Source organism: Aulonocara stuartgranti, assembly GCF_965226115.1.
Source record: "Aulonocara stuartgranti genome assembly, chromosome: 2".
Classification (NCBI taxonomy): domain Eukaryota; kingdom Metazoa; phylum Chordata; class Actinopteri; order Cichliformes; family Cichlidae; genus Aulonocara; species Aulonocara stuartgranti.
The window spans coordinates 5,894,330-5,966,418 of NC_138940.1; the positions used below are offsets into that span (position 1 = coordinate 5,894,330).

Genomic DNA, 72,089 nt, shown 5'->3' on the forward strand with positions numbered 1-72,089 from the left:
ATTATAGATTATAAATACACTAATTTGTAATACAAAAAATAAGAAAATTCTCTCAAACTCTTTAAATCTTTCAAAATTAGTTTTCAAATCTATTAATTAAAAGCTGTTACAGTTTTAGGATTCAATAGCATTTACATTAAAAAAAACGTGAAAAGTCTTTTACTACCTTTGGCAGTACAATTGCTAACTGTAACTATGATCACGTTTGCATTTAAATATTGTTTACATGTAATAGGGGAACAAGAGTTTTTTTCTACCCACTCTTATTTATTTCACCCATTTAAACATGGGTTAAAATGTGCTTGTGAATGCCATGGCTCAAAATAAAAAGTTATTAACACATATAATTAATATTATTATTAGGTGCAATAGATGGGGTTCACATTCTAGATGAAGTTGCCTTTCTATTAGAACAGGTCCTTCTCCGGTTGTCACCCTGCTACGGGAAGCATTGTGTCACCTCGGCCTCTTTTGGCAGATAAATGAAAAAGCTTAAGGATTAGTTGAGCTTTTGTGTGGATATTTTTGTCACCATCTCAACAGAGCAGCAACATTCCACTTCAATTAGCATTCACAGCACACACAAAAAGCATTGTAGAAGCATGACAACCATCCTATGTTTCAGATTTTGAACCAGAGAGACTATTACACAAGTAGAGTCGAAATCTATAATTAAGACAAATAAGATTCTGCTGTACATGCAATTTGATCAAGTCATTGTTGTTGTTATTTTTAAAATGCCACATTGCTTTAGCATTATGACTGTAGAACATGAATTGACTACATTCTCTCTAATAGGAAGAGCATTTGTCTGAGTTTGCGTAGATGCAAAATAGGTTTATCAATATAAGGTTAAGTATGTCGCTTTGCTGACTGGTTTTAAAGTCATTTTGCACAGCCTAGTCACTTTGGAAAAGGCTCTCCACCAGAATGGTCTCAGGTTCAAAGATGAATTGCTCATTTTGGAAAGTTTTGCCCTCCTAAGAAGTGTGAAAGACCCTGTTGTGTCTTTTCAAGCAAAAACGTTTCCACTTTAATAGGACATTTCTTCACAGGGAATGAACAAAGCAACATATCATCATCTTCAGTGTCAATCCAGAAATCCAAAAAAATGCAAGGTGCCAGAAACAGTGACTTTCCATTTCCAGTATATTATTCTGTGATTCTCAACCATAAGAAACTAAAGTGAAACTTCAATTACCCTTCTGTGTGCTGAGATGAGACTTTTTTCTTTCTTGCGGGGAGGGGAAGAGGGTTGAACCGCAGGTGAAAATGTTTAATCAGCTTTTGCACTCACTATGAGATAAAGCCGTTCATGGAACACAGTGGAGGTAGGGGTGGAAAGGGCTGCGTGTGTGGTTGCTACTACAAATCAATGCGGCCTTCCTGTTAGAGGCGACAATAAGGCTTTTCTGCAGGCCGATGTTATCACGCAGCGCTGGGTTTCCCTTATTTAACACACCGTGGAGCCCTGTCAGCAACTGCACAATTGGAGTATCCTTGCATGTAATGTGCATAGCAAGTAAACATACTGAGTGCTTAGCACTGCTTTTAAGATGCATATATAATACCATTTTACAGTAACACAAAGCACAATCCAGCATGAACTTTGTTACATTTCTGCTTAGATTTTAATAAAGAAAAAGCATTTATGTCATCCGTCATTCTTTTTTAGATCATGTTCACATATAGGTTAACAGCTTCTTCTTAAAGACAAAGAAGATTCTACTTTTGTCTTATAACCTTATTATGGTATTCAACAACAATACAGTGAGACATCCATCAAAATTTAATACAAATAAAGATGTTCATTTCCTCACTGACAGCAGCTTCAATTATCCAGAACTCAATGCAGCTTTAATCTCCCAAAAGAAAGACCCAAACCCACAATCCTATCACTATTGCTTTTTCCTTATAAAACTCAAAGCCAATAATAAACACGTTCCAAAGCCATCTCATGGGATCAGCTAAATGTGTCACAGTAAAGGTAGAATGTAAATTAATGCAGAGTTATGCAAGAAGAAGAAATGCACAGTAATTCATTGTTACTGAACATTTCTGTTTAATTAAATCATTATTTTTTACATTGACACTGAATAATTTACTTTATTGATACAAATCAGTCATTCATTAATGCAACTATGATTCAAAAACTAATCCAGTGCCATTATGTAAAAAACAAACAAACAAACAAAAAAACCACCACCACCACCACCAACAACAACAACAACAACAAAAACAATTGTAGTTTGGTGAATGGACACTTGAGGCTGGCTCAAAAAGGACATCAGTCCCTTTAGTCTCTCTTGTTAAAATGCCCTCATTCAAGCATAAAATAAGCTTTTGAGTCATATAGCTAATTTCACCTTTTAATGAGAACAATATCTGAAGATAAATGTTTGTGATATATGTTACTTCCTATTAGGTACATGTCACATTGTTGTTGAGGAAATTATGACTTTGGAAAGTCACTAATCACTTGCAATACTGTCGTAGCTTAATCTTATTTCCTTTTTACAAGTGCAGTGCCTACTTTCACAGGAATATTAGCATCAGCAAAGGTAGACATCTGCTTTTATGTGACAGCTTTTACATCATCAAACTATTGATTGATTTCCTCAAGCCCATTTTTGGAGTAGGCAGACCAGTTACCCTTTGTAGAGAAAACAGCTGAATGAGATTCTGCCTAAATGCCTAAAAGTTAAAAATAAGAAAGATGTCCCAGTTTCAAAGAAATATACTCAGGCATCAATATCAAATCACAAAACGCCTGTTTACACTGAACAGTAACATAAATACTATGGTTGTTATGGTGACATACTGATGAATCACTAGGAAATTAATAAATTGTTCAGAAAGCTGGTAGTAAACACTAATATCATAACAAAAACTAAGAAAAGCTTTTATTTGCTGGGGCTGTATTTGCTTACTTTGACCAATAGAAAGACTATAGATTTTTAAAAATATATTTTTATTTGTTTATTTACATTGCTGAATCATAAATCAGCAACTCCTGTTGACTCATGTTTACCCAAGAATCAATATTAGTTGCAGGTTCACAGATTTCTGTGGGCAAAAAACGTATAGAATAGAGAAAAAACAGCCTTTGACATCTCTCAGATCTAGGCAGGAAAAATAAATAAATAAAAATAGAAGTATTCTCTTAGTGTTTCAACCTTTTCTGAATTCTGCCTCCACTTCAAATATTCTTCAAAGTAACTCTGGAAACATTAAGCTGACATTATGCTTTCATGCATAATTTCTCTTCTTCATCTTAAACTCTTTCGCATCTGGATGAATCAGCCTAAATTTACACAGCTCACCAAGTTCTGTATTGGGCTTTATTAACCATGTATCTTGTAAAGACTTAATTTCATGAGGGTGCTAAGTCACTTTTTCATTCATGAATCATTTCACTTAAGCTAACATCCATCTAATATCCTCCACCTTCTTCTGCACCAACGCCTTTACTGCCCCGTCTCCTGGCATCAGGCTGCAAACCCTCAGTATGAAGCCTAATTCCTCCTCAATAGCAGCCATGTGTTGGCCTCACCTCTAGCGCACCAAAAGGGATTATGGTTAATGGAGTTGTCCAATACAGAGGCAGAATTAGCTTCTACTGATCTTTCTGTGTGGTTTCATCTCAGATTCATTGTGTGCCCTCAGTGGGAAGCAGTGAAAAGAAGATGAGATTTTTTAAAATGCAAGGACTTTTTTGATTAATTTGGCTGAAAGAAAAAGCCTGTTTTTCTGTTTGTGGGAACAGTTTGAGGCTCAGAAGGCTGAAACACCGATGTGGTCAAAGACAGATGGACAGGTATCATTGCCTTTGAATAAGCAATATTAAATCATTTTGTGACTATAGTGACATCTACTGTCATCATTAAAGTGATTGATTTGTTAATTGAATTTCATATCTTTTTACTGAACACAGATATTCCATATTTGGAATGCGTTGTTGTTGGTGTTGCTTTGTTTCATGTCTCCCAGGCATGTGTTTGCCCCTGACAACCTGCACCAATCAAAAGATGTATAGTTATAGCTGGTGAAAGTTAAGGTTAATGTTGCAGCTGAGCTTTTGTTTTTCTATCAAAGAGGGCATGATTTGTATACACCCTTAAAAGAAGATCTGCCCATGGCAGTACTGTCTTATGTGAGCACTGCATCTAACATAAAAAGCTGCAGCATTAGACAGTGAGCTCTATCCATAATAGCACGAGATGCCTTCATGAATGTAGTAGTGCAGATAAGAAAATGTTCAATGTTCATAACAGGGAAAATAATTTCTAATATTATATTTTTTGTGTGTGACCATACACAATTCTCATTGTTCGATCAATGTAATTTTATCAAACCACATTTTTCTACTTCTGTGATCTTGTGTTAGCTGCACACACCATGGGTTTTTGTTAGTATAATTTGTTATATCTTTATACCAAAATGCTCCAAAGATGTGGATGAGCCTGCCGTTCTCTTTACAGCATACTGCGCTGCAGCAGTTGGACAAAACATCTAAGGGTCTGAAACGTGTCTTGATCACAGTTTCTCACTCATTAGCCTTCGGTTAATAGTCAAAGCAACAGCTAAAATCTATTCCTTTGTACAAATTTAATGAGGTTTGATACTATTGAGTGGGACAGTCTCGGTCGTTGTGTCCTTGGGCAAGACACTTCACCCGTTGCCTACTGGTGGTGGTCAGAGGGCCCGGTGGCGCCAGTGTCCGGCAGCCTCGCCTCTGTCAGTGCGCCCCAGGGTGGCTGTGGCTACAATGTAGCTTGCCATCACCAGTGTGTGAATGTGTGTGTGAATGGGTGGATGACTGGATATGTAAAGCGCTTTGGGGTCCTTAGGGACTAGTAAAGCGCTATATAAATACAGGCCATTTACCATTTACCATGTTACCCTGTGTTTGCAGCCATGTATCTTTTATACACCAAGTTGCTATTTGCATGCTATTTCCCCCTGAGAGAGAATGTTTTGTCCTTCTAGTAAAATAAGATAGCATTCAGTCTCGGTCAGTCTCATAGCCATAATTTTCCCATAACATTAACACGAAGATTTATTTTCCTTAAGCAACTTTAAGCAACTTTTCAACGCTGGCAAAATGAACAGTTTTCTATGCATCATTAAGTTAGAATGAGTTTAAAGTTCACTATCAGCAAACACATATCATATGCCACAATAGTGGGATTCTTGGTATTTGAAAGTACTTGTAATGCCATTTTGAGTCTTTTAGGGGTATAGTATTCCTCAGTGCCTGAATTAAGGCACTGTTAGAGTTAAAGGAGGCTAATTTCAGTAATATCCATAAACTACAAGAGTTATTTCTTGGTAATTTCTCCGAAAACGAGTTATCCCTTAACACTTCCCATCATTCACATTACACGACAGATTAGTGCCTGGGTTCAGCATTCATTCTCCAGGATAACATCTCTATCTTTGCATATAACAGTGCAATGCCATGTGCCTTGGTGCTATTCAACAAAAAAGGGCACAAAGGTGCTGATCCAAACTGACATTTAAAGTTGTTCCATCCGGGCATATTACCCAGCCAAGCATTCACTCATAATCTGTCACTGTCTGCCATTGTCACATTTAAACAAGAGATAGAAGATAAGACCTCCGTAACACTGAACAACTCCCAGAAACACAGCTAACTGTCAGCAATTCTCCACTTCATCTGTGACTCGCCTTGGTTCAAGTGTTACCCAAAGAGGCATGACAATGTCTTCCTGAGCAGCGATTGTCCTTGTTCTTGTTCTTTTTCTATTTCAGAACTCTTTGGGGGTCTGGAATCTTCCCACTTTGCACAAAATCACCAGTTAAATTTCTTTATTTTTAATTTGAGTTATAGGTGATGCAATATGAGTGTGTGTGTATGTGCAAGGTGACATTAACTGGCTAAAGCACTCGTCTGTTGTGTACACCTGTTAGGTGTTTCTCTCAGGGCCACTATTAAGTTTTAATTGAATCTCATTCTCTGCTAGAAGCACAGGAGCAACAGTAGAAATATGATCTCTGACTTGGCATCATTTCATGGCAGGTGGGATGCAAAGAAACTGCTGTTACACCAGCTGTCACAAACTTTGCCCTGGGAGTCAGTGATTGTCATGGTTATTATTATTTATTTTATCTTTTTCCCCTTATCAACAGCTTGTATATTATTTTTAATAAAAATTAATGACATGCATGGACAGGAGGTATTACTTAGTAACATGGGCATGGATGCTATAGGAATAATACTGTGCAGGAAAAATAAAGCAAATACTTAAAAAAACACTATTTGTGTCAACAGCATCTCATAAAATGGTTGAAATATCCAACACTTGTAATGCCGACATTCAAACAAATACAAAATTTACAAAACAAAACAGCAAAATGTAGCTTCAGGGCTTTGCAAGATAAGATGAGCCAAAGTGCAGCAAGAGGGAATGTTATAAGAGAGAAAGCAGCCTTTGTTGCAGCACAGAAGAGAGAGCACTTGTTTTAAAAGATGAAGAAATAAGGGTTCACGAGAGACTGCCAAGCAAGAAGGGACATTCAGTATTTACCGTGTCGAGAGTGGGTTGTGGTGTTTAATGTCACTGCATTGAAGGCCTCCTGTAAAAAAAAAAAGGGGGGGGCTTGTCTTGCTTTTAATTATAGAGGATTCACTCAGAAAGCTTTGGCAGAGCTACCTCAGGACCAGGACCTACCAACCAGCCCACAACTGAAATGTGCTGCTGATCAATGTTCTTTTGATAATTAAAGAGAAAAATGTGTCATAAATCAGCTCTCAATTAGAAAGTGCATGCTGGTAAATGTGACACACTAATGACTTGACCTCATATACAGAAAGCAGCAGCAGAGCAGAGCCCCACAGGTACAAAATAATTCTAAGCCATATACAATGCCTAAATGCATTTCTGTATAAAATATTAAAAACTGGCAACCTAAATGTTGCTCACTGATTTCCTCTCACTTCCCAGCTGCAGTATTTCTCACTGCTGGAGCTGTAAGAATTGAGTGGGTTGGGGAGACAGAAATCCCAGCATATAATTACGACTTTAACTGATTTGCTGGCACCCACTCTATTGAATATTTGAATAAATGTTCTCAGTAGAAAATGAATCATGTATTTAGCCTTCTTAAAGCGAAATGCCACCCCTTGACAGATTTGGTCTATGTTATGATCTTTGGAAGTGGGAGGAAGCTGCACTTTTATAACTGTGATACAAACTTTTTTTTTCGCGAAATCCTTTTGATTTGGAAAATCAGCATGCACAAAACTAAAGTGCATATAGGGCCGCTGATAGACCAAGAAGATCTAGTTACATAAATATGTCCAAATGCCAAAAACAGCAGTTAAAAAACAAGACAGATTAACAGGATGAAAAATCTACAACTTGGAACAGCAGTGATTTCAGAGACGATTGTGCCTGCAAGCCTGATCTCATTATCTCATCAAATTGTCTCATAGTCAGCCAAACGTGGACAATAATGCATATTTCAAAGCAGTGGGACAATCTTAGGCAACACATTGTGGTTACCTTAGTGATTCTGATCTTTTCATCTTTTGCTACCGGCTTTCCAACAGGGAGACTCATTCTGTCATTGGTAAACTCAATCTTTCATTCTGCTGTTGTTGATGATTATGTCGTCTCCATCCTCTCTATTTAACGCACACGTTATGCTTGATAGGCTGAGAGAATTGCTGGTTTCTTCCATCTGCCCAGGTCTTCTTCCATCTTTCTTGCCTAGTATGTGACACAAGGTTCTTTTTTGGACTTTAATTATTTCTTTTATATGTGTTTTCTCTTCAGGACATTTTCGACACTTTTAAGGACATTTTCTGTTAGGGCCACACTGATGACATTCAGTTTTATATCTCTTTTAAGCCACAAGACGTTTCTAAGTTACAGAACTTGCAGAAGTGCTTAGACTCTAGCTTAATGAGAAAACGGCAATCCTTGTTTGTGCCACCTACATATTTGTGCCTAAGGTAATGAAAATTCTAGGTCCCCTTGACAGTTTTGCCTGATCTTCTATCAGGAACCTTGAAGTGACTTTTTATTCAACTTTCACTTTGGATTCTAATGTAAATCTGTGATTTGTGCTTATTGCATCATTTAAGAAGTATTGTAAAATTGAGGTCCATTGTGTGGATAATTTAAGTTATTTTTTCACTTGTCTTAACAAAACCGCCTTGTAAAGTCTGAGAGTTGTTCAGATTGCTTCGGTGAGACTTCAGACTAAGTCTGCTATAGGTTGTGGTTTTGTTAAGGTAATGGCAGAGTAGGGTCTGGCTCTATAACCTTGCCTATCCATTTCGTTCCTAGTTCTCCACTTTGATCTTGACCTGAAAAATCTGTTCATTTGTATTTCCACTTACCTGAGAAGTCTTGCAAGAACCTCTGGTCAAAGCTAATCTGCTTCTCTCATTCTCAGCCAAAGAAACAACTCACCTATTCTCCACCGGACTCCGCACACTCCAATTGCACTCTCTCATCAGTCCCACATTTCCACCTGGCAGTCTTGAGAACTCCCTGAGAACTTTTTGAGAATCCCTTAATAACTGTAAACTGTTCAAAACTCATCTTTATATTTTTAACATTTTGGTTGCCAAGCACTTTGTGGTATTGATCTATATAATTTACATTAATTTCTACTTTACTTTGCTTTAATTCCTTTTACTTCTCTTTGCCAAGTACAGGATGGTTTCGCAACAGCTCATGAAGGAAAAATCCAACCCCAAAAATCCATGTTCTAATGAGCAGTGATTAGAATGTTCTACTTGGAACATGTTCATTTCAACTGCACTAAAAATTTTGCCACATTTATCCCATTAGCATTCCATAAATTACTAACAGACCAATGAATTGTTGTCAGTATGTTCTATTAGTGAAACTTAAATTGCTCATAACACTTGAGGTGACATACAACATTTCCTACTTCAAAAAACAGTGCCATCTGTAATTAAATCATTTAAAGAACAAGTTTGCGCTTAGTGATCCCAGAGTGACTGGCCAGTTCTGCTGACTGATTGAAATTCAGCTGGAGAGAATGTAGCTGAAAACACTGATCGTGTGTGCTTAAAATGATTAAGCTTGTGTCTGTCTTCATCTTCAGTTCTGTTTCATCATCATCGCTCTCTCTCTTCCTCAGTGTCTCTCTCTTTTTCTCTGTCTCTTGGGTGTAATTTTCTTTGCAGCAGGAGTGACATGTCTTGTGGGAGGGAGTGTGTACCAGTGGGAATCAAATTAATCAGCATCATGCTTGGGTAAGGCAGTTGTTTCCAAGCCAGTCACTGACCTCACTCATAGTGCATGTGTGTGTGTGTGTGTGTGTGTGTGTGTGTGTGTGTGTGTGTGTGTGTGTGTGTGTGTGTGTGTGTGTGTGTGTGTGTGTGTGTGTGTATGTGTGTGTGTGTGTGTGTGTGTGTGGATTGACAAGAGGACTTGATTGTGACTTGCTGTTCATTTGAGACAATAACTTTCTATTCTTTGTTCACCTTGATTTACTTGCTTGTGTTCTGGACATAAGCAAGCATAGCTGCCAAGACATCAGTGAGAGAGTGTGTCCACTGTCATGTATTTGTGTAGGCTTCTGTGTGTGTTTGTGTGTGCATGTGTGTGTGTGTGTGAGCGCAAATACGCATCAGAGGGATGCCAGGTATGGTTGCTGTCTTATATAGCATCTTCTCCAGCGCACTGTGTGAATTTGAGGTTAGCCAGCAGATTGTGATCCATGTTCATCTGTGACACACTACACCACAGGATTTTGTTTTACCATTAAACTGCCTTTCGGATTGACTGATTTAAGTAGTTTAAACAGCACGAAGAATTATAATCAGAGATAAGTGGTAGCACTGCATGAAACTGTATAAAGGGATTCAAAGTATTTAAATGTTTTCAAATACCTAATAATTACTATGGTGATTTCAGCTGAAAAAAATTTCAAATAAAAGTAATATTTTAAATGAACAACTTTTGTGTATTTTCCATCAGAAAGGTGAATTCAGACATGACATGGAAATTAGAAATGTATGTAGTTTATATGATAGTGGAACAGCATCAAAGGCCTTTAAGCAATAGACTGGCAAAATAGTTGGACAGAGAGAATCATAAACTAGTGACAAAATATACTTGTTCCACATATCTGTCAGTTAGGCCATGTACTCTCTGAACACTATGGTCATTTAATATTCATCCATCCATTCTCTTCTGCTTTTAGAGTCACGGGGGAATTGGAGCCCATTCCAGCTGAACCAGAGGCAGGGTACACGCTGGACAGGTCGCCAGCCTGTTGCAGGGATAACACAGATAGACTCTCTCATTCAATCTTACATTCACAGCTATAGGCAATTCAGAGCCACCTATTCACCTAACCCCACTAATTGCATGTCTTTGGACTGTGGGAGGAAGCCAGAGTACCTGGAGAGACCCCACACAAACATGAGGCGAACATGTAAACTCCGCACAGAAAGGCACTGAGGCAACCACCATGCACCGTGACACTGTGCTGCCTAAAGTCAGTGGATTTTTTTATAGTCATCAAGCATTAATTTGTGTGCCAGTATGTTGTGGTTGTCAACTTCCAATTGGGGGCAGTGTCAAAAAAAGGACAACCAGTACACAAAGATCTTATTTGAATTGGAGTAAAGCCAACAATTAAAACTGTACAGGGCAGCCACTGTTTGTACTTTTGTGTGAGCTGTTTAGTTATGTAATTTATTTCTCTTCTTGCATTTTTTCCCTCTTCTACGCAGTGATTGCACTCTTTCCTGTTCAGGTCAACCTCTTAATGAATCAGCATTCGTGGCACTGGCAACAATCTGTTGACTTATAGCTATGCAAATTGGCAATGGACTATAAATTTGGCTTTACATACCACTCTCACGTCTGTTATTCATTAATCATAGTGGAAGCAAAACATTTCACTGGGGGCCCAAAGTTCATGTTTTAATTTTGGTGATACATCTGTTCTGATGTAATCTGTTTTACTCTCCTCAAATGAAACATGTTTGTAACATGGGAAAACTCAAGTCTTCTTTTGTGCAATTTACTCTTTTTACAGCCCACAGCAGGATGGCTCATTAGGAAGTCCCAGTATCCTGCTATTAATCTTTATTTCATGTCAAACATAGACATCTCTCTGGGGTTAAAGGTCTAGTTCTGCTCAATGTTGCTATGGGACCTTTTCTTTTTGGGCAAAAAGAGGTCATTTTGACAAATCCTTAGATCTGTGTGTTTCTCTCCCTGCAGAGGTTTAATTTTGGCAAGTTTTATCCAAACAAGAGGTTAAAAGAAAATGGGGATATACAAAGTACATGTGTGAAAGCAAAAATAAACCTCATATCACTGTTAGCTAAAAACAAAAGAGATTAGTTCAGAATAACAAGTCAAGTAGAAAGGACAAAGCGGCCCTAGAGTGTACATCCCAGGAGTTTATGTGTTAATGAAAACACACCAATTAAAGACAGACAAATCCACTGGCTGATTCACACCTTGTATTCGTAAGTGCTTATTATAAAGCCATTTACCATGATGGTGAAAGAAAAGTGCCATCATTCCTGTTCAGCTGTATTCGGGGGGGGGGGGGGGGCTGTAGTTCAGGATTTAGAGGTCATTGACTGGTTGGGAGGTTGGTGGTTCAATCCCTGGCTGGACCGGTCTGCATGCCAAATATCCTCAGAGAGATACTAACCCAAAGATGCTCTCTAATGCATCCATTGTGTGAATGTGTATGAATGTTACATAGAAAGCATAAAGGGGCTTGTATGAATAGATGAATGCAGCACGTTGTATAAAATGCTTTGAGTGCAAAGAGGAGAAAAATGCTTACTGCTTACCATTCAGACTGACAGGCGAGTCAGTCTGAATGGTTCAGACTAAATGAACATGGCATAAGCATAAGTGGAATGACATCAATAGTTTATCTATCCAGCTGTACATATTTGGATTATTTTTTGAATGGAAAATGATGATAACATACATCCAACATACAGCTGCTTTCACAGAACCTTGTGGCATTATCAGGAAAAATATCCAAACAGTGAGATTGTTATGCTTGTTTTCATTGTGAGATGGCATTGTATTTATGAAACTACCCAGATCCATCTATTCTAAAAAACCTGTGTCATCCACAGATTTCCTACATCTCCCACAATGCTTTTAACCACCCCCAGAAAATACACTATCCATGTATTCAGTTACTGCAGAATATGTGTGTAGGAGTAGGAAGAGCAGGAATGAGAGGTAGAGTTTCTGCTTGAGAAGAGAGTAAGGTGAGCAAGGCAACTGATTGTTTTCAGGTAAATTGCTTTCTTTATGAATCTCAAATGTCATTATGAACTATGAATCTGGACAGAAGCTTATTTATCTATAAATCTGTCAGCTGTATTTAGGACTATCTTGCCATTTTGTATGCCAGATCCTAAACATCTGATTTTGAAGTCTTAAGCCTGCACATTAAGGTACATATTGCATTTTTGGGTCCATGTTCTCAAATTAAAAGCACAACATTTGGTGTCACATTATGTTCACAAATATACACGCAAGGTGCCGACAAAAAGTAGATGGAGCTAGCATGTTTACATGTAATTAATAGGTGATCCAAGCTTTGCATGTATAAAAGTATGATGTCACTGGATTTTTTTGTTTTGAAAGTTTAATATTTGAAATTTATTCCCAGTGTTCAACATAAATGTAAGCTAACTTTTCATGTTGAGCCTTCTGAGAGCTATATATGCTTTTAAGCATCTTTTTTTTTTTAGTTTATTTGGACTGACCTTTACAAGCTCCATGTGCTACATTTGAATTTAGCATAATATAATATCCAGAAATACTACCACTCTTCACACATTCATTGCTTTGTCAGCATTTGTCCATCTTAATCCTGTGTTGTTGCTGTGGCCTGTTGATTCAGATCTATTCAGATCAATCTATTTTTCTGCTGAGTGCTGTCTCTTTTTATTTGCAGTCATGTCTGTATCCTCTCTTCTAACATGTATTTTTCAGATTCATTGGCTATGTAGCGTAAATTGTTGAGAATTGCACCATGAATTACTCCACCCTCCACTTCTCCCTCAGTGGGGTCAAACCTGCCTGAATAGGACTGAAGTGCAACAGCACAACCTTGTGGTTAAAACTTTATTAGTTACAGTTGAGAGGAAATGGTAATTCAAAGTCTTCCTTGTTCTCTGTCCTGTTATTTATGGTTGTTTTGTATAATTCTCTAAATTTCTTGATTTGATTTGTCTTTATTTTCTTCTTTTTATGCCTGCACATTTAACCCACCCATCCAATTCCATTTTGCCATTTTTCAATTTATAATCAGATCATCTATTAGTCCACGATCCCTTGCAGCTCTCTTCTTTTCTTTTTCTTATCTCCTTCCACCTTTCACACATTATATAGGCTTCTTGAGTGGGTGATATTTAATGCACTAACAGCTGGTAGCTGGCACACTGTGCTTGAGGCAGCACAAACTGTTCCTCAGATTTGGCAGATGACTCATTATCAGGATTTTTTTTTCTTATGATGATGCGATACATGCTGTAATGGAGAATCAGTAAAACTACAGCTTTGGGAAGAAGAACAATAAATAAGAAGGGAATAGGATTGTGTGATTTTTATTACAGGTTTTTGACCTGATCAAAATAAATTCATTCATCGTGCAATGTAGACCCTACAACATACAGAGAAAAACCCAACAATCATATGACCCCCTATGAGCAAACACTCTGGTGACAGTGGGAAGGAAAAACTCCCTTTTAATAGGAAACCTCAGGCAGAACTAGGCTCAGTGAGGTGCAGCCATCTGCCACGATCAGTTGTGGTGAGAGAAGGAAGACAGGATAAAAGGCATGCTGTGGAAGTAAATACAATATTGACCCTTATTTTCACCATGCATTCACCCATTTTTCTCATTGTTTAAAGAGCTTGGGACCGAAAACTATCCAAGCTGGCATTGTGCAATAGGCAGGACACACCCTTAAGAAGTCACCTCTCCATCACAGCACCAATGTGAGTTTTAATTGCTCACCAAAAATACCAGAAAGCATCAGTACGCAATATAAAGTGCCTTGGCACTGTATAAATAAATAATTTAGTGAAATGAACTGACAGGAAATGAACATAAATACAAATGCAATTGCCTACAAACAAAATAAGAAGGCAGTATTATCTATGATATACCAAAGGCTGAAAACGTATAGAAAGCTTGTGTAAAGTGCCCTCCATAATCTTTGGAACAATTATATAATATTTGAAGTTTTGCCTCTGTATATCAATACAGTTGTTTGCAAATCAAATCATTAAGATGGAGTTCAGCTTTAATTCAAGAGATTTTACAAAAGTTTTGCATTAACCGTTTAGAAATTACAGCCATTTGTTTAGAAGTAGCCAAATTACTAATGTGGTGCCAATGAATAAAAAATATTCAATACACTGACCAGCTCTGCAACAGCAAAAGGTCTGAAAGACTACTGCAGACAACTAGAGTGCATGATGAAAGAACTATTTCAGTGGTTAAGAAAAACAACTTCACAGTATCTAAGGAAGTCAAAAACACTTGAGGAGGCAGATGTACCACTGTAAGAGTCCAGAATCAGTCTTTATGAATAGAAATGCATGAGCGCCTGAGGGTGGAGAGGCCGGCGATGTTAGCCTTTAGCGCGGGTATTTCCAGCTAAGCTCAGAGACGCTACAGACAGGATCTGAACAGGGTGCATTTATTTGAGAGAATTTGGGAGTATATAATACAATCCAATGCAATACCAGGTCTCCACGGCACTTCATTAAGTTGTCAAACATGGCAGTAAAATGTAGATAATAGTCAGCATGAACTTGTTACAAGACAGATTCCACTCTCAGCTCTGGTCAGAGGACATGCATGGTACCTTGGAGCGGTCTTCAGTCCAGTGTGTCATAAGAAGGAGGAGGCACCACCTTGTGGCATCATTCAGCACTGCAGCATACTCGTGTCCATAAACCTTGATTGTTGAATTTGGTGCAACGGTGCAAAGCACTCATTACACTCCAGGAACACCAGGAAATTCAAATTATATTTTTCCAGAAAACATCTAATAGAGCCAGAACACACACACACACACACACACACACACACACACACACACACACACACACACACACACACACACACACACACACACACAGAAAGCAAGAAAGAAAGAAAGAGCAGATGAAACCAAAATTTGCTTGTACCAGAATGACTTGAAGAGAAAAGTATGAAGGAAACGGCTCCAAAGCATACCACATTATAGGCAGCATGTAAGGCTGACAGTGGGCCAGTGGTGCTTATTGATCATATGAAAATGATAGAGGTATGATTTCTGATAATAATCCATTAGCTCCAGGGTACAGCATTATACCCTCTGCTGAGATTCAGCCAAATATTGCAAAACTGATCAGACAGCACTTTCGGATAGTTACTGAAAAGATACTGCAATAGTAATCTAAGAGACTGGACAAGTCGGTTGCCTGATCTCAGTTGGACAGAGATGTTTTTTTTAAATACGAAACTGAATGCAGAAAGACCCACAAACAAGCAGCAAGAGAAGGTGGCTGTAAATTTCTAGGGAGCAATCAAAACATTTGGTGACGTCCTTGTTCTGGATTTCAGGCAGACACTGACTGCAAAGTTTTTTCATCCAAGACTTTATATTTAAATTTATGTTCGTTTCTCCAATTAATTTTGAACCTTGAAAATAGAGGATTGTGAATAAAATAGTCTAAAATTATTAAACAGTTCATGCAAAATGTTTGTAAAATCCCATGAATTAAAGCTGAAAGACTGCACTTCAATCACATCTTGACTGTTCAGTTTACAATTCACTGCTGTGGTGCAGAACCAAAAACTTTAAAAAAAAATTACTCTTTGTTCCAAACATTATGGAAGACACTGTGTCATGTTTCAAAATTGAACAAAAGTAGAAATTATTTTAATTGTGGGTAAATATGGTTGTCAAAAATGTATAACTGCATTCATTTTTGAATGGATTAAACTCCATTAAGATAAACATAAAAAAAATGTAATTATTCTTAGACAAAATGTTTCAAATATTATTTGGAATATTTTGTCAAAGAATACATAAAAAGACCAAAGCCAGCAGTGTGTTTGCTGATGTTTCAGTGCTTTCTGACTTCCATACTTCACGCATTTAGTCACAAACCCTCTTGAAGACATAAATATTTTAAAATGGCTTACAAATGCAGCTAAATTTTTAAGATCTATGGCTAAACCATTTCAAGAAAACACCTGTTCTGTACTTTTAAGCAAACATTACTCAGTAAATGGGATGTTTGGTGAGGGAATGTTTTCAGTGAAAAATAGGCCAAAATATTGGTATTATATGCTTATGTTTTTGAACCCTTTTACATTACTTTTGTTAGTTCATTGTTTTACATTCATTTCCACTAAATAATGTGACTCTGTCCCCAGAAGCTGGGATGATGACAAGTCTGTAACCAACCCTAAATGCTAGGATCTGGGACCTAGTGCCCCCCTTGCGGAGCACACCCCATCATATCAAATCATATCATCATATCAAAAACTCCATTGACTTCACCAACAAGGTCCAGAAATTTGATCCAGATGAAACCATAGTGTCCTTTGATGTGGTCTAGGTCGTCACTTGCATTCCTACACCTGAGGCAGTGTAAACTGTCAGAAAACGACTACAACAAGACAACTTGGCTGAACCAGCAAAACCAGCTTCACCCCAGCAACCAGCTCACATCAACTCAGTGGATAGAAACATAAAGTTCACCAGGGAAAACACAAAGGATAACAGTTTGCCATTTCTGGACTGTGCTCTGTGCATTGAGGAGAATGGAAACCTCAGGAATGAAGTTTACCAGAAGCCCCCCACATACAGACACAGATACTTGCTCTTTGATTCCCACCACCATCTGTAACACAAACTTGGAGCAATCAGGACCCTGAAACACTGGGCAAAAGACGTTCCCTCCAGGCCAGAAGGGAAAGAAAAGCAGTAAACACGTGTAAAGAAAGCTCTTAAAACATGTAGTTATCCCATTTGGGCTTTCATCAAATCAGATCCTTGGATTGCCATGACCTCAATGACTGAGAACCTTCACAGACATGTCAGCTTCGTGTTCATACTGAAATACTAAGAGAAAGATCATATAGGCGTCCTCATTAGGATATTCATTTGTGTTAATGTGTGGGACTTTAGCCTACAGGTTTATATTATCAAATATAAATTATGAAACAATGCATTTCAATGAATTATACAGAGAAATTCAAAGTAATGTAAACAAGTATTGTAACAAATTACTTTCTATTGGAAGTTTTCTCTTGAGAAAACTGTTTTGTTTAATACATATTTGTCTGAGTAACAACTCAAAACTGATCTTATCAATTCATACTCAAAAGTAACAGAGAATATTTTACAGCTTAATCAGAAAAGCTGCCTAGTATACTAACAGCAATATCACAGAAAATGATAGATGATACTGTCACTATCATGCAAGGGAGAAGCACAGGATTGCTGAAGAGCTAAGACATGTAAATGAAACATCTTGTTTGCTGTGCTGCAGGTGGGAAGAAGCAATCTCCTTCTGACTGACATGATGGATGCTCCCCCAACAAATCCAAGGTTAAAGCCCCTCCCTGTGCCATGTTTAGTCCCCACAGCTATGACATATTTCTTTCTCTCATCTGTCTTCTTTCCTCTGTGCATGTATGTGTATAAATTACGTAGTAGTAAAATCTGCATTCTGTGCATAGGTACTTTTAGAATTACCAAAGCCATAATTGTCCCATATGTTTACCCATGTTTTCTGAGACTAAAAGCTACTAGCATACTGACCTTTGCTCATTAGTTTAAAGACAAAGCTGGAGCTGATGGACTATTATTTGTTATCATATGGTACTCATAATGTAGTTTGAGTACCTTACCAAAACAAGCTAAAAATTTACAGGTCAATAATGTTTACCAACTGGCTGTGCTCTACAAGACTCACCTATTCTCAGCTGCATTTGAATAAAACACCAAATCCACACTTTTAAGCTTAAATTTCAAAACTTAAATTTTTACTACTGATTTTATCTACTGTTTTTTTTGTTTTTGTTTTTTTAATCAATTCTAATCATGCTTTTTATTTGTTTTTGTTTTTAATGTCTCTGTAAAGCACTTTGAATCACCTTGTTGTTGAATTGTGCTATATAAATAAACTTGCCTTGCCTTGCCTTACAACAAAGGCAAGAGATCCTCAGAGTCAGTCGACTTCTTCTGCTAGTATCCATGAACTCAAATCTTTAAAAGATTTTCATTCCAGCACTTAAGATTCTTCAAGATGGACCAAAGAGGGAGACTAGCCATCATGAAAATCTATCAAGCTGGGCAGCTAGCCAAGAATCATAAGAATTTAATGAAGTCCTTAGGCATCAAGTTTCCAAGGCTGTTGATTTTTAGCCAGTAGGATCATATATGATGTGTCCTTGAGCAACATGCTGTAAACTAACCTGTAACATCATTTCAAGATATGCATCTTCATGAAAAAGTCCTTGGAGGGATATATGTTTTTTTCTTTCCATGCTCAACCTTTTTGCTTTGTTTCTCTCCAACTCAGCAAAGAAGGGGGGGGGGGGGGGGGGGGGGGTTAGAAATGTGAAGTGAAGCATTCAGCCATTGTCAGTTTGTCACTGTCAGCTGTGCCACCAGAGAGCTTCACCCTGTGAGGAAGGAGTTTGACACAAGGAGGTCGAAGTATTTCTAGTTTCTCATCTCCCAAAAGAGGAGGCATCATGTCAGAAAACTGCATGAGCAGCGAGACAAGAAAGGCAACACTCTGTGGGTGTAAATGATGCATTTTTCATCACACGGTGTTCGTGGTGGCCCTGTTTAGTTTGGTATGTAGAACATGACACTGGAAGCAGTTGAGACTGCGCTTGGCCACTAGATACTGTGTACACAATTATCTGGATTCATTAGGTAATATGGATAAAAAAAATATCTACTGTATGCTAATTCTGGTATGTAAATGTGCTCTGATCTGGTAAGACAGATTATTGCCACTAAATATAGCACTATAATACACTGAGAGATTATTTTGTTGATTTATTGTGGAACATTACTGTATAGTTGACATTTCATGCTTGTATGTAAGTTTTCACAAACTTTTCTCTTTTCACTGAAATGCATAACTGCATTCTGAAATATATACCCTCCCCGTGTCCCTTTATATTATTAGGTCTATCTGAATATGAATATCATGTGCTTTTGTAGGTTTTATGTTGAAGGAACGATGAACCTGAAACCTAACGAATCATGTGCACTAGTCTAATATGATCTCTACCCCGAAATTGTCATAAATTAACTAACAAGAAACACCTGAAATCAGTAAGACATACTTTTATCTGTCTTGGATGTTTCTTAAATGTCTCCCAGTTATAGCAAGTGTAAATTTATGCCTGGCAGTATATAGCACCCTTAAAACCCTTATTTTCCTTAGTAATTACACAAAATTGAGATATGCATCAAAATATGGATGCAACCCTTCCTACGGTGTAAAATATTGATTGTGAGGTGTATAAACAGTAACAAATGAGTGATTGCCCTAAGATCATTCTTTAATGTTTGCCACTGTCTCACACTGAATGCCCTTTTACATTTTGCTCTCAGTCATTTGTCTGTTTCATGCATTACGCTTGTTTCCAGTTTGCCATCCAGCCCCTGTAATAGTTTCCACATCCAGCTCTCTGCTAGGTTTTATGTTTAGTTGCTTGGTTTCTCTAGTTGTGATTTTTCCACCAGTTTGCTGGATAATCTATTTGACATATTTTGCTCTTTCTAACATGATCTTTGCTTTGCTATTTGTTGTGTTTGCTTTGCTGGCATTCTGCCTGTAAGCTTCTCTGCAAGTAAACCATCATAAAACTCTTTCTGCCTGCTTTGTCTAATTTGCTAATGGGTTCTTCTCCCTGCTGTCTTGGTACAAACAGTGAGAGTTTTTGTAATCTTTGCATTTTGTGCATACAGTTAAATTATATATTTTCATATTGTGGTAACATAGTGAAACATGAACTCAGGTATACTAACTTTGTGTTATTCAAATGTTGCATGAAAATACTCTGCAGTTTAGTGCAAGATAGAAAGGTTAGTTTTCCACACTGTGGTGGATTTAAAGTGCAGAACACTGTGTTGGACAGTGCACGGTGGCTGTGGTGTTCACCTTAAAGCAGACAGCTCAAAAGCTGGAGAGGAAATGGTCACTCACTAATTTAGAAGATCTTACCTAAGGTCTTAGCTAATTATAGGTCAATCTCCAACCTTCCGTTTATCTCAAAAATTCTGTGGACAGTGGATCAGCGGACACCTTCAAGGTGGCTTGGGCTCTTGATGCTAAAACAAAAGTGAAGAGCTGCACGGTGGATTTCGAGTAGAAATGTCTCAAGCTTCTCACAGGCAGTTTGTAAAATGTGTGCATCAACAAAGAGTGTCAAGTAGATAGTCCAGTTTATACGCAAACATGCACAAACTCTTACCTCCTGTCAAAACTTCTCTCAGTCCTGCTCTCAGTCACAACCACATTAGCTTCCTCATAAAAAGGCCCTCACAATAAAACAGGATATTTGTAAAAAATAAACCATACAGTCAGGTCCATAAATATTGGGACATCGACACAATTCTAACATTTTGGCTCTATACACCACCACAATGGATTCCAAATGAAACGAACAAGATGTGCTTTAACTGCAGACTGGCAGCTTTTATTTGAGGGTATTTACATCCAAATCAGGTGAACAGTGTAGGAATTACAACAGTTTGCATATGTGCCTCCCACTTGTCAAGGGACCAAAAGTAATGGGACAGAATAAGAACCATAAATCAAACTTTCACTTTTTAATACTTGGTTGCAAATCCTTCGCAGTCAATTACAGTCTGAAGTCTGGAACACATAGACATCACCAGATGTTGGGTATCATCCCTGGTGATGCTCTGCCAGGCCTCTACTGCAACCATCTTCAGTTCCTGCTTGTTCTTGGGGCATTTTTTTCCTTCAGTTTTGTCTTCAGCAAGTGAAGTGCATGCTCAATTGGATTCAGGTCAGATGATTGACTTGGCCATTGCAAAACAGTCCACTTATTTCCCTTCAAAAACTCTTCGGTTGCTTTTGCAGTATAGCCCATTGTCCATCTGCACTGTGAAGCACCATCCAATGAGTTCTGAAGCATTTGGCTGAGTATGAGCAGATAATATTGCCTGAAACACTTCAGAATTCATTGTGCTGCTTTTGTCAGCAGTCACATCATCAATAAATACAAGAGAACCCGTTCCACTGGCAGCCATACATGCACACGCTATGACACTTCCACCACAATGCTTCACTGATGAGGTGGTATGCTTAGGATCATGAGCAGTTCCTTTCCTTCTCCATGCTCTTCTCTTCCCATCACTCTGATACAAGTTGATCTTGGTCTCATCTGTCCATAGGATGTTGTTCCAGATCTGTGAAGGCTTTTTTAGATGTCGTTTGGCAAACTCTAAACTGGCCTTCCTGTTTTTGGGGCTCACCAATGGTTTACATCTTGTGGTGAACCCTCTGTATTCACACTGGTGGAGTCTTCTCTTGATTGTTGACTTTGACACACATACACTTACCTCTTGGAGAGTGTTATTCATCTGGCCAACTGTTGTGAAGGGTTTTTTCCTCACTAGGGAAAGGGTTCTTCAATTGTCCCATTACTTTTGGTCTCTTAACAAGTGGGAGGCACATATGCAAATTATTGTAAGTCCTACACCGTTCACCTGATTTGGATGTAAATACCCTCAAATAAAAGCTGTCAGTCTGCAGTTAAAGCACATCTTGTTCGTTTCATTTGGAATCCATTGTGGTGGTGTATAGAGCCAAGATGTTAGAATTGTGTCGATGTCCCAATATTTATGAACGTGACTGTATATAACACAAATGCTTTTAACTCATATTAAAAGGAATTCCAAGTTTTTTCTAAATATTTTAAACATTACTTTACATTTTAACATTTTTTAACATTTTTTTAATAAATAGTCCATATTCATATGTATTATGTTGATAACAACAACATTGATATCTGTAAATAAAAACATATTACAAATATTAATCAGGTAAATTGCCTGCACCTCTCATAGACGTCCACATGATGTCCAAAAAATGATCAAAGTTCAAATGTTGAAAGTCATATTGACATCCAAGCTGGGTCATGGTTTGATGTCCAAATTTTGGATCTGAGTTTTATTTTTTTTTAAGTATTCTCTTCTACTAATATTATTACTGTATATTATTATATAAAAATAGCTGATAGAAATGACTTTCAAGGAGCTACTATTTACTTTTTTACTTTTTTAAAAAACTTTTTTACTCTGCGTACATTTCAGAGCCTGTTTTTCACTTTTACTCTTAACTCTTACTCTTAACACAGGTCCAGGTATTTGTGCTTCTACCACATTAGAAGCGTTTTTCGGGTGTTGACAGGTCTTGGTAGATCATTAGTCGGACACAGCTGTATCTCTATCACAAAGACTTGGAGAGGGTAAGCGTTTCTCCTCAAGAGATTAGATGAAAAAAGATGAAACACTGAAGAGGAAGAATTTACAAGATATATAGAGAAAAAATTTACCTAAAGAAGCATACACAGCACTCATGTACACAAGTGTCTTAGAAACAACTTCTCACATCCAGTGCTGCTATGGAAACAATGTTTGACATGCAAGAAATAATTTATTGCTGGTATGACATGGTTTAAATGGAGAAGGATTTTTCTTTTTTTGTTTTTGTTTTCTTAAATCATCTAATCTAAAAATTAGAAGCCCAGGAAAAATGTATTTTTCCTGGTATACAGCCTACATGATCTCAGTTTCTGATCTCAGTCTCCTTTATACTGTTAACTGTATGAAGAAAACATTTAGTGTCAAGGCTCCAGTCTGACAACTTTTTGATTGCTTTTAATTATTGTGTTTGTCACAGTCTGCAGGGCAGACCGTGTGGGTGTGTGTGGAGGACCCAGGTGCGGACACAGGCGAGAAGACAAAACTAAACATGAACACAAGGTGAGACTTTCTTTTGGCGCTAATAGTCACAAGTATGAAACAAGGCAGAATGAGCAAAACCGAAACACATGCTGGGAAGACTAAAGTGTGACGACTATGAGAAAACTGAAAAAACTGCAACTCTCACTAACTATAACTTATAACTAAGGCTTTAACTACGAGAATAACTGGGATAACGACTAGGATAACGGTGACGTGACATGGAGTAGGTAGCACAGACAAAGTGACACACAGACTAAATACACAAGAGGTGACGAGGGGACGGGAAACACATGGGGACACACCTGATACAGATTAGTGTTTCGACACCAAAGTGAAACTAAAACAATGAACACAGAGCTTTTTCAAAACAAAACAGGAAACATGGAGGCTTAGACATGACAACATAAGCTTAACAGACCTGAATCACATGACAGACTAGACAAGAAACCAAACACAGAAACTAAGGAAACATATGATAAATAATAGCTAACCTTAACCTCCACTAAAACCTAAATAAGAATAACACACAAACTTATAATCACCAACCTAACATGAGAACCTCAAAAATACAGAATAAAACTCAAAACGTTGGGTCTGACCCAGCCTGTGACAGTGTTTTGGTGTTTATTGGTTTAATCTCCCTAGTGTCTTCTTGTCTTTTGTTTAAATCATCCCCATGTAAGGTGTCTCCCTGTTTAAGTGCTGCTTGTTTTATTTTGACAGTCCATTGTCTCATATCTTGTGTTTATTTTATCTTCCTTTTGTCATTGTCCTAGATTACTTTTAAAAATTCCCCAGGTGTTTCAAGTGCCCCAACTTTACTGCACTGAGTATTTTTCTTTCTTTCCTATATTCATTTTTAAAAAATCTTTTTACCTGCCCCTGCTTATACTGCATATGCTGTGAAATGCTAAAAATCTTAACACAAGAAACTTGAAGTAATTTCTCAGACAATGGTTTACACTCTGAGAGGAGCAGCAGTGGATGACACCTGAAGTTTATTGTTTCCTATTGTTTTCCTATTTTCACGTTTAGCTTTCCTGTAAACCTGTGAATATTTAGCAAAAATTGCTAAATTATCATCAATAAGAACTTGGCTCATATAATTCTACACCAATTTCATTTTGTTGATTTAAACCTTTATAATTTGAGTTGATTTTCCTACAGTATGAGAAAACTTACATTACACGCATCCAACCACTAGAGGGTAGCAGATTAGCGCTTTTAAATGACCTGACACTCTTCTCAACGCTTCACAATTGTGACTGTAATCACCTCATTCATAAATCCACGCATCTGCTCAAGTGAACATTCCTGTAATTAGTGACCTTTGAGAATCACTTTAGCACCTAATAGCCTACTTTAATAACATGGTCATTATGATGGCTTCTTATCCATGTAATGACATTGGAGCATTTATTAAATTACATGTAGCCACAGTATTAGGGACAGGTCATCTGCAGCTCTAAATGCAGAGCCTGTATGAATCTTTTGGGTGGAAAACTCAAACCTCTTCTGAGACAGTTCAACTACAATTTTTCATTTCTGTGGTGCTTGTAACTTTCCCTAGGTGGCACTGTTTTCCTGTGCTCAAGGCAGTTATGCATGTTCATACTGGAAAGGACTGTTTTTAGACTGTAGAACAACTGTATAACACTGTTGCTGTTGGTCTCACTGTTAAATAAAAATGTATTTTTGGCATTGCTTAATGCTCAACTATATGTTTCTTTCCCTAAATGTCAGACTCTGTTCAGCGGGGGGACTGAAGTCATACAAACTTGCCATCATGTTTTTGAATTAGCTGCTTACTGAAATGTATCAGCTGACTGATGACAGGACATTTCTGTTTTAAAAGAGTAGAATAAATCGGTAGAGAACAACATACAGGTGTGTAATCAAAAATACATTTAATTAAGAACAAAGAAAGTTAGATATGTAGTCAGTCCATCAATAATGAGTGTTGTGTTTGTATATGTGAATCAAAGAGTAACCCAATCAACGCTCATTTACTTGGAGGAGAGAGGCAGGGGGAGAGAGGCAGATTGAGACAAACAGGGGGAGAAAATGAGACGCAGAGATGATAGTTCTGATAGAAGTCAAGAAGCCATGCAAGTTTAAAAATAGACCTCCAAAATAATAGATCTCTGAAATGCACCTGAAACCAATTCTGTATTTAAAAAACAGCAAAGCAATAAGGAATCACCAGACTCACAAATCTCAGAGAAAAAGAAAATAACAAATGCCACTGGGATAGATTAGCACAGGTCAGCTTAGAGAGTATGTGTGTGTGTTTTAAATCTCTCTGATGTATTTAAAGTCGTTGCATTTGATTCATTTGAACCAGCAAACTTACATTGGCCAGTCTGTTTATGGTTAAACAACTTCTGAAATACTAAGCATTTATCTTTTTATGTTTGTCTTGCCTCATGATGTCAGTGAGCCAGACTACATGACCTCTAGTCTGAACCTGCCCCGCCCTGAGGCTGAGCTCAGTCATTTCCTTGTCCTGTTCTATGAGTCTGCTCAACTCAAGGCCAGGCTGTTCCTGTTTGGATTCCACAGCATTGGGTAACATTCACCATGGAAGATTTTTTTTGGAGCGTTGCCTCGGCCACAGTGGTGCCACATTTTTTCCTCTTCCTTCTTCATGCGGGCTTATGAGGTGATGCCTGTTTCCGTGGACCCAGCTTGTGTGGACTATGAAATGAAAGCTGTTATTTATGATAGGAAGTCAAATATGCTGGTGAAACCGTATTTCATCATATTTCAAAAGTGTCCATCTGGTCTCTGAAGCATTTCCAGTGCTGTGGAATGAAAGGGGTTTTCAAACAGCCCTGGATCATACAAAAAAGTCTCAGTAAAAGAAGTGAATAGTTGTCAACAACAGTTTTCTTTTACCAGATGTCAACAATCTTGCTCACTGTTAAGGTGTATTTGTGGTAGTTTGTATTTGGAGTTATAAGTTAATATAAATACAACCCATCTTCACTCAATAGAGATGTCCAAGAGGTGTCTAAAAACAAGTACATTTAGATTTTAATTTGCACTTGTAATTATTATAATTATTATTTCTCTGTAAATGCATGTATTTTAGTGAATTTTCTATGCATCTCACAAAGCTATTCCTATGACTTCCATCTGGTTTTGAGTGAAGTAGTCCTTTGACTGCAATTATAATACAAGTACCTAATTTCTAAGTTTAAAACAAGCTTTAAGGAAGGATAACAGCTTTAATCAAGCTGACTCATAGAACTCAAAGACAGTGACCTAAAGAATAGAAGCATTAATGTTTTATTTCTTTCTCTCAGACTAATCTTAATTTATTTCTTTGAAAACAGTCAAAATTGTGGAGGGAAAAAAAGGATTTCATTCCCCTTTCTGTGATAAAACATGCTCTTTATCTCCGCTGCATATGATTATTAAGTCATTAAATTATTCTGTCACTCCCATTTTCTTTGAAAACATTTTGCAAGAAGCTATTAGCAACTGGCGAGTTTAGATTTGTGGCCTCTTTATGTCTAAAAGACATGTGCAGTGACCCAGGCCAAGGATTCACAGTGTCCATTTTATGCATGGTCCTGTTCCTATTTAGCTCTCTGCCAGAATAGCATCTCCTTCATAAGGATTAACATCCCAGGACTTTATTGTGTTAGCTGTTGTCTTTCAGATTAATGAGTTGAAACAAGACCTCTGTTATGGATTTTAAATAAACTCCTGCTTATGTACTTAGCGCACTGTTTCTCGAAAGCTGGTGTTTCTTAATTGTTATCACTCGACTAATGAAGAAAAACAACAACTCAGAAAATGAAATGCGTAGAAAGGTTTACTGATAGATAAAAGTCAGTACAGTGGATTTTTGGTCAAATAACATAAAGGAAATACAGCTGAAAACAGTTATAAAGAAGTGATCCGCAGTTTTATGTGAGCCCCCCTTTATTTAATGACTCGTCAAAATGAAGCAATGGAATGACTCAACTTGGAAAAGAGTTTTATCACTCTAGCTGCCTCGCTGTCACAGAATGATCCCCAGTAAATCACAAGCCCATTATTGTCACTAAATTTTTCAGACTAAAGTGGAACTTACCAAGTTTAACTGCAATGTCTCATGCAATGTTAAACTGCACATCTCAAATTAGATATGCTGGTGGGAAAAAAAAAAAAGTTAAGGCAAAGTTATTAGTAAATATTATAGTCTGCTCTTATAACATTATAAATTGACTTTTTGTTACCAAACGTGTTAAAAAAAATCAATTAATTAAGCAATGACAAACGATAAGAAAAATGAAAGATAAAACATCAGACTCTGACCTAGAGTTTTCTGGAGAAACTGTTTCTCTGTAGTTTGTGAATATGAATATGAAGTTTGAAAGCATAAGCAGTTGTATGCATCAGGAAGCCAAAAAGCCAAAGAAAATCAAAGGTGTCAAAGATGCAGCCAGGGGGGAGAAGTGGCCTTCCAAGTGGTCCAGTTTGGCCTTGCAATGTGTGAAAATGGCAGTGGAGTGGAATTAAATTGCTACCAAAAAATACTGGGTTTTATTTTTCTCAATAAAATGCCAGCATTAACATGCAGGAGGGAAAATACAGGACAAGTTAAAGGTTTGTAAATCTACCAAACGGGTTAAAGATGTTCTCATCATAAAGAGTGATGAGAACAGAAGAACATGAAATAGTTGAAATCTCAGTGAACCTTCTGTTGTCTGTAATTTTTAAGCATGAAGTGAATATTTTAGAAATGTAAATACACTTCAAGAAAAAAACCCTCATTGTTTGTTTTTTTCCTTTTCTTTTTTTAGTGGGGGGGGGGGGGGGGGGGTCCTTTTCGCTATTGCAGAATGCTTTGATGTAAATATATCAATATATAAATATATAGTATAGAACATATGGTATACGATAAGAATATACAGTAATCACCTCTCCCTGCAAAGCTTCAGATCATTCAATAGGTTGTGAAGGAGGGCGAACAGAGTTCAAAGTGCTGCTGCTGGGACCATTGGAGTAGGTGAGGGATATTTGGTGCTTTTTTCTTTAGGCTGTTCACATCTTCAATCAGTGCCTACAAATGTTTGCATCAGCTTCAGAGAAAAATACTGTTGTCAGTTTTACGAAGCAGCTTTTGTGAGCCTGCTTTAGACTATCCAAGTTGTTTCTTTTACTCCCACTTGTCTGGATGTTTTCCATCAGAGATGGTGGGTTGAGTTTTGGTCACTGGGAGATGGTTTCTGGGTTTAAAAATGGGACACTTCTCAAATCGGGAACACTAAAGCACAAGTAATGACAGGCTGCTTTTTTGCATATTTTTTTTCTTTTTGTACTGAGTGTAGATGCATATATATGAACCTTACTGCTAAGATTGTCTGACTTTGAAGGTATCTATTGAGAAAAATGGTAGCTGAAGATATTCTCTGGCGTGAAACATGTTATTTTGGTTTGAAATGAAGGTTCTTTTTGCCAGTTGCAAATATTTTAGAAAAGTGAACACCACTGTGATGTGTTGCCAAACTGAGCACAGGACGTAAAGAGGAAACGCTAAGTAGCAGTGTAACACCAACCACCAAGTTCATGGAGTCTTATAAAAACCTTTACTGTGTGCATGTTTTTCATAATCAGCAAGTGACTCATTAATAGATCTGATGCTAAATGCATGTGGCTTTGATGGTCCTACATTATCTTCCCTTCTTAATTGGGGGCCTAAAATGTAAAAAAAAAGAAATAAATAAATCCCATCAAGTGTCAGAAATCTTAAATAGCATGAGTAATCAATCATAGTGATCTCATTCAGACTTTATTACATGCTCTACATGCCACACCTCTCTCATCACAAGCTGCCTAAATATAGAATGTGACATATCCAGCCCATGACTGCCCCATATATCTCTAAGAGCAGATGTTTGAGATGCCAGTCCATGGGGATGCCTCACCCCAATTCTCTAGCATGTGCGTTCATCCCTTTAATCTGGTTCCAGAGCTTCAGATTTCTCTGCTCAGGTTTACACTTCAACCAGCATGATGACTTTTCATTTCCAGCTACAGTTTATAAAATCTGCACCAATAGTGTATTCATTAATTGTAGACTAATCCGTCTGTCAGCTACTTAACCTAACTGTCTGTAATTGACAGTCTAAAAAGAATCAGGAAGACTCTATATAAATCTCAGGTGACATTTGGCAAGGAGCAGGGTACACCTTGGACAGGGAACATAGAGAGACAGACAAGTCACACTTGCACCCAACAGTTTAACACAGCATGCATGTTTGCACTAATCCCTGTACCACTGTGTCACTAAAAATGTCACATTTTAAAGACCAAAGACAATGCACAATAAAGGAAGATTAAAGCCTTTACTGCACTTTTTGCAGAGAGGTGTTAAGATACTACAGGACTTCAACACAGGTGCAAAAAAAACCCTCTCAAAAACTACCATCACATCATTCAGTTTCTGCATTCATCTAACCAACACACAATGATTTGTATTGAAAGATCAAGACTTTTTGTGATTCTTTTTTTTTCTATAAAACCATGTCAGCCTTGCCTACAAGTAACTGACTGTATCGAAGCAATAATGCAGTAAATCTTTCTTCTTCCCAGGGTCAGGATAAGCTAATACCAGCATTAGGTGTACAGAAAAAAAAGCTCCCATTACAGTTGCAAAATAAAATCAGGGCAGGCAAATGGCTGCAGAGGCTCTCATGTGACTGACACTTGGATTGATTCCCCATGACCTCAGATGTCCTGCTCAAATGACCTTGAGCAACAAACTGAATTTAAATCAACGCCATGGAAAACTGATCTGTCACTGCACTGCTCCTGACCTGCAAACCTCCTTGAAAATTAGGAAGATAAAAAGTAAAGAGGAAATGTAGAGCTTATATATGCATGCCAGAGCTGATTTCTTTTTCTTTTTCCTGGGGCTGGCAGCACTGTGATTCTATTCCATATAATCCTATCTGGATGTTATCAAAGATAAACCTTATTGCACAATAGGAAGCTGCTCACTTGTTTTTTTTCCTCTTTGGCCTATTACAGGAAAAGAAAAATGTCCAAATTCACCAAATGGAATTGGAAGTTTCTCAGCCATTTTTCTCTTTGTTAAATGTGTAAAGGGATCGTTGACAAATATCCAATCACCACTAATTAAACTATTTCATTTGGTTTCATTCTTACCTGACAGAGACCCATCTAAGTTTACATATTTATATTTGAGCAACAGTGATAACTCAAAAGGAAGATTTGTTTTGCTCACTGACTTATTTGTGCCAGAGGGTTATCGAATTACACTATTTATTTCTTAAAACTAAATGGCATAAGTGACCACTAATGCACTGACTGACACAGGATAACAAGTTTGGCATTTTAATAATTAGCTTTGCACAAAAGCTGCAGACATAACAACAGGAAAAACTATATTGTTTGGTCTGCTTTAAAATGAATAATATAGAGTAAATGTCTGTACTGTGCTGAAGCTGAAAAAGAATTTATGAAAGGAGATGGATGTTTTATTGGCTGACAAGTGATGGGAAATTTAAACACTCAGTGTGAGAGTGTAAGACTTGTGAGATGAGATATTTCCAGTCAGGACAGCTGAGTTAAATCCTCTTGAACTTTTTTTTTTTTACCAAGAACAGAATGTGATCTTGGCAGCACGCCAGTCCTGTAAAAGAAGTTTGTACATGCTGGTAAAGTAATCAGAAAAGACAGTGGTTCTTTGTCACGCTTTGTGTATGAACCATGAATCTCCAAGCGGCAGATTGTAAGTATTTTTGGTGAAGGAAGCAAGTGTTGGCATGACTTTATCTGAGATATGTTGGCATCTATTCAAACTTTTTTCTTAATTCCTTTATCAGCATAAGGAGAATGTCCTTCACCAGTCGTAGAGTCAACATGGCAGGAGCATTTTGTTGTGTCTATTGGCTTTTGTGTTGAGGTAGACAAAAGTGAGACAATCTGTTGAGTTTTCTTGTTAACGCCCCATGTAATCTACCTCTTTAGTGTTCCCACAGTAACCTCCCAGGTGCTGTCTCTTTGCACAATGAAGTGCAGTGTAATGCTAAAGATTTTTTGGGATACAGAAGACATAAAGGGGTTATTAAAAAGCTTGCAATAGATAATAAGATTTGTAAGCCTTAAATTACTTTATTCATTTTGCTTGGAAACATGGTATTAGGAACAATAGGCTTGGTATAAATGTTCCCCAAAATGTCAGGATATATGTCTGCCCATAAAATGTCAAGTAACTCAGGAAAAACTGTTAACCTGGTACAAATGGCTTATTATTCTAAATTACAAGGTGTAAGCTATTGGAAACTAAATATTGGATAAATATGAAATATTTAACCTCCTAGGACCTGCCGTCCACATATGTGGACATCACATTTTGGGTTATTTAGACCAAAATACTCAATGTTGCTCTACAACGGCCTGATATCCACTTACGAGGACATTATTCTGCTACTGTTCTATCAAAATTTTAAACAAATATCCTCATATGTGGCTCTTATTTTTCTTAAAAACAAAAATAAGGTAAAAAAATCTGGTAATTCTTTGTTTTTACATTCATCGGGCCCCAATATGCCCAAATATCAAAGAGAAATTAAAAATGCATGCTGTGGAAGAGTTCGGGTCTTAGGAGGTTAAAGTCAGACTTCATATTATGAGATGATCTGGCGGGATGGCAATGGTTTGTTTTATATTTAGTTTAGGGTTTTTTTGTTTATTTTGTTTGTTTAAATTCAGTCATATCACAATTGCTAGTGGGCACTGAATTTGTATTTACATTTTTTAATTTTATTTATTTATTTTTGACACAGTCAGAGGACAGCAAGTGCTAGAAATGAGAAAAGTGATGTCATCAGGGTTGATCCAAGGTCGCAACAATAAAGAAGTCTTCTGTTGGGATCTTGTTTTTAGCCTGGCCTGCCAGCAGCCAGCTGGGCACAGCTTCGAAGAACCATTTCAAATTATTCTCAAATTCCATGCCCCCATGGAAACAAGACGAAGAGAACTTGTGATAAGGAGAGGAGGTGAAGACAGAAAATGCAACTTTAACATAAACAGAGCAAAAAGGTTGGTTCACACAGTGTAAACAAGTGTGAACCTGACAGAATAACGTTATACATTCAACAAGTCATTCCTGAAGATAAGCCTTATAAGCTTTCCTAAACCTCTGCACAAATGATCCTCTTTATTAGCTAATTTAAAGCACAAACTGTTTCTCCATGTGTTTGTTACTGTGAAAAAGAAACGTATATGCTTTTTGCCTACTTGAAGAGACTTTAACTTAAGAAGCTACCTGTAAAGGCTTGATCTGTATTACTATAAACATGTTTTTGTTTTGTACACTTATATTACCAAATGTAGGTACAGGAGCAAACTGTTCCAGCTCTTGCTGGAGGGGTTTTTCTTGGACAAACATCCAGAGGCATAAAACCCACTGACAAACTAATGCAGGTGCAAAGGGTTAAAACAACAGCACAGTGAATGCGAGGCACGAACAGGAGAAAATAGCCCACAAAGCCCTATCGACTCTATTTCTGAGAGCACAAAGAATAGCGTTTACAACAGCTTGAAAAGCACACTCCGCACTCTGGATCGGATTTCTGAGCCACAGACTATTTCTGTCTGGGCCTGATTGATATCAAGTAGAAATAGGTAGGAAAAATGTATTTGCTGATAAATGTTATAGATAAAATTTTATTATGATAACTCTTTGATTGTGGCTTTGTTATCTAAGACAAAATCATTTTCAAACCATTTCTATAATCACAGTAAAACATAATTATGTTTATGCATAACTCACTCAAGAAATATAACTCTATCAGCAGTAGTTACTTTTATTGATGTATCCCATGTTCGAATTACACTACCAAATACAAAAAGAAAGCACATTTAAAATAATAGTGCATATACACTCATGTGAAAAAGAAAGCTTTCTCAGGACTAATGAAAAACTGAGTACACCCTTACTGCTTCTCGAGGAATTAAGATGGTAAGCAGCCTCCAGGTGCTGCTAATCAAATGCACTTGATTAAATGATCATCACCAAGTGTTACCACCATTATAAAGGCAGAAGTCCCTAGTCTGGAGCATTCAGATTTGTATAAGCACAATGCCATAATCTTGTATGTTCATGACCTGTTTAGAACGACTGGCAGGAAAAAAGCCTTTTTCTTCTAAAAAGAGCACATCAGCACAGCTGAGGTTTGCAAAGTTACATCTGAATGAATTACAGGACATGTGGAACATCTGCACTAAGTAAAAAAACATCAGGAGAAGCATTTCATACCAACCATGAACTACCAACTGTCATGGTGATGGAGGGGTTATGGTTTGGGCTTGTTTTGCATCTATAGCAGCGATCCCCAACTGCCGGGCCACGGACTGGTACCAGTCGATGAGTCCTTTGGTACGGGGCCGCAAGAGTTGAGGCTTGGGTGTGAAATTTATAGTTTTTATCGTTTTTTTAGCATTTTTTTTTTAATCGCTTTTATCGTTAACTCAGTTCCCCTGGGTCTTTCCCCATGTGTTATGAATAAATCTTTTTTTTTTTTTTACACTGGTGCTGTTTTTTTGTTGTATTTATCGGCGTCACCTTACAGGCCGGTCCGTGAAAATATTGTCAGACATAAAATGGTTCGTGGCGCAAAAAAGTTATGGACTGCTGATCTACAGGATTTTGGATGCAACCTGAAATCACTGAGTGGCCCTGATCACTGTCTGTAGAACTGGCAGCTTGCACATCTGAAAAGTCCCATTCAGGGGACCCATTTTTGCATAGAAGGCCTTGAATGTATAAGCTAAACTGCATAATGCATATATTACAACAGAATGGTTTTGTATTAGAAGAGACTGGGACCTGAACTGGCCTCCCTGCAGTTCAGGCATTTCACCAGTTTCGATGCTTTCGATGTTCTATTGTGAATAAAATCTGTTTTGTTTTGTTTTTTAGATCTAAAACTTATTGCATTCTTTTTTATTTACATTTAAAGAGCTTCCAACTTTTCTGGAATTAATGTCGTATATATCAGAAAGCATTAGTCCAAGATTTTTGCTGCAACTTTCTACAAGGTGAACTATAGGGTGTTCTTGGTTTTTCACAGGAGTGCATGGAATCCTGTAAAAACTTTTTTCATCATCATTATCATTTTATGACTTCTAATTTTCACTTGATAATTTATAGTCACTGTGTCCATGCTCTAATTGTGACTATAAGTGCCTAAATAACTGGAAATTATAGGCAAGGCAAAGCTTCTTAACTTTTGTAAAAGAAATAATAATAATAAAGATATATTTTTTTAAAAAACCTAACAAAAAACAAAATAAGATTGTATTCAAGGTACACAAAGTTTAAAAAAAAAAACTCATTAAAGTCATTGTTATCAGTGCAGTGTGGGTTGTGTGACCCTAATTGAGCTTCCAGCTACTCAAAGAAGCGTTAGCAAGTCCCTCATTGGAACTATGACCAAGCTATTGTGATATAAATTTAAAAAAATATCACACATCTGCTATTATTCTTATCCCAACCAACCTATAAAATGTTCGAGCATAAAGCCCCAATGTCTTCTAAAAGATTTAAAAGATTTATGAAAGATTTATCTTCATCACACATTCATTGATATCACTTTAATCCCATGGGCATTGATGTAGGTGAGGAGGACCTTTGCTCGCCTCTCGATAACATCAATTAGCTTGTCAATGCCCTGACGACCCCCTTGGCTTTCCCAGTATGTCTCGTCAAGGAACAGAGATTGGAGAAGTTTTTCCCTCAGTTTTCTGGTTTTCAGCACAGACACAGCTTGCTCTGGAAACCTAGAAAGGCATAAGAGGAAACAGGAGGAAGTGTAGTCACACTGTAATACTGTGCAGATTCTATACATTAAACATCCATTCGCTTCCGCTTTTCCTTTTCAGGGTCGCGGGGGGTGCTGGTGCCTATCCCAGCAGTCATAGGGCGAGAGGCGGGGTACACCCTGGACAGGTCGCCAGTCTGTCGCAGGGCCAACACACAGAGACAGACAACCACTCACACTCACATTCACTCCCGCATTCACACCTATGGGCAATTTAGATTTTTTAATTAACCTATCCACACAGGACTGTGGGAGGAAGCCGGAGTACCTGGGGAGAACCCACGCAAACATGGGGAGAACATGCAAACTCTAACCATGTAGCTATTTATAGGTTATTTCTAAGCCCAAACTCCCCAACAAGTTTCATCACATCTGACTTTCATTTTTGCAGAATGGAATTAGGCATGTCCAAAATGTAATTCTTCATAGATATGGTAAACATAGGTGGTGACATTGTGATTTAGCTAAACAGTTCCTGCAGTTCCTCTGGTCTGAAGATGCCAATGATAACAGAATGTTTCACTAAAGTCGACTATTAAATAAATTTGTGGAAGTGCCAAACCCATAAAAAATATTTAAGAGATGGCAAAATTAAATGTCTGTATTTTATACCAAGTGGTTATGACATGTTGTCTTTGTACATCAGCAACCTTGAAATCTGAAATGTTTTTGCTTTTTTCTTCTTGGCAGTAAAAACTGCATTTATACAATCACATAACTGGAGGTTTGTGTAACTAAAACATCACTTGAATCAAATGACGGGTTACTCATACTTTTAGCACATTGATGGGTTTTTTTGACATTTTAATAGCTTTTGAGTGGGTAAAAGCTCCCTTCATACAAATTAAATGAAAAGTGAGAACCGTATATCATGTGAAGCAATTGGACAAAGCCAATTAAATGAGTTTAGATTTTTACGCATTTATATTTTTCAGATAAACTTTGTATCATTACTGCTCAGAATTTGCTTAGAATAAAATGTCAAACATTGGTTATTTTGGCTTTGAGAAAAGTCAGCGAGATAACACCTCTTCTGATCTACATGAAATTAAAGTTCAAGTTCAAATTTTATTTACCACATGCAGGTTGCCCTGCAGTGGAATGAATCCGCCCCCGACCTTACACACACAACACAGACATCACATGGGGATACAAGTCAGAGAACGGTTGCATTACAGAAAACCACTGAAATGTACACTACAATGGGAAAAATAGATATTTATTGTATCCTATGATCTTTCATCGTCTTTTATTTAGAATTTAGCTTTTATGGCTTTATCTTACATGAATGCCAGAATGGAAGGTACATTTTTGCTGGTGAAAACAAGGATTCACATTATGTGTCACATTCATAAACATGTTCTTGCCATACCACAGATTCTCTGCTGTCTCCTTAGCGAGTCCCTGATTTATTGATCAAAAGGATGGATGAAATGAAAGGGATGCCTGTGAAGTGTACGTTTACAAATCCACATAGACCTGTGGTGCATAAAGCAATGTGTTCTCATCATGGGATGTCTAATAATGCAGAAGATGTCTTTTGGCATGTGTTTCTTCACAAACTGCACACTCGACCTGCAAACTACCATTTTTTTTTAACATTTAAAGTATTGTAACATTATAAGTTAGAATTGAAAATTTTAAATCATAAAGTACACTTTTAACTTTAAAGTTTAAAAATTCACAACCTGCAGTCACTGATTTGTGTGTGGGTTGGCCAATTACTGTGAACCAAATTCAGAGTTTCCGAGCAGATTTGGCATAGATCCCAGATGGAGATTTAAATATGCTTGTTGAGTGTGCTGGAAATTTTCAAATATGTTGTCAAGGGCGGAAATGAGAAAAACAGCTGCTGAAAGCAGCTAAATCCAGACTGTCCACAGATGTTCCTACTCTGTGTGGACATTTTTTTTATCTCAAAAAATAAGTACCAATACACAACTCAGGGTCATTGTTTTGAATGTTGTGCAGATTTTTTTCTTTTTTTACAAATGTAGAAGACTGTCTGACAAATTATTACTTTTAAACAAGTTGATCTATATGTAAACAGCAAACTGGATTTACACAATTACTTGTTGCTTGCACAGTTTTCAGTGTGTAATCGTTTTAAAGACATTGAAGCTCAAACAACACTTGTAGTATAAACAGCAGCTTTATCACTTGAAGGACATGTTTCAGCCTCTGGCCTTTTTCTGATATATAATTATTTGTAAACATCTGATTGAAATTAATTTGATCTATACCTCATAATAAACAAATCATATAATCTATTTCATTATTCAACACTGCATGGCCAAGGGATTAAAGCTGTATTTTAGGCTAGGAATATATAGTAGTAGGAATATATAATGTTTTTTTAAAACATTATATATTTAAACAGGTTAATTAATTATTAATTCATGTTAATGCTCCAAACTTACTCTTTGATTCCCGCCAACAGCCTGAAGTCCAAGTTGTCCTCATTACGGTCAAAGAATCCCTTGTTGTTGGTGAAGACCAGGTGTCTGGGGTTGTGGCTCCTGTAGATGATGTTTTCTAGCTGTATGTGGTTAGCATCTTGACATTTAGCATGGTAACCCAGTTCAATGCACACATCCTGCTGCCGAGGCCTGAACCCACAGCAACCCTGGTCCAGGCGGTTGTTAATCTAAAAATACAGTTCACACATTTCTTCATTAAATGTTTGGAGATGATATTTTGAGACTAAGAGTGCAGTTCAGAGTGGCATTCACAGAGTTTTCTTATTCAATGGGTTTTCTTTTGCGTTTTTATATTTTTAATGACAAAGGTAAGCACAGTTTTACTCTGAATGGGCTTACTTTGCATTTCTGATGATCTCTCTTTATCATGATCTAAATAATAATTTCATGAATAGATAACATTCAGCTGGCAGTGAAAGAATACAAACCTAGAGAGGGCTGGCAATTGCACTGACTCTATTGTACCACTAGTTTACTGGACATCAGCATCAACTAGTCATGTAGACTGCTGAGTCACATGACTGTACAGGAAACTCACTTAAGTATATCAGGCTTCTCCACAGGGAATGACAACCCTATATTTAGCTACAGCCCTCATCCATTCTTAATCCGTTATGTGAAATCACTTGAGTTGTGGAGGTTTCAGACAGTGCTGTCAGAGTAAGACAAGCTGAAATGTCACACATAGATTTAGATGGGACTAAATGCTGCTCACAGGCGTGGTTTTCTAAGGCCTGAGGTTTAGGGTAACCTGGATGAATAAGCATTTGTAAGGCTTTGAATTGGACAAAAATGAAATAGATCCTTATTACCTTGCAAACAAGCATCCATGCAGCTAATAGTAATAAAACAGAGCTTTTCCAGAGCTGTCACAGAAATACAAATGTTATTTGTAGCTTGACTTGATGAAAAATTAGAATTTATTAGTTATTCAAATATCTAAGACGATCGTCTGCCTTAACACTGTAGGGTGCTGGTGTGTTACATTTAACAGAAAACTCAATTGCCATAATAATAACAATAATATTAATAATAATAAAGTTAGACTAAAACTCATTGGAAGTTATTATTGGTTTTAAAATTTATTTTATTTGAAATATAAAACAAGGCAAATATATATATATATAGACATTCTCAGTTTCCTTCATGTCATGCTAGTTGTTGTTAGAGGAACTGTATGAGTTACATTAACTTTAGTGTGCAGGCATTTTGATCTACAAAACGAGAGGCTAAGTCAGAATTTAAAAAAAAAATACTTTTGTGATAAGAGAGGAGTTTCTTTTCAGTTCACTAATGTCTTTGACAAGATGTTTTGTAACAATGAGGAAATATATGTGAATGATCAAAGTTGTGCCACCATGACCTCAACAGACAATTTAACTTATAAAGATTGTCAGTGTTTCCGAATAAGTATTTTAAGATTCGTCTGTCTACTTTGGTTTCTCTGTCATGATGATGGGGTAAAATGAGTAGTTCTCATAAAATGTGATTTACTGAGGCCTCCCATACAGGAAGCAAGAGCTCTCTTCAGCCAAATGACAATACCACTGAGAATTGTTTTTCTTAATCAGATATTGGAGCACATTTTCTTTAACAGTTACCTGTAACAAAAAGTCAAACAGAGCAAGTTTGCTCCATTCATAGTGATGAATTGCAGAGCAGCCAGAATCAGACTTTGGGCTGATGTTTTGTTGCCAACATCTCTGTTTAAGGGAGTTCTGGTACTCCCCCCATGTTAACTTCAAACTGGTCAAACCTGCAGCAAGGCCTGCTGGGTATAGAGATGCATCCCATGACACAACTGGACAGGACTGCCCATCTAAAGAGGGAGGAAAGAATAATTACATGCTTAGATTTTAGCAGCTGTTTCTGTTATTAACCAGAAAAAGTCTATAAACACTTTTTACACTCATGTTACCAGAACTTATTCCCTGCAATGATGAAGACTGTCCACACACCGATTATCATATTTGCACCCCAAGACCAAATAATGAACTAACTCATAGACATGTAAAAATATTTCTAAATGTATTATGCTAAAAATAAAAAGAGACAGACATTTCCCATAGATGGAAAAAAAATGGTTATGCAAGAAAATGAGGAAAGAGGGCAGAGGTATCCTGTCACTAGCTGAATATGGCCCCGAAATCTGTTTAAACCCTTGGGCTGACACTTTGTGACGTCATCATGTAAAATACATTATTTGCGCTATTTATGAAAAAGGAGGATGTTAGTACTTTTTGGTCCTCTCTTCCCCTGAATATGTGTATAAAATGTGTATTCCCTCAGTTTTTGTTCCTTCTTTACTATTAATGTTATAAAATGACAATGAGCAATGTGAATAATGTTTTTCCATTGAATATGAATTAGGATTAGGTAGTCTTGCTCAAAGACCTAAAAAAAAAAATACATATATATATATATATATATATATATATATATATATCACATCCACGAGGACACAATGTGCAGGTGACGTTTTGGTGTCCACCCCCAAAGAACAAGGTTCTTCTTGATTCCAAGCCTGAATGAATCTGTATTTCACATAGACCCCATTAGTGGGTTAAGGTAACAAATAAACAGTTTTTATGGTATGGCTAATCTGTAGGTTGCAGTTTCTGTCGCTATATCAATAGATACTGTAGTGACATTTGCACAGTATTCTTAGCATGATGAAACCAGGCAATGTAGTTAGAATAACCATAAACAAAACCGTATATTTTTAACAAGTGTCAAAAAAGAAAACTTTGTCCATGTGCTTGATGACCTACCGTATAAAAAGCGAAACTTTCTGCTTACAGCTGGCAACGTCCTATTAAGCCCCAGCACTCTGTCCAAATGAAAAGCAAAAACCTCTGTGGTATCCACCGGGCTGTGGATGACTCCACATTGCCCTCCGCATACAGTGCTCGTTTTTGCGTGCTGTTGGTTCGCCTGTTGAACGTTTGTCTCACCCTCAAAAAATATCAGAAGCGAAAGAGCGTATCCATGAGAGACTTCTTTCATGCGCAAAACTTTGGCATCCGCAAGAAAGCGCATGGTTTTCACATCCTGTGCGCTGAACCATGGTGGCGGCCTTTGACTGTATATTCGAATTGAACTAATCTGAGAGTCTGCTTCTTCATGTTTATAAATTTTATGGCTTATATCCAGTGATTTATAGTCAACATCCATGGCTTCCTTCCGTGAAGTTATGGGTGCAAAGTTGCGCTTAATTTGTAACGCATCCCCCTCCAAAGTGCGACGTTTGTCCTGGGTAAAAGACAGATTGGAAGACTTATTTTTTCTCACTTTTCTCCTCACTTTGGGTCGGATTGTACCTCTTATATGTGCTGGTTTTCGACGCTTAGTTTTTAAGGTTATGTACACCACGTTGTAGCGAGTCGGGACTATGAAGCTCGAATCGTTCTGCAAGTCTAGAGAGTGTGGCTGGCCATCGTTGATCTCCAAATTATACAATCCACGGGTGTGCCGGTACTTCTCATCAATCCTTCGGCTCCGGTGCAGTTGCGAGTATCCAACTTGTGAAAACACAAAAAGCAGATAGATTACACAGACAGACGCAATTATCAAACTTCTTTTTGAAAGAGGGCACCTGCGAAAGTTGCCGGTCAGTTTTAGAATAGGGAAACTTAGCCAACAAAAGTCAGACTTCCCCATTAGAATTTATGTCATTATCACGACTTTGTCCTTTTTGCGACAAACTCTTACTGGGGAGGAGCGCAAAACTTCCGAGGATTTCTGTGAGTAGAATGGAGGGCACAACTGCGCAGTGAATGGAGGGTCATGCTTGGATACCACCCTTCTCGGAAATGAGAAGCAATTTAAACCTTATAGTTTTTTCTCTCCTTCTCTTCAGGTACAGACTTGGCCAATGAGAGCCTAAATTATCAAGTTTTTGTTTTTTAATTAATAATTCAGCCCCGAAAATAAAACACACACAGGCCATGTGATATTCAAACTTCATCAAGTGCACTGCAATATCCCTAAATTAACCTTTGATATTTCTATGTCACGCTATTAAAATCCACATCGAAGCCCATTAGGGTACACCACAACTCCTTATGAAGGTTTATAAGGGGTAATGTAAACGTGTTTTTGAACTTACGCGAGATATAGACATATTTTACAAAAACTGAAATAAGGAAGTTAAGCACTACACAACATATTAACTAGGTTGAAAATGAAATAGTTTAAAACTAAATATTTGATCGCTACATATTATTTGTATGCGTTTCAGGCGACATCTGGTGGTATACTGTCCTAATTCTTCATGGCAACTCCCAAAGCTGTTTACGTTGTGGAGACACAATAGCAGTAAAAAATTTCCTTAGGTGTTGGGAGAATGTGGGGTGGGCGCACCAGTCCACTTAGCCTACAGGATTTCCTTTTCTGAATTACAATAGTTGTGACCAGAGCTCGTCAATATAACTACAAGTGCTGTTTTCCTTGTCATTCATGGCCGACAAAGAGTAGGCCTAAACTAGACGATGTATAGTTAAAATAAATGTATATATATATATATATATATATATATATATATATACTGTCGGCTATATATAAGCAAATACTATAAACAGCATTATTTTAAATGTCATAAGATAAATTACTCCAGAAAACAGACATGATAACAAGCCCTCATGGTTGTGTGTTTTCTTGTCTGTAAGTATATGCATATATGCGCTACATCCTCTGCAGCTGTTGTGTTACAAAGTGATTAGATAACTGGCAGCACCTGACTGACTTACCACTGCAGACACAGACAGCCTCCAGCAGTTTTTAATGTTGTAGACCTGAATTATCAAAAGCAAAACAAATATTCTGTTTTAACATGCTCCAAGCAAAATCCTTACTTTTTCTTTTATTCGTCTCTGCCTTATTGATTGCGAGCTGTCATATCGCTGAAGGTTTGTAAAGTATAATTGGTCTGTGATGAATAGGGGCTGCGTGTGGTTGCATTAGGTTAGTTTTTGTTTGAAGTCAGATTTGTTCTTTAACCTCTTGCTGTAAAAACTTTACAGGTGCAGAAGATGGCTACAAAAATGATGGAACCGGTGAACTGGAATCATTTAACATTACTTTTAACTCATCTAGGGCTATCTCACATTTTGCCTATGGAATTACTGCAAATATGGCTGCTGTATTTTTGTATGGAAGCAACTTCGTTCCTGTCAAAAGAGTAGAGACTGGCGATGGTGAGCATATAATTGTTTATTTTTCTGAGAGTTTGGATATTCTTATTTGTGTTATTTTTGGACAAAAGCTCCATTTTAAATGTTTACTTTCCAAGTGAGGAAAATCTACACTATTTTGCAAAGTTTTGAGACCATTTATCTTTGTGTTTTATTTACAGGTATGTTTTTTCAGTGGGTTACCTGTGCAGCAATATGGGTTGTATCTATGTTTGGAGACTTGATGCTTCAGTCACCCAAGTTCTGCCCATTTGCAATGCTTGGAGGTGTGCTTTGGGCCACAGGTATTGTGGAAGTTGAGGGGGGGGGGGGGTTGTTGTTGTTTGTTTGTTTTTTCTAATTTAACAACAAATAGTTTAATGCCAAAGGTTCCGGAAACTGGACTCTGGTGTCCAGCAGGATGTTGTTCTAAAATTAGGTTATTGATAGTCCCTTGTTGGACATGTGAACAGTTTTAGGGGTGAAATCAGTGTGACCCAATTTCATGCTTTAAATTCATAATGCTATGTGCTTAACGTTGAACAGATCAATGGGTATTTAGAGTGCAATACAAAATGTCCCTAAAACTTTTGTAGTGGCGAGTATTCATTAGTCATGTTGTTAAACAACAAACTGTTCAGGGAATAGTGTGACATAGTTGCTGAGGCAAGAACTGGGACATTGCAGTTCTCCAGGGTTTTCAAATTTGCCAGATCAAAACGTTTTTTAAAAAAATGAATTTAAAATGAATTGAATTGAAAGCTGCTTCATCATAATCTTTGCCATACCTTACTAGACAGAATCAAGTGCCACAGATGGACACAGACTGTTTGTTTCATGAATATCTATGAGTATGAATTGAGGCTGGGGTTTGGGGAAGACTTCAGAGGGGACTGGGAATGGCTCCTGGGTCAGTTAGACTCCATGTACTAATGAGAAGTGAATAAATAAAATATATTTTTGCATTCAGATATAGCAATGGAAATGGTGCAACCCTAACTTTGTCAGTAACATTTACATGTTAACTTCTTCCATCTATCCATATGGTCTACAGGAAATGTAGCAGTTGTTCCATTTGTTAAAGCTATTGGCCTTGGTCTTGGCATCTTAATTTCGGGATCCTCTAATTTGTTGATGGGCTGGGCCAGTTCAAGGTGAGTTGAGTTAATGGAATGTACACTCTGGATTGTAAATAAAATAATCCTGTCTTTGCATGACTTGGATTGAATGAAAAATAACTGAATTGGTCACTGATTGTGTCTGTCCTAGATTTGGCTGGTTTGGGATTGCTGCACAGAACGTTTCACATCCAATATTAAATTATTGTGGAGCTGGGTTGTGTCTGCTAAGGTAAACCGCGTTTGGAATTGTAATGACCCAGCCTGTGTTGTTTATTTACCCCCAACCCAAAAACAGTGATGGCTACTGTCTGCTGCTGTCATTTTTCAAACCATATCAGCTGGATGTACATGACACTTTTTTTTCCTCCTTTGATGCAGTGGGCTGATCTTTTTCTTTGTGAAAGCGGATGTAGAGCTACTTCACAGTTCAGAAACAATTCCATTACTGATTGACAGAGTGAGTGTGTCACTGACTTATTTTTATCAGCTTGTCGAAGTAGGTTGATTTTAGAAAATACTTTCTTTTTATTTTCTTCCTATTCACTCAAGGCAAAAACTACTTTGTCTTAAAGCCTGTCATCACTTTATCATGTATTTTGTGTGGTGTACATACAAATTGGGTCGATGTTTCTCTTTGCAGAGAACAAATTCAGGAAGCTATGGACAAAATTCCTCTGAATCCTGGATCGACACTATTGGACCAAAGAGCAAACGATTCATGTGAGCTCATCTCAATAGGAGCCTCTCAGATGTGTGCATTATTACTATTAGCATTTTTCATTGCTGACAAACAATGGCTACAGCAGCCACTCTGTCATGGATTTTAAATCATAGATGAATGAATACAATTTTACGCTTTTTAATTATTGAAAAAGTAATAAAAAGTAAAACAATTCATTTACATTGCATCTTTTAAATGAAGGTCTTAGTTATTTGTTTAGAAGCTGCCTGCCAGTGTGGTTTTTAGGTGTAACAAGTTTTAAGTCATGACTAAAAACAGTTTCACACATGACAACCTTGCTCTTACTGTGAGTTTTTGTTTTAGCAGCAGAAAAAGACTTAAAATGTGAGCACCAGGCTGTAAATGTAGCAGTCACAGCCGATATTCAATAAATGTAAAAAAAAACAGAGTGCAAAAATAACATCACTTTTGTGCAGTGTTTTCCTACATACCCATTTACCCAAGCACTGTCAGTTTTTATCGGCTCTTTGCAATATCTTGGAATTAACCATAGAAATTGAATGATGTATCAGTGGAGATTTAAAATGCATTCTTCATCCAGTTCCTCAATGTATTCTGCCTCCTTTTCACCAGTGGTTTTCTCCTTGCTGTTGTGGCGGGCCTCATGTATGCTTTCTCCATCATACCGGTCCTGTACATTAAGAGCAATTCTGTGCACCATGACAGCATGTTCTATGAATCCAGTGTCTATGGTATGTTTTCTACTCAGGTACCACTTTATGCTGCACTTTTTTCTTTTTTTTTTTTGCAAAGCTGGCTTGAAGGAAGTATTGAAGAAAATACATTTATCATAGATATAAGGATGGATCCAGTTGCTGCTTGATGAAATACTAGTCCCTCCTGAGAACCAGGTGTAATATTTCCAACTTAATTCCCGTTTCTATCTTTCTATCACAGATCTCGACTATGTTCATGCACACTGCTGTGGTATTTTCATTGCAAGCACTGTGTACTTTGCCATCTACTGCGCTGCCATGAATACAAAGCCGAAGCTTTACTCCAGAGCTGTACTTCCAGGTAGAACATTATTTCTGAAAAGGCACTCTTCCAAAGCCTATTGTATGACCGTGATCTTTAGTAATTAATGATTGGGCTGCTTGGAACAAATTTGGAATTCTACTCAGGTTACTGAGTGATGATTTATTGTGAACAAGCAATCAATGTGTTTCCTTGAAGAGACTGAATTTATATTTTTAAATTACTCTAGCCTTTTTTTTTTTTTTTTCTCCAGTGTTTATGAACATGCACTTTGTATGAAAGCTTTCAGTAGCCGTTTTGTTTTTTGTTTGTTTTTTTTTTCCTTTCCCATGACTGGAGGGGGGAATGTCAGTCCAAATTTTTCTAAAATGTATATTCAGTGACATGAAGTTTAAAGTAAGTGTGTGTGTGTGTGTGTGTGTGTGTGTGTGTTTGTTTTTTTAATTGTTTTCTCAGCGTTCCAATTTTGAATAGTTACAATTTTGCGATTATGTGATGTATGTATGGCAAAAAAGTGGAAACAAGCTTCCATAGTTTTGTTTACTTTCTCTGAGTTCAGGTTCACACCCTACTTGTATACTGACAGTCGATCAGCGTCACCCTGTTATTACTACTTATTGTGCCAGGTTGCCCTTTACTGTCACTTTTTCAATGGTCAGGGTTGTCAGATGGACTAGACACAAAAGGTAAGACTTTACCCAAAAATACACAGCAGGTCAATCTTGTGGGAAAAAAATCTTTTAAAGCTAATTTTAACCTCTTCCTGTGTGGTTTTGGTATGGCAGGTTTTTTTTTTTGTTTTGTTTTGTTTGTTTTTTTTTTGGTTAAATAGCATATTTTATGACACCCTGAGATGTGTACCTTTTTAGAACCAAGCTAGTTCCAAAGGTACATAGACAGTAAAAAATGTGGGGGTTAAGAATATTAGAGTGAAAATGGTGAAAATGTCAAACAAAAAACCCTGAAGCCTTGGACAAAGTACAAAACTAACAGATTTCTATAATGTGTCATACATTTCTCACAGAAGGGAGAGCAGTCTGGATACATTTTGTGAATTCTTTCCCTTGAGTAATGTAACCTGTGTACAATTTTATACTGAATTAGGCAATGACGGGAATTAACAAAAAGCATATTTATGTTGCGTAAGACCTCCTGCCAACAATCTTCCGATAGGGAGATCATATAACAGCATGTCACTTGTCCTGTGGCGACTCATAGACACACACTGTGTTCATATTGCTAATCTCTTATTTTGGTTTTTGGTTTTGTTTTGTTTTTTCCTTTCTAGATCAAAGGAATCATAGGAATGTTGTTTGTTTGTTTGTTTGTTTTTAATGCATTTTTACTCAAACATAAGTACCTTACGGTCTCCTCTTGCTCTTCAGGTCTGTTGTCTGGACTGATGTGGGCAATTGGGACATACTGCTGGTTCCTGGCCAATAACTACCTGAATTCTGTCATTACATTTCCAATTGTCACAGTGGTAAGTGCAACATATTCTGACAGCTGGGAGGATTCAATTAATAAGTAAAACAATGAACATTCTGAAACCACTTGGACTGCAGATTGATATTGAAGGTTTTCACATTGTTCTGCATTACATGAATATTTTCAAAAGAAGTTGGATCTAAAAAACTGACAGCATTTTAAGGGTGTGTCAGAGAGACTTAATTTATCCCCAAGGGCAATTAAGATGATACCTTGTTGACCTTGTTTTGTATACAATACAAAAACATCACATTGGGGAGACAGGTCAGGCTAGGTTTCACTGACCGGTCGTTAGCACGAGCAGCGACCCAAACTGAAACAATGGAAAATGCACAACATGAGGAAAGAAGAGGGGGGAAGAAAAAAAAGAAAAGGAAAAAAAAACTCCCCCCAGAATGAACTCCAACAGGGAGATCAGTTTGACAACAGGGAAAAAAAAAAAAACACCTGAGCACATGGATCATGACATCTCACAACACAGAAGACATAAGCTATTGAGCTACGATTTGCAGCTTTCTTACCAAATTGCATTTCCCCAGAAGCAATGTAGCTGGGGTAAAGCATGTTGCAACAAGATCAATTAAGTGTATCCTTCATACATGGAAAAAGCCATTAGGGCTTAAATATCATAATCTAGATTGTCTATTGCATTGAACCTTTAGTGAATGTTCGATGTGTATGCACAGCATAAAGTGCTAAACGGATCAGACACTGTTGGAACAAATGGCTAACCCATTTATATCCTGTTCTTTTAAGCTGGTACTTTAGTTTCATCAAGTCAATGGTCTAAGCTCAAACAGCTTGTTTGGTTTCCTTTCTTCAGGGCTATGGTCTGGTTGCTGCTCTGTGGGGGTGCCTGGTGTTTAAAGAGATTAAGGTAACGATCAAAATATTAGCTAGTCTTGTTTCTTGACTGTACAGTAGCTCAAAGGCTTGCATGTAAGTGTGCCGTTTACAAAGGGGAGATTCTAAACAATATCAAGTTAAACTGCAGTTGATCAGGAAGGCATTTACCATCCCAAAAGGAGGAATTTTTAATTAAATGTTTCTGAGAAAAATCATCCTCAGATGATTAACTTCTCCCACTTTCTTTCCGCAGGGCTTGGCGAACTGCCTGATCTTCTCATTGGCCTCATGTGTTGTGCTGACCGGATCTGTGCTGACTGCCATATCAAATCTCTAATAATGCAGAACAGTCAAACATCTAATTTTCTCCATTTTTGTTTTCTGTATCAGTGAGGAGAAAAGGCAGTGTTTGCTTTTTATAAATGCATTAAATCATGTTTAGAAAAATTGAAATATAATTATAAACCTTTTTAGTTGCATAGCAGAAACCTTATGCTCTGCAGTTAACTGTTAGGAAAATATTTAAAGTGGATTTGCGTCTGGACCTTGAAAATCTATTTGGTTTGTTACTAACAAATAAATAGCACAAATGTCACATTTAATGCATCACACAGCAGCTGCTGTTTTCACTGGCTTTTCCAGCATTGCAGAGGTTGTGTATATATGCCACTGAGGTCTACTTTACAGATGTAAGAAAAAGATGGTTAATGCTAGACTGAATACTGCAAAATTGCTATTAAAACACTTGAAATTCCACCAATAGCATCTCTCACATTTCCTGGGGTTTGTATGCAGAAAAAGATGGTCAACATGATGTGCTTGATTTCTGGGATGGAATAGCTTTTTCTGGGATGGAATAGCTTTTTCTGGGATGGAATAGCTTGGGGTTGGGGGGTCAGAACATGCATACTTCATAGAAGTGCTTTTATGGCTTCATTGGACAGGTACAGTGAAGACTGACATGAAAGCAGAGGCCAAGGAAGAGGGAAGAAGACCTGCATCAAAGGGCCGCAGATCAGACTCAAATCCGGGCTAGCTTTTAGCCATATGGCTGCCTCCTTTTTCCACTGAGCTAAACCAGCGCCCAGAAAATGTCTTTCTGAAAGTGCTAGATTAAACTAAACAATAAACATGATTTGTAGAGATTGATACTGGCTTTAACATGCCACACTAATGCTGACCTTTTATTTTAATGATTAAAATGTTACTATATTACTTATAACACCAGATTTTAGAACTCTGTCTAGACAAACATCTGGTGACACCAGCGATCAAAATCGCAGTCCTTGAAAGCAGAGGCAGACATTTGATACAGGGCTTAGCCCTAAAAGGTAGTATGCACATGGGATTGCTTTTAATTAAGCAGCAAGGCAGAACAAAATCAGGGCTGTATCAAGATACGAGGACTATACCCTAGTGATGTGTGGATCGATCCTGAAATATCGATTCCTCCGATACCAATCATTTATGTTCTAGAATCGATTCTCACATTAAAATATCGATATTTTAGTAATTTAGGGTAAATTTGTAGTTTATCATTAACAGGAACACAGTGAAGAAACTATAACATTCTGATTGTCTACATTCAAAGGAACTACTTCCTCTTCCGCCTTTCATAGTCATGTGCAAAATATGGCTGTATAGGGCTTTGGAGTTGACGTCAGGCCGCAATGTGTTGCAACCTGGCGTGCGCACTCGCAACAATGGCTGAGCGTAAACGGAGTAATCTGTGGACGTATTTTACCTCCACAAACAGCCAAGGCACGGTTTGCTATACATGCGGCAAGACAGTGAGGTGTTGTGGCAACACTACTAACCTCGTCAAACACCTCAGAGTAAATCTTATCACAGAATATGACAAGTGTATGTTCAGGCGAACTGAAGAGGAGGAGAGGACAGGTTTTGCTAGGGCGAGACAGACATCTCTCACGGGGTCCTTTAGTGCTGCAGGCAGGCAACGTTTTCAAATAGCGCACAACTTCAAGTTTTATTTCTATATGATAATTCTGCGTTATTAGGCAATAAGAACAAGTAGTCTGATGTCCTGTAATCATTATGAAGCTATATTATTATATTATTTTTACAATTACATAATACAATAATATATGAAATACAATGAAAGTTTTTGTACAAAGTATCAGTATCGGATCAGTATCGTCGATACCACCCTGAATTTTACTTGGTATTGGATCGGAAAGTAAATCAGTGGTATTGCACATCACGACTGCTAGCTAAAACACCGGTGTCGACACATAAGGTGCTGTCATAGCCTGTCAACGACATTGATTAGCTGCGTATATACGAATCGCATTATTGGCTGGACTATGGGATAAGGTGACATCATTCTAATCTCATACGGGAGCAGCCACACACTTACTAACACTGCAAAACAGAATTGTTAAAGTATTCATTTTAGTTTCAATTCAGGTTAGATTTTTTTTATGTGTGCAACGCAGATTTTCTGTGCGCAGAGACTGTGCCAGCAGTGCGCAATTGCGCACGCGGGCAGCTTAGTGGGAACATTGATTCATAGTATAGGCCTCATCTGACTGACACAAGTTCATTTCCTTACTCAGAGCAGCGTGAATTAATGTATAGAGTTTTAGGTTTCTACAATAAAACAATGAAATCCCAGTTTTAGCTTAATGTTTTAAATGCAACTTGATCTCTTTTATATTGAATCAGTAGTCGGTGTACTAAATGGCACAATTATGTTGCAGCTTAGAATATAATCTACATCTTTCTGCCTCTGTGAATAGTAATGCAGCTCTCATATTGTAATAATGTGAATATGTGAGCGATGATGTGATTGAAATGAGATTGTGAAACTGAATTGTTTTTTAAAGCAAATTTTTTTTTCATATATGTATGTGCTGTGAGCTGAACATTTCATGCTTAAAGATGCTCATAGACCATGGATCATCAATCTCGGTCTAAATCGGAGTCCACCTTGGACAGATCCAAAGCAAAACAGTATCAGGCTTGGATCAAACTGGGATCCAGTCCTCATTATGAAATAGCTCACCACTTCAGTTTGTTATTGAATTATTAAATGTAGCAGTAACATGTAGACAGTTCTATAAAAGTTACGTTGGCTTTTAACGTTAAAAGTTTATCTTCATTAAAAACCTGGATTTTAGCTACAAGTTAAACACTACACTGCTACTCCAATGAGGAGTAATTTGCCAAAACATCTCTCTTAATATTACTTTCTAGTATCAGCTGATGTTTGCTGGAGCCACGGCTGTAAAAGCTGCTGGTCATGATATCTGTTTGGATATGTGGTGAGATGGAAACATGAAGATGAAACCAGGAGATGTCCTTACTGAATCATCAGAGCTGAGCAGGTGATGGAGAAACAGGTTTACCTTTTAGGTGACATGAATGAGTTGAAGGGAAGTTATGATCTGTTTCTGAGAGACAAATAACACCAGGATCCTTTTCTACATAGCTGACGGCAGGTAACTGTGCAGGGGCGGGTCTAGCAAAGTTTTGCCAGGGGGGCAGGTAGGGCATTAGCAGGGAAAGGGGTTACGTCATTTTAAAACTGAATAAATAATTATCTGAATCTTACAACAAAAGTGGTCATCTGATTAAATGTATAGAAATCCATTATTGTATATAGTAACTAAAAAGTCTAATATACACCCCAGTAAGCTATAGTACTTTTTCCTTTGGGAAGGTACTATCTGTGCAGTCTGCAATTAAGTTGAAGAAAGATGTTGAATCTATTTAATTGTTGTGGAAAAATAATTGATTTCTGTGCATTTGTTTTACACTTGCATTAAATTAAAGTTGATTACATCGATTAAGGGCGGGGGGTTGTTTCCTAATATTTTTGCTGGGAGTTGGCAACCCTATTAGTTAGGTAGGTAAGTACTCTTTAAAATACCAGAATAGGGAGGATGGTGTAGGTTCAAATTTATTAGATTGATCAGTGTTGCTGAACTATAAAATGTTTTGGGTGCAGTGTATTTTTTGCATACAGGTATAACAGAATAGCTTCTGTCTCTTCCAGTTTCATTGTACTACTGTACTATGTATGACTGTGCAATGACAATAAAGAGTTATCTTATCTTATCTTTTTTAAAACTTGAGTATGAACTTTAAATTAAAAAGTGGTATCGTGCCATCTCTAATTTTTATTATGACTTTTTCCTGACCTCATTTTTTGCAGACTGCATGCAGCTGTATTCCATACAATTGGATTTTCTCTGCTGATTGGTGTTTGCACCTAACGAATTTCTATGTAAAGCCATGTAATTTTTTCTTCCTTCATCTGGAATGTGCTGATGACTGATCATAACTGAGATTAAAAAAATGAAATAGAAGTTTAATCATTAACCTAGAGCTGATTAACTCAGAGAAAAGCTAATTAGAGTAAGTCCACCAAACTGTGAGCATGTTCACCTTGAGTTAAGCTTTCGTGAGTAGAGAAAGAAAGCCATCATCAATGGAGCTCACTTGGTAACAGGCAATGGCGTGTCCAGCGGGGTGGCCTGGGGGGGCACAGGCCACCCCCCAAACCAGACTGGCCACCCCAGGTGCCACCCCGAAGCTAAAACAATAAAATTAAATTAAATATCAAATGTACGATTACGTTTTCGTAGTGAAGCTCAGATATCCGAGTGTAAGTGAATGCAGCATCGGCAAAGGAAGGAGAAAGACCGCACCACAGAAAGCTATTTTCCGGCGAAAGAAAATGATGAGAGAATAAATGTCCTGGTAAGTAATATTAAGTTTGTTGAGTTTAGTAAACTTCGGTGAAATTAGAATACCAATTTTCTTTTCCATGTTTAACCATTTACAATTTGATGAAATGTCATCTTTGACTGATAGTCGTTCTCTTAAATAAATTCTAACAACAGCTTATCACGCTTAAACGTGCTGCTGTTGTTTATCCGCTGGTCTCCTCTTTCTAGCGCAAAGTGGGCAATAAACAAACAAGAAAGACGGGACTTGCGGCAGAAAAGCCGATCAGCTGATCACTGATCAGTTTCATGTTTGAAGTAATAACAGGAGAGGAAGGGGAGAGAATGAGAGAAGTAGATGCAACTGCACAGCAAAGACAGAATAACTCCAGCTTTGTGTCTATTTTTTAATTCTAGCTGAAGTATGGGACAAATCGCTTCCTTTTCACCTCAATATGGAACTCCGATGCCCAGTCCAGCTGTGGCTCAATATCTCAGTTGTTAAGCTTAACGTGGAAATACTATGCAAACATCCAGGGATGAACTTACACACTTGCTTTACTTCTCTGGGATAGTTTTCGCCGAGATGAAATGCTGTGGTTAGGAAGCATGTAGCGAGGCTCCAAATGCTCCAACAGACCGCCGAAAGGTCTCGCAAACAACAGCCGCTCTATCACTTCACACATACTGCGCCGATGCGCCGAGCTGGGTTACGCCAAGTAGCGCGTTTTGTGAGGTGATTTTGTGATACTTCGGATCGATTACATTTTTTATTTCTCTCCAATATCCAATCCAGTAATTTAGGTCAGTATTGGACCCATATCCATACTAATATTGGATCGTCCATCTCTAATAAAAATCGTGTTGTCATGTCACAAAGATATAGTATATATTGTTAAATGACTGTATTAAGCTTTTCATCACAATTTTACTTAACAATGTGAAAATATCCACAAAATAAACACAAGGCTATATACAGAATAAAACCTCTGTCCCTTTGTTGTCTAAACAAAAATACCTGAATCTTTGTGAGCCTTTGAGCACTATCAAATGTAATCTGGAAGTGGGAAGAACACCTTTTGAATGGGAATCCCAGTGAGCTATAGGAAACAACATCAGCAGCTGCTGTTTTTCAAAAAGTGTTGTGTTGAATCCTGCTGTGCTTTGGTCATTCACACATCAATAAGTGTCATTCTCATCATATCATTCAAATGCCCCAATACTCCACAAATGGATTAGCATTTTAACTGGTTCAAAATATTATTTAGAGTTCCAGCTTCAGTTACATATTCAAGTCAAACCTAGTCATTTAGTATAAACAACATTGGCAAGGATAACAATAAAAATTATATATATACATATATATTATTTTTAAACACACACAATGGGAAATGGAAAGAATGGAAATGCCATGATCATAACATTCTGATTTATTAGGATTAGAAAATCCATCCATCCATTCGCTTATCCTTTTCAGGTTCGCGGGGTGCCCTGGAGCCTATCCCGGCTGTCTTAGGGCGAGAGGCAGGGTACACCCTGGACAGGTCACCAGTCTGTCACAGGGCTAACCATTGACACAGACAACCATTCACACTCACATTCACACCTGTGGGCAATTTAGTGTTTCAGATTAACCTGTCCCCTCTAACTCCATGTCTTTGGACTGTGGGAGGAAGCCAGAGAACCCCCGTAAACACAGGGGAGAACATGCAAACTCCACACAGAAAGACCCTGACCTAATGGTGGAATTGAATTCAGGACCTTCTAGTGAAGCAACAGCGCTAACCACTGTGCCACCGTGCTGCCTGGATAGAAAATCATGACCAAAATAAATAAATTAAACAATAAGGGCTATCAGAAACAAAGGCAATGTCCATTGTGCCAAAATGACTTAAAATGATATAATTTCTCATTCCTGCCTAGGGCTCTGACAAAGAGCTTCTTTCTTGATATTGCCTTTAGTGTGATCCATCTATGTAAAATTCTGCTAGCCATCTCACAGAAGCTCTTGTTAAAATGAAATTGGTTTTTTTGATGTTTCATTCATATGTGGTTTCAAGTACTGATGTAATTTCTTGATACAGTGACCACAAGCTCAGAGCCCCAATGACTGAATACAGGTAATTCTCTTGGGTCTGTCAAGAACAAAGATATCAAATTTGCTGATTCTGGAATAGCCTGTTGACCCTGGTTCTTACATACAGAGAATGGGAAACAGCAGTCAAATACTACTGCTACTAGTACTAAATCATTCTCATATTTTTATATAGTGTATATGCGATGCTGATATGTATTACCCTTGTTCATTTTATATATTTGTTTTTATTATAGATTGTATAACTATCTTTCCTTGAAATTAAATTCATAACATGAATAACATTGATTTTTTGCCGTTACTGATGTGACTGGGTCGGTTTCTGCTCAGCTGCAAGAGTAAAGGTGGACCAGAGCAGTTCAGCAAAAGGCAACTTTTTCTTTTACGTTAATGAAACACCACATATAATATTGTAGAATCGCCAGGTGGTTGGGGTTGATGCAGGGCTGCAGGGTGCATGACTCTAACACTGGAGACTGGGTTTGTATCCAGTATCGGTTTTGTGGTGAGAGATTTTTTTTTCTACGTGAAGCCAAACCATGAACTTTCCCTTAGTGCGGTTAGTTTGAAAACGGTTGGAGTCCCTATTGAACAATATTCCAAAATGAGATTTTTGTGTCAAGATATACACATTGTATTCATAATTTAGTTTTTTAATGTGTATAAATGAACTTTGAAATATATTTTTTGTTGCAATTAGTTATGCGTTTTATGTAATCATAATTTGTATGACTACAGCTGACTTCTTGACTGAAGATAAAGTTTCTTTTGACCTTTGACCAAAATAAATTAGGTTTTGCCCGAGATCTGCTCTTTTTGTAGACTAGTGTTTGGCATTTATGCTTCAGTTAACAGGTCACGGTGAAAAGAGAAAGACATAATAGAAATGACAGATGACACAGGTCCCCTGGATGAGACAGGTTCTCACTGAGATAGATGACATTTGACTGGAATATTCTACCCAAACATTATGATTTTGTATTTCACATTTTTTATTTCATAGTATCAGACATTGCTAGTCTGCTCATGAGCTGCTGATAAGATGGATAAAATGTAAATGTTGACATTTTTAGTACAGATTCCCACAAAGTGTAGCACGGCACATAAGATTCAACACGAGTTTAAAGTACTTTGGGTTTGAACAAATGTGTATTTGTGACATGGACTTTTAATTTGAAACCCACTCTTCAGTCTGTGTTTGCTGAAGTAATAAATAATCAAATCACTGAATTGGTGAAACTGAGTTCAGATACTGTTTAATAAATCACATCTGTGAACAACCAAACCGTGTTAAGTTTAATTCTGGTGTCTTAGATTTTAATGAACAGTTTAGTTGAAACTTGTGATTTTTTTTATCAAGTATTTTTTTCCAGGTCTAATAAAATGCAGCCAGAGCAGAAAGCTCAAAAACTGCAATTTCTTGACTGGAGGCTGAAGAGAGCAAGTGGCAGCCTCTATAGCTGTAAAACAAAGCCCCGACAGGCTCCCATGTTAAAATCACAATGACATTTACAACCTAGCCCCCAAAAAGCATTGCATCTACTGATAGTTTCCCATCAGCAACTGTGAATGGGTTTTCAGAACTCATTCACCTGGAAAAGGGTGTTTGGCTACGGCAACACTGATTAACAGGTGACCCAACAGCTGCTAGGGCTCATCTCCACTGTTTCCCTAAACTAAACTGAACTGAACTGGACCTTTTCACTGTGTTTGTCCAGTTGGTATTTTTTGGAGAACTGTTTGTTTGTCTGGAATGTAATATTACGGCTTGCTCTGTGGTACAGAGCATCCTAGAAGTAGTGATGTGCGAATCATGAACGAATCGTTCAATACTCGAGAATCACTTTACTGATTCATGAATCATGATTCACAAGCCCAACTGACTAATCCCTGTTGCTGTTAGCAGCAATAAATCTAGCTTATAATTAAAATTGTGGAAAAAAACAAAACATCCAGTATCTTAACAAAAAAATTTCTGCTCTGAAGTGGAAGAAAAAACCCTGAGTAGAAGCTCACATCAAGACAATAGCTCCTCTGTTCACAGTAGCATCGCTCTGCTAACATGCTAACAGCACATTTGAGCTACTCACCCCCTCCCTCCTGTGCTGAATCACAGAGCGAATGAATCACTCACTCACCCCCTCCCTCCTGGCTCACAGCTTCTTCTTCTTCTTGGTTGGCAACCAATGTTAAGGCGCATTACCGCCCCCTGGCTCACATCTCAGTGGACATTTAGATGAGAAAATATATATTTGACACTTTTAAGGAAAATACTAATAAAATAAAAATAAACAAAATAAATGTTTATTAGGCAATTTTGATAGGAAATTGCTTAATTTTAGAAATGTTTTTGCTCTATAAAATAGTTGTTTTATTTTAGAATCATTCATCTTAGCAGTAGGATTTACATGAAAAGAGAAACAAATTAAGTTTGAGTGAAAATGTACATTTTTTGGACTCTCTGGTCAACTGACTCAGTGAATCAAATGACTCAAAAAACCCAATTCACTTTGGTGAGTGACTCATTAAAACTCGATTCAGTAAAAAGAATCAAATTTACCATCACTACCTAGAAGTTTGTGCTTCAACGTAAATTTCTACTTTTTTGTTAGTCCATTCTTAACTTGGCAGAAGACAACCTGATTGCAATAACTGGTTTAAAAAAAATACTTTTGGGACTCTTGAAGTCTTTGGGAAAACAGCTTTCTATCTTGATCTCACTAAACAGTTTCTCAATCGTTTTCAGTTTAAAATCGTTTAAATTACTTTTTGTAAATTTAGGTTATCCAGGTCATTCATTGGCTAATTATTTATAAGTCTCAAGTCAGTGCAGTTTCACAGTTAGACCTACTTGCTTGTGGCTTTCAAATAGGCCTTCAGAAACCAGTTGGTGATGTCATGATAGCTACATCCATTTTTATACTTTCTACATAGCTAGTGTTAACTGATAAATTAGCACTCATCCATTTATCCATATAAGGTGACTTCTGGTTCATCAAAATGCAAAGTGAAAAACAAATGGGCAACTTCCATCTTTTATATTGTTTGTGAAAGCCAACCAGTGTATATTTTGTGTTACCTATATATAATATCTCAATTTGTTTGAAGATCTGAAACAATTAAATTGACGAACATACAAAGAAAATAGGAAATCCGTAAGGGGGCAAACACTTTTTCCCACTGCTGTACATTTGCAAATACCTCTGTCTTACAATGGCCTCAAACACCCTCCAGCCCTCTCTGATCAATGCTTGCTGGGCTTAAATTCTAGCAGACAAGAATACAGCTTAATTTCCTTAAGATGGAGAATTTAGTCATGATATGTGGCAGTTGGTAGCTCACAGTGAACAAAAAGCTTTTAGGGTGCATTTAACTAAAGAAAAATTGTGCTCCTCCTGGACACCGAGGCATGTAATTGAAGGAGACTTTTGTCAAAACTTGAACATTATTTTTTAGGCTCCATGTTTTAAGCAAAGAGCTTTAGGTTGAAAAGAAATTTGTCACAATACTGTTATGATCGTAAATAGGATTATCACACAGAGAGAATCCTATCCCTTTGGTGTTGTAAATCTTGGATAGGCTACACAGTAAAATGCTTTGTCAGATTGTTAAGGCACTTCCATTTCCACACACAGAGTTTGTAGAGTATGTGATAACACAGTAAAGATCTCTTAACAAGTGTTACGAAATCAGTTTCACCCCGGTTCTTTTTATTCCTCGGGCCTCCAGAGATGCACCGGACTCAGTAGTCATTTCACGAAACCTTTATTCATCTTTATTCATCTTCATTTAAGCATGCATTCTTCTAGAAGGGAAGACTTGCCAGGCCGGTGTCCCTCTGCAAAATCTTTCACTCCTTTGTCTGTGAAACACAGTTTTGTAGGAGCGACCCCATCATAAAACCCCCACAGTGTGCTGCAAACTCTGTCTCTGTGTCTATGTGCACGAGCACGTGAGTGCCTGTGTGTGTGCATACCCGTATGTCTATGTGAGTGCACGTGAGTGAGTGTATGCGCGTACCTGTGTGTATGTGTGAGTGCACGTGAGTGAGTGTATGCGCGCACCTGTGTGTGTGAGTGCACATGAGTGAGCGTGCGTGTGGATGTGTGTGCGTAACAGTTAAAGCACTATGTGCGTATATCTCTATGTACGTGCCTTCCTGAGGGTCATAAAAGTCCATCTCCCTTCCAAACCAAAGTTATTCAGTTACAAACTTTGAGACTCCCACCCAGGCATGCCCTGAGGAACTTCCACTCAACATTAACCTCTCTTTGTCTCACTTTCACAGTTCAAACTAGGGGAGGGTCTCCTAAGTTTATGACACACTCAGGCCTTAATTACATCCAGGTCAGTGTCTCTACAATAATTCTACATCCTATCTAACACAATTCTAAACTCTAAAATAGGCTACGCATATCTTCACTGTGCATGTGGGTGTAACTTTAACAGTTAAAGCACTGTGTGTGTGTGTCTCTGTGTACGTGACTTCCTGTCGGTCATAAAAGTAATCTCCTCACCCAAGCTACACCAAATTCCACTACACAACATAGAAAACAGAGTTAACATATTACAAACACTGAGACCCCCACTCTGCATCCACTGGGCCATTGGCCTCTTGTTGTCTTACATTTACAGATCAGGTGGAGAGTCTCCTGCAAACCTACTTCCAAGGTATGGCAATTATGAGTTTTATTAAGGGTACAAGCATCAGCATCAGCAATCCCCAACTGTAGCTTCTTGTCTCCTTTTACGACAGCAGACCCCCAGTGTCAATAAATTCATTTCCCTCTAAACAATTACACACACTCTCAGGCCTACAGCTAAACCAACTGAAACACACAGACAAATCCTTTCCTATTCATCTGATCTACTGCTGGACCCTCTTATTAGGGCTGCTCAATTAATCGAATTTTAATCTCAATTACGATCTGGACTTTCAACGATCATTAAAAATGACTGAGCCGATTATTAGCACCTCCCTCGTGCTTTACTCTCGCGAGGTGGCAAATCGAGCGCACCTCTCTGCGTTTCGAACACGCATCACATCAATTAAGAGTACCCGAGGAAAGCTAAGCAGATGTTATTTGGAGAGGACAGGATAATGGCTGCTAAAGAAAGAATGCCATTGGTTGAAGAGCGAGGTAAAACTACTTCAGTGGTGTGGAAACATTATGGGTTCGCGGAGTCAGACGTGGATCAAGTCGATATAGTGTGTAAACTTTGCTAAAGTGTTGTAGCTGCACCACAGAGCAACACTACAAATTTATTCAATCATTTGAAGACCGCTCACAAAGTGACATACGATCAAACAATGAAGGAGCATAGAGAAAAACTCTCAACAACACCTGCTTCATCCTCACAGACCTCCATTCACGCTACCCTGTACAACGCGACTAAATATCCCACCAGCTCCCAGAGACACAAGGAGATAACAAACGCGGTAACATAAGACCACTGCTCAATTAACACAGTGAACAACCCCGGTTTTAAGAAACGAATCCACACTTTGGACAAACGGTATAACTTGCCATCTCGTCACCATTTTAGTCGAGTGGCGATTCCCGCTTTATATGATGAGTGTCATGATGGTGTCGCAAAGGAAGTGGCTACAGCCCAATATTTTGCCACCACAACGGACTTGTGGTCAAGCCGCACCATGGAGCTGTATTTGAGCCTCACGGTACATTTCATTGACATGGATTTCAACATGAAAACGAAATGTCTCCAGACATCATTTTTCCCAGAAGACCACACAGGGCAGAACATAGCTGCAGGTCTGAAACAAGCACTGGCTTCGTGGGATCTGGAGGAGAGTAAATTCGTCTGTATAACCACAGACAACGCTGCAAATGTCATACTGGCTGCAGAACTGAATGGCTGGATGAGGCTCCAGTGCTTTGGGCACAGATTACATTTGGCCATAGGTGAGTAGGCCTAATTCCTACTGAATATGATGCATAATGTGATTTTCTTTCAATAAGTATACAACATAATGCTTCAAATGAATATAATATATAAAAAACGATTTAAATTCAGAGATACTTTTATTCATTCTCACAGTCATACACATTTTCTATGAATTATACAAACACATAAATAAGCTACCATCACTTTTTCTTATTCATTCACACTCAAGGAAATGATAATCATCATCCTGATAATGCTTGTTTATATTTTTTATGTTTTTATAGAAAGAGCCATGAAAGATCACAGGATTGAGCGTGCAGTGGGGGTCTGCAAAAAAATGGTCAGCACCTTTTCATTCAGTTGGAAAAAAAAGAGAGCTGAAAAAGGCACAGATAGACCTCAAACTGCCAGACCACTCCTTAGAGACTGAATGTCCAACCAGATTGGGATCTAGGCAGGCCATGGTTTCCAGAGTCCTTGAGCAGCAGAAGGCCATTGCCCATGTCCTCTCCCAAGACAAAGGAACCAGGCACCTCATCCCCTCATGGCAGGACATTGATGTCCTTGAGGCCATCAACAAGACCCTGGGACCTTTGGTTGAATTCACTGATGCACTTTCTGGAGAGAAATATGTGAGTGTGTCTTTTATAAAACCAACACTCCACCTATTAACAACTCAATCTTGGCTGAGCAAGATGATGACACAGACCTCTCAAAATGCATCAAGAGGAGAATAGTGGAGTACCTAAATGAAAAGTATGGTGACTCACCAACACAAGAGTTGCTTGACATGGCCACTGTCCTGGACCCAGGGTTCAAACTGAGATATGTAAGCGAGGTCAGCCAAGAGACAATAAAAGCCAGACTAACAATGGAAATGAAGTCCATTGCCCATATTTATAAAGATACTAAACATCTATCTGTCTGTCTGTCTGTCTATCTATCATTATTTATAGTAATTATTTAAGGATTGTATTTTAGAATGCCAAACCTGAGACAGATAAAACTGGTTCCTCATTCTGTGTTGCTGTCATTTTATGTTTGTCCCATTAAAGGAGGCTGCAGTGATGGGGACACCCGTTGGTAACACGGAGGTTGCTGATGATGGTGCATCAAACCAAAAGAAGAGGGAAAAGGGCCTAAGCAGCTTCTTTAAGGCCCCTCACAGCACAGCTCCAGGTGCAGAACATGCTCTTCAACTGGACCAGGCCATAGCTTTTGAGCTTCAGGCCTACCTCCAGGCAGGGACCCTGGACACAGAGGAAGACCCACTGGGGTGGTGGAAGCTATCACAGAACCTCTTCCCACGACTCTCCATCCTGGCAAAGAAATATCTTTGCATCCCAGCCACAAGTGCCTCATCAGAAAGGGCCTTCAGCACTGGTGGAAATGTTGTCAACTGCCTGCGAGCATCCCTGAAGCCTGATCATGTCAATAGGCTGGTGTTTTTGGCTAAAAACCTTTGAAAGGTTGCAGGAACCATGTTTTGTTGAGCCATTTTGAGATTGTATGGGACTCGGGCCTACTAGTTTTTATTTATTTCTTATAAAAGGTACTACTTTCAGTGTTTAATTTTATTTTTGTTCAGGCAGCAACTTTAGTTGACATACCTCAATGTCAGTTTGATGCAATTGTGCATTTTGTGGCTACACAGCTTGCCTTGATGTTTGGTTATTTGTATGCATAAATATTATGCAGTAGTTTGAAGTTCACTAAACATTAATGTTTACATTTTTTATTTATTTTTTATATTGCAAACATTTGCACGGTTATCAGTATTTGCACACCATTTTATATTATTTTTGACAATCTTTAAAGCAATTATTCAATACATTGTTATTGTTAAATAAATATCGTGAAATAATCGAGATCTCAATTACATAATCGTGATTATCATTTTCGCCATAATCGAGCAGCCCTACCTCTTATCTAAGCAAATTTAACACATTGTATTCTAATAATTGTTTTCTTGTACTCACACAAGGTAAATAATACTTTATTAAAATCAAAATGCATTCTGCCTTCGCTGGAGGGTCGCTGGAGGGTTCGCTGGAGGGTCCGAGGGACCGCTCCAGCCTTCATCCGCCTCTGCTGGAGGGTCCGGGGGACCGCTCCAGCCTTCGTCGTCTGCTGGAGGGTCCGTGGGACCGCTCCAGCCTCCACCAGCCTTCATCCGCTTTTGATCAAACATTTCACTTGGGGTTACATGTTTGATTTTTGGGTGGGGGGAAATGTTACGTTTCGGTGTTGTCAGTGTTTTGTTTTGGCGTGACTGTTATGTGTTTCCTGTTTTACTTTGAAAGTCTGTGTTATCTTAGTGTTTTCAGTTTACGTTTCCTTGTCTCGTCAGGTCTAATTTGCCCCAGCTGTGTTTCCCTCCTGTGGTCCATTCCCTGATTGCTCCTTCTATGTATTTAAGCCCTGTGTGTCAGTTGGTCATGGTCGCGATCTCCCCCGTGTTGTAAATAGTTTGGTGTTTTGATGTAAATAAATAGTCTGTTGTAAATAGCTGTGAATGGGTTTGTTAATATTTTCGTTTGAGACACCTTCGTTTTGGGATTTTGGTGGAGAGCTTTAGTTTGTTTCTCGTGTGTTTTTTTTTTTCTTATTTTTATTTTCATACGTTGCACGCCGGTTGCCTAGGCCGGGGTGTAACATATGGGGGCTCGTCCGGGATTGCCTTCGCTGGGGGGGTCCGAGGACCGCCCCAGCCTTTGTCGTCTGCTGGAGGGTCAGTGGGACCGCTCCAGCCTTCATCAGCTTCGTCCGTCTTCGCTGGAGGGTCCGTTGGAGGGACCGCTTCAGCCTTCGTCCGCCTTCGCTGGAGGGTCCGAGGCACCGCTTCAGCCTTCGTTTGTCTTCGCTGGAGGGTCCGTGGGACCGCTCCAGCCTTCGTCTGCCTTCGCTGGAGGGTCCGAGGGACCGCTCCAGCCTTCGTCGTTTGCTGGGGGTTCATGGGACCGCTCCAGCCTCCACCAGCCTTCATCCGCTTTTGATCAAACATTTCACTTGGGGTTACATGTTTGATTTTTGGGTGGGGGGAAATGTTACGTTTCGGTGTTGTCAGTGTTTTGTTTTTGCGTGACTGTCATGTGTTTCCTGTTTTACTTTGAAGGTCTGTTGTTATCTTAGTGTGTTCAGTTTACGTTTCCTTGTCTCGTCAGGTCTAATTTGCCCCAGCTGTGTTTCCCTCCTGTGGTCCATTCCCTGATTGCTCCTTCTATGTATTTAAGCCCTGTGTGTCAGTTGGTCATGGTCGCGATCTCCCCCGTGTTGTAAATAGTTTGGTGTTTTGATGTAAATAAATAGTCTGTTGTAAATAGCTGTGAATGGGTTTGTTAATATTTTCGTTTGAGACACCTTCGTTTTGGGATTTTGGTGGAGAGCTTTAGTTTGTTTCTCGTGTGTTTTTTTTTTTTCTTATTTTTATTTTCATACGTTGCACGCCGGTTGCCTAGGCCGGGGTGTAACATATGGGGGCTCGTCCGGGATTGCCTTCGCTGGGGGGGTCCGAGGACCGCCCCAGCCTTTGTCGTCTGCTGGAGGGTCAGTGGGACCGCTCCAGCCTTCATCAGCTTCGTCCGTCTTCGCTGGAGGGTCCGTTGGAGGGACCGCTTCAGCCTTCGTCCGCCTTCGCTGGAGGGTCCGAGGCACCGCTTCAGCCTTCGTTTGTCTTCGCTGGAGGGTCCGTGGGACCGCTCCAGCCTTCGTCTGCCTTCGCTGGAGGGTCCGAGGGACCGCTCCAGCCTTCGTCGTTTGCTGGGGGTTCATGGGACCGCTCCAGCCTCCACCAGCCTTCATCCGCTTTTGATCAAACATTTCACTTGGGGTTACATGTTTGATTTTTGGGTGGGGGGAAATGTTACGTTTCGGTGTTGTCAGTGTTTTGTTTTTGCGTGACTGTCATGTGTTTCCTGTTTTACTTTGAAGGTCTGTTGTTATCTTAGTGTGTTCAGTTTACGTTTCCTTGTCTCCATCCATCCATCCATCCATCCATCTTCATCCGCTTATCCGAGGTCGGGTCGCGGGGGTAGCAGCCTAAGCAAAGAGGTCCAGACCTCCCTCTCCCCAGCCACCTCCTCCAGCTTGTCCGGGGGAATACCAAGGCGTTCCCAGGCCAGCCGAGAGATATAATCTCTCCAGCGTGTCCTGGGTCTGCCCCGGGGCCTCCTCCCCCCCGGGGCACAAATTAGACCTGTCTCGTCAGGTCTAATTTGCCCCAGCTGTGTTTCCCTCCTGTGGTCCATTCCCTGATTGCTCCTTCTATGTATTTAAGCCCTGTGTGTCAGTTGGTCATGGTCGCGATCTCCCCCGTGTTGTAAATAGTTTGGTGTTTTGATGTAAATAGTCTGTTGTAAATAGCTGTGAATGGGTTTGTTAATATTTTCGTTTGAGACACCTTCGTTTTGGGATTTTGGTGGAGAGCTTTAGTTTGTTTCTCGTGTGTTTTTTTTTCTTATTTTTATTTTCATACGTTGCACGCCGGTTGCCTAGGCCGGGGTGTAACAGGTAAGTTTAAACATTCCACAAACTGTTCTTGATATTCTTATTGATAAAAAATTACTCAATTGGTCATACTTTTCTGTATCCTGCAAATATTGTACCATGAAAAACAAACAAAATTTGGCACAAAAAAGATCAAAACCACAAGTTTGCAGCCAGAAAAATGTGAAACTGGCTACTTAAGCTCTTTGAAAGTCAAATCAACTGCACTGCTAATCTGTCATAATCAAGTCACTATATCATATTTAATCTACACAAGAGGAAAAAAAAGGTTTTGTTTTGTTTTTTTTTTCCCTTTTTGCCAGCACAGTACAATAACTTGAGTATTGTTGTCACCATGAAGTTGCCAGAGAACTACTTGTGGCTGTGTTGTTTTTCTTACCAAGTACTTGCTGTGTACTGATCTTACAGAACACACCAAAGCAAGAAAATACACACTTTCTTAAAATATCAATTTATTTTTTGAATACAAAACATTATCTTTGTCTTTATGTTGTGCATTTTAATGTGTTTTTTTTTTCCATTATGGTCTTATCATTGTGGCAGTGACATTATGCAGCCAAATGGAGCAAAGCTGTTCAGCCCAAATTGTCATCACTCATTGACAAAATACAACATTATAATTCGAGGGCAAAACCTGTTCTTGCTGCTTCATGTCATACAAAACGGAGTTTAGAAATGCAAAAGCCATTGTATGATCTGTAAGAATTAGATGCAGCGCTGGCTTTCATATCTTATTTGCTCTAGCCAAGAATATTCTGACATCAAAGTGCATTTTTTCCCGTTTTCTATCCTGCGTGTTATTCTATATTAAATGAATCAGGAAAATGAAATGAGATCAAGCTGCTGCTGACAAATCCCAGGTTTATGAAAAATTATAAAATGTCAGTGTGTGTCAGGATTATGACACAGTTAGATTGACCTTTTTTAGGGATTTGAAAAGTGGGTGAATTCATGCTGATATCACAGCAGCTTGTAAATTTACTAGTTTATTTTATTTACCATTACTTTGGTATTCCTACATTTGACCTTTAGGTGTTTAAAGAATGTTCCTTTGTACTGAGGACTCCAAAGCATGCAAACACAATAACCCCCACACCATTACGCCACCATCAGGAAACATTTTTATAAACATCTTGTAGTTTCCTTTTCGTAGCTGGCAGAAGTTAATCCTGGTCCTCTGCAGCCCATCTGTTTTGAGGTTTGAGAGATCCTCTTCCCCTTTGCATTTAACACGTAGCCACTTAAATGGTGTGATTAGTGAATTAAATACTTGTGTTACCTTGCAGTGAGCAGTGAACCTAATAATGAAACCAGGTAGTGTATATTCCTTATATAATTACTGAACTTATAAAACTCAGAGCAAAATACACTGGTTTGGATCAGTTTACATAGTCACTCGATGATGGAAAAGTCAGTTTGAAGCTTACAGTCTAAGTAAATTAATAGATAAACAACTCTGTAGGACAGGCAATTCAATACAGAGTCATCAGGTGATATTTGAATAAATAAGGTGCCTAAAGTGACTGTTGGGTGTTGGAAGAGATGAGAGAAATCGTAGGCTGTAGGCAGGATCAAGTAATAAGATGAAGCAAAAAACTGAATAGTGACAGCTGGTGGGCAAGGGTGTCATGCTAGGCCTGAAATAAAAGAAGAGGTTTGTGTGCATACCTGGCATTAATCAGGTGGACAAGAGGAGGAGGAAGCTGTGATTTCCATCCAGAAAAAGGCATGCTTACGCTTGGATTAGGTTCATAGCAAAATTAATAATTAATGGAAAGTTGCCACAGCATACATACTTAATAGTTTCTATGAGAGTTAGTAAGTTAATGCCTGTTTTAGCATAGATTTTCTACCACTTCCTTCACATCTGTCATCCTGTCAAATGGATTACTGTCCAGAGTTACATGTAGCAGAGACTAAACTCAAGATATGCTCAAGATATCACTTTCAAACCTGTCAACTTTTCTACAAGATGGTTCTCTAGCTATGCAAGAGCAAAAGTTTTAGATGAAGTGTTTTCAAAAATTTAAAGGGAGTTCCTCAAACTGATCACTAAACTCTGTACACAAGCATAATACGTGGCAAACATAACAGAATAACACACCTCAGACTATCAAAATTATAGCGAAATCCTATTATTTTTATATATATCGCATTCATAGATAGATACATTTACTCGACACTGCCCATTCATGACATTGTGTCTTGGAAGCAAATTTGACATAAAATGTAACTATGTCAGTAGAACTGTGGTGTGTTTTACGGAAACACAAACAGGCTAAAACCAAAATGAGCTGAGGAATACAGCTCTAGTTCTTGATTTTAAATAGCATATTATTAAAACACACAAAAAATACAGCTAAATTAAAAGGGTTGAGTGCTGTGTGATATAGTGAGCTGTCAATATATACTGAGAAAAGTGGGACATGGTAGGAAGTGAAGTCTCCTCTCATCATAAAAGTTTTCCTTGTTTACTCTAACCTGTGCAAAATGACTGCTACACTAATCTGAGATGCTGATCTCAGAACAGTGAAAACTAGCACATTAGTCTCCCAATAAAGACCAGAGATTTATTCAGCTTGACAAACTCAAGCCATAAAGATAAACACTACAGATTCCAAGCAGAGTCAATCCAGCTTCCAGCAACAGTAAATTAAAGAATACAAGCAAACAGGCTAGAAATTTAAAGACAGAGCAGTGTTCAAGTTGATCAGTGAGATTATATTCACTTTGATACACTAAATTGATTTCATTTATTTCAGTTCATTAAAGCCCCAAATCAAAACAAGGTTCCTCAAGGTGCTCTACACCAGCAGTCCCCAACCCCCGGGCCTTGGACCGGTACCGGTCCGTGAGTCGTTTGGTACCGGGCCGCGAGAGTTGAGGCTCAGGTGTGAAATGTATGGTTTTCAGGGTTTTTATCGGTTTTCAGCGTTATTTAGTTATCGTTTTTATCGTTAACTCGGTTTTCCTGGGTCTTTTCACATGTGTTATGAATAAATCTTCTTTTTTCGGTACCGGTACTAGTTTTATTTTCTTGTATTTATCCACGGTCCATGTACCACTGTAAGGTAAAAACCACAAAGGAAGCAGAGAAAACCCAACAATATTATCACCCCCTTGATCTTTGGTGACAGTGGAAAAACTCCCTTTTAACAGGAAGAAACCTCCAACAGAACCAAGCTCAGGGCTGAATGTCTTGATGATTAGTAGGATGATGTCTATTAACCATAAAATTTTCTCTGATGTAGAGGATTTAAAGAGTAAGTTTGAATGGCAGCAAGTACAAATAAATTCATTCAACTACTAAACTAAAATGTGAGAGCAAGTGTCACAATGTCTATATTATGCCAGTTAACCTTAAGCCAAAAAATATTTGACCTGGCCTGTTGAACTAATGGAAACCCTCACAACAAAAACTCTTGATTGTTTAGCTTTAAAGCAATGTGCATGAATTTTATCCAGTGGTTTTACTCTGTCACCAAGACAGTTAAGGCTTCAATTTTAGACTCCAAGCATTTTTGTTTATATTTCTGATAACTATTTTTTCATCAAGTTTTTTTCAGCTTTCTCTTCTATCGCCTCCATTTTTTATTTTTTTTATTTATTTTTTTTGTGGCCTCTACTGGGAAGGGAGTCCTGAAATGTGAACTTGTGAAATTCATTTGGCATGCAGGGCAAGTTTTCTTCTGCGCTGTGTAAAAACACATCACAGCATGTTTCCAAATGGTCGTTTTTTGTAGGTCATCCTTGGACAAACTTCAAAAAGGTGGTGGTTAGAGAAGTGATGTAATCACTGCTCTTTTATTTAAAGTCCTATTTTAGGAGTAGATTACCTGCCTGAATATTTTGTCTTCCCATTTAATATTCCCTATATTATGGCATTCATTATATTACACAACATTTGGTATGCTTTTATATGGTATTTCATTTTACCCATATAGAGCTTAAAGCTTTGTTGTTGTTCATTCATTTAAAAAAAAGCAAAAACAACATAGCCATCCTTTCAAGTACCCTGTGACTTCAAGCTGTTGTTAAATCTGCCAGAGAGTATCTCAGCGGAAAGAGCTACTGGGTGCCCAGAGTTTTACTGAAACTGTTATAGTTATACTTCCCTTCCATCACTGCATGCTGACTGTGTTAATTTCTCAAATAGGACCAAACCCCAGTACTCCACTGAGCTCCTGCAGAGATTCTAAACCAAGGACACATTTGAAATTAGCTCCCTGGAGTTGGTAGTGCTTTATGTTTAAAGTTGTATGGAGTTGTATGAAACTATATAAACTCACATATCTTTCCACAGTGCATGAATATAGTAGCTGCACAATGCATTCATTTATCTATTTATCTGATTTTGTGAGAACCTGTATAGTACGTAATCAGTGAAAGTGGAAATAGATACTGTTCAGAAATGTTAAAAAAAAACACACACACACTGATTCAGTGATGTTTAACTATATTTTCACAGTTTATGATCATGCTGCTAGACCCTGTGAAACAATTGGTGGTGTGCTCTCATCCTGATTTGCTATTTATTGAGTGTATGTCACACTTAGGTGTTTCAGATCATCAAACAAATTTAAGTATTAGACAAATATAGCACAAATGAACACAAAATGCAGTTTCTAAATGGAAGCATTTATTGTTACGTGTGAAAAACCAAACCTACATGGCCCGTGTGAAAAAGTGATAACCTCGTGTCGGTGTTGTTCCCTCATCATCATAAATAATGTTGTTCCAGGTTCAACATTGCAAGTGACCAATCACCTTCTCCTGACGTCATCCGCGACCTTGAAAAAAGCAAATGCCTTCAAAAAATCTACTTCACTTGCGAGAAGAGAAATCACCTCTGTAAGGACAATATGTAAAATGCTTACCGTTTATTGAAGAAAGGTATCCTGAAATTCAAAGAATTCAAGTTCCTGGATTGGCGGACAGAAGCGGTTTCTGTTCTCGTTAGTGATGTGCGGATCGATCCTGAAATATCGATTCCTCCGATACCAATCATTTATGTTCTAGAATCTATTCTCACATTAAAATATCAATATTTTAATAATTTAGAGTAAATTTGTAGTTTATCATTAACAGGAACACAGTGGAAAGAAACTATAACATTCGGATTGTCTACATTCAAAGGAACTACTTCCTCTTCCGCCTTTCATAGTCATGTGCGATAGGCTGTATAAATGTCTCGCAGCCCCTTGGCATGCGCACTCACAAAAATGGCTGAGCGTAATTGAAGTCATGTGCGGACGTATTTTACTTCCACAAACAGCTGAGATGTGGTTTGGGACAATCTGATATCCTTGTGTTGGTGTTGTTCCCTCGTCATCATAAATAATGTTGTTCCAGGTTCAACATTGCAAGTGACCAATCACCTTCTCCTGACGTCATCCGCGACCTCGAAAAAAACAAACTCCTTAAAAAAATCTACTTCACTTGCGAGAAGAGAAACCGCCTCTATCAGATCATCCACACCTCCTATCTGCTTGGGCCACCCTAGCAGCAACAATTGCAATCAACTGTTTGCAGTAACTGGAAATGTCATGGGTTGCTTAGAGGATCCACTCGCAGGACTCCTGAGTAGCGTTTAAACAGAGACTGTTTATTTACAGATCTTCACCAAGTGTATGTACAGACAGTGCGGGGTTAGTGCTATATACAAGACGTGAGGGGCAGGGGTCCGGGGGAAACGGGGAAATCACACACGCGCTCAGTTCAATCTCTCTCTTGTCCGCTAGCAACCAGTCACTCCTTCCACACTCCACACGGGGAAACCCGGGTCCGGGGAATCTAGGAACAAAGAAACATTCGTTAAGTCTCTGAGACGGAGGCACAGAAAACTTGAGCTAGACGCGTACTGACTAGAGCCTTCACAACAATCCAGCGTTGAACAGCTGATCTCCTCCTTCTAATATACCAGCTGGTCTGATGAGGCCCAGGTGTTCACAATCCAGGAAGGCATGGACCGAGGGCGTGAACCCGCCATGAGTTCCGCCCTGGCAAAACAAGGGAGAGAAAGAGAGAGGGAAAAAGAAAAGAGAAGGAGGGCTAGGAGTGGAGAGATTCTGATCAGCACCTTGCTGATCCTGCAGGTCGTGACAGGAAATGAGTCTTTTACAGCCCTGTGGTGGAATTTTGGACCTCTCATCTTTGCAGAATTATTCTAATTCAACCACATTAGTGGGTTTGAGCATGAACCACTTTTTTAAGGTCATGCCACAAAATCTCAGTCACATTCAGGTCAGGACTTTGACTAGGCCACTCCAAAGTCTGCATTTTATTTTTCTTAAGCCATCCGGGGATGGAATTTCTGGTGTGTTTTGGATCATATCAAAAGTACAGACATTCAGGGCTTAAGTAGAAATACAGATACTGGTGTTGAAGAATAATCCAGTAAAAGTTGAAGTACTGATTCATCTTCTTTAGATAAGTAAAAGTAAAAACAGTGCACGGTCTGAAATGTGCTCAAAGTAAGAAAGTAAACAGTATCTCTTTTCATGACATTAATTTTTTGGTGCAAAGCTAACTAACCCCGTGCTATATTAAAGTAATAATAAAATAATAACAAATAATAATGCAAACTTTACTTCAGTCTCACATGTACAGACACAATATCTGATTTAAAAACACAAGGACTTACATGTAAGCTTTACATTTCCATTTATCAAACACCACTGAGCAGTTCTTACCTTTAAATATAATCTCTCTTCTTCCTCTCCTGTCCTGCATTTCTAATCTTTTGCATCTCTGAGTGTAGTTTGCTCTTTTTCTTTTTTCTTTTCTCTCCCTGTGAAACACAGATAGCTCAACATTCTACTAGTATGGTGCAGTAATGAAGTATTTGTACTTTGTTACTTCCCACCTCTGCAAACATAGAAAAAACTGGAAATCAGGAATGGGACAAACACTTTTTCACACTACTGTATTTGGACACTGCACAAATATAAGAAAGGAATGAAAGATTTTTTTTTTACTGCCAGATTCTTTACTTAAGCCTGAAATAAAGAAAAAAAAACAACCCATCAAGGACAGAAAGGGAAACATGCCACTGCAGTATGGCAAAATTAAGTCTTTTATCTAAGCTTATGTAAAAAAATCAAGACCCTGTATTTTTCTCATTCTGCAATACTGTGAAAATCTGAAATAAAGTTATGTATGAACAACCAGGTTACCTTTG

The 72,089-nt window shown here is 38.2% G+C and overlaps 2 protein-coding genes across 3 annotated transcripts; one reads left to right on the top strand and one right to left on the bottom strand.

Moving 5' to 3' along the window:
• Window positions 1–32,852: 32,852 nt before the first annotated feature.
• Window positions 32,853–41,277, bottom strand: gask1b (golgi associated kinase 1B). Its single transcript, XM_082556189.1, has 4 exons — window positions 40,136–41,277; window positions 38,966–39,183; window positions 37,305–37,531; window positions 32,853–34,843 (listed from the first exon to the last, which is right to left on the bottom strand). The coding sequence occupies exons 1-4, from the start codon at window positions 41,022–41,024 to the stop codon at window positions 34,636–34,638; spliced, it is 1,542 nt and encodes a 513-aa protein (XP_082412315.1). The 5' UTR covers window positions 41,025–41,277; the 3' UTR covers window positions 32,853–34,635.
• A 783-nt stretch (window positions 41,278–42,060) lies between these two features.
• Window positions 42,061–48,312, top strand: tmem144b (transmembrane protein 144b). 2 transcript variants are annotated; one of them, XM_082509490.1, is made up of 12 exons: window positions 42,061–42,271; window positions 42,386–42,559; window positions 42,718–42,822; window positions 43,590–43,689; window positions 43,805–43,885; window positions 44,035–44,113; window positions 44,297–44,376; window positions 44,972–45,090; window positions 45,296–45,415; window positions 46,762–46,859; window positions 47,688–47,741; window positions 47,964–48,312. In XM_082509490.1, exons 1-12 carry the CDS (start codon window positions 42,196–42,198, stop codon window positions 48,045–48,047), a joined length of 1,170 nt encoding a protein of 389 aa, XP_082365616.1. In that variant the 5' UTR covers window positions 42,061–42,195; the 3' UTR covers window positions 48,048–48,312. The 2 variants fall into 2 exon arrangements, with proteins under 2 accessions (XP_082365616.1, XP_082365615.1); XM_082509489.1 differs by having other exon boundaries at window positions 42,062–42,271; window positions 42,718–42,840.
• The last annotated feature ends 23,777 nt before the right edge of the window (window positions 48,313–72,089 follow it).

Excerpts from the sequence above, each read along its gene's own strand:
- gask1b (XM_082556189.1), bottom strand. The coding sequence starts at position 41,024 with ATGGGGAAGTCTGACTTTTGTTGGCTAAGTTTCCCTATTCTAAAACTG. Across the intron at positions 39,184-40,135 it reads AAAGTTTCGCTTTTTATACG|ATGGGCAGTCCTGTCCAGTT; the intron begins GTAGGTCATCAA and ends CTCCCTCTTTAG. Across the intron at positions 34,844-37,304 it reads CTGTTGGCGGGAATCAAAGA|GTTTCCAGAGCAAGCTGTGT; the intron begins GTAAGTTTGGAG and ends ATGCCTTTCTAG.
- tmem144b (XM_082509489.1), top strand. The coding sequence starts at position 42,196 with ATGCTCCAAGCAAAATCCTTACTTTTTCTTTTATTCGTCTCTGCCTTA. Across the intron at positions 44,114-44,296 it reads TTCCATTACTGATTGACAGA|AGAACAAATTCAGGAAGCTA; the intron begins GTGAGTGTGTCA and ends TTCTCTTTGCAG. Across the intron at positions 46,860-47,687 it reads CATTTCCAATTGTCACAGTG|GGCTATGGTCTGGTTGCTGC; the intron begins GTAAGTGCAACA and ends TCCTTTCTTCAG.